Consider the following 72,089-nt stretch of genomic DNA (forward strand, 5'->3'; position numbering starts at 1 on the left):
ACTGTGGCTATAAAGTTCATGAGCCGATTCAATCAAACCGAATCATCTTTGTTTCAATTGTGTCTTGTGTAGTTACATAAGATCTCATAGAAATTGAACAACTCTCTAACTAGTTCATTTGAGTCAATTGAACTAGTTATGGTGAAGAAGAACAAGATTAATATGAAATGCTCATATGGTTAACCTTTTGGGTTACTATGTTGAACCAACATACACGTACACGTTTGGGCATGGTTTTCACAAACCCAGTAAACGTTTACCCAAGTGTTTGTGACAAGCTAAGTTTTCGATCTAACGGTTGAGAAATATTAGCTTGAATCTAAATCAAGTTTTCATCTAACGGTGAATATGGATTGCGTTGTAACTAAGGCAAAACCCTGATTTGAAGACTATATAAAGGAGACATCTAGTATTGTGCAAAACTAATTCCCACACGTTTGTGTGATACTAGTGCGCTCGCTAGAGTCGATTCTCCTTTAACCTTTGGTTTTCTTCTCTAAAACCAGGTTAACTACTTAAAGACTTCATTGGGATTGTGAAGCCAGACCGATACTACTTTCATCGTAGTTGTGTGATCTGATCTTGCATCTTCTATCGTACGAGTACAATCTTTGATTGTCTTGAGATCGTGAGAGTTCTCGGATAGGCAAGATAAAGAAGTCACAAACATCTTCGTCTCACTGTTTGTGATTCCTCGACAAACCGCCTGTGTAGTCAGGAAGGATTGTAGAGAGGTGATTGATTAATCTAGGTTGTTCTTCGGGAATATAAGACCAGATTATCAATTGGTTCCTGTTCACCTTGATTTCATATCTTAAGACGGAACAAAACCTAGGGTTTATCTGTGGGAGACAAATTTATCCTTTGATAGACTTTTCTGTGTGAGACAGATTTGCTTATTATCAAGTCTGCGATTTTGGGTTGCAACAAGTCTTGGTTGTGGATGAGATCAGCTAAGGGAATCAAGTGCGCAGTATCCTGCTGGGATCAGAGGCGTAGGAGTACAACTGTACCTTGGATCGTGGGAGACTGATTTGGGTTCAACTATAGTCCAGTTCGAAGTTAGCTTGGAGTAGGCTAGTATCTGTAGTGGCTTAATACATTGTGTATTCAATCTGGACTAGGTCCCAGGGGTTTTCTGCATTTGCGGTTTCCTCATCAAAAAAACTTCTGGTGTCTGTGTTATTTCTTTTCCGCATTATATTTTATATAATTGAAATAATACAGGTTATGCGTTCGTGATCATCAATTGGAAATCCAAACTTTGGTTGTTGATTGATATTGGTTGATCCTTGGACATTGGTCTTTGGTACCATCCAAGTTATTCCTTGTATTTGATAAAGACTCGCTATTGATTTTAGCTTGAGTAAAAATCAAATCAAGAGAGAGATATTATATCCTTGAGATACTTTTATCTAGATTGAGTCTGACTGCCTAGTTGATTCTCTAGCAAATTATTTCGGAGTTAGTCCATACAGATTTCTAAGCGAAATATTGGGTGGTGTTGTTAGACCCCCGCTTTTTCACGGCTTAATACAGTGCGGTGTTCAAATATGGACTAGGCCCCGGGGTTTTTCTTTATTTGCGGTCTCGTTAACAAATGCAATTCAATTATTGTTACCTTTTTATCAGTATGCGCGCCTAACCTAAGTAACATCTGTTTTTTATGTTTCCTAGGTGGATATAATTCAAAAGTCATTTCAGAATTGTGGAAAGGCCTATACGACACATATTGATTTCCTAAATAAAAGGTAATAATAATTGAATGGGTTGATCCTGAAAAAATTATTAGGTTATTAAGAAAGCCAATAAAATTGTTACCATTTAGAGCCACACTAAATCCATTCGATTCTTCCCAATCCCCTGTAGAACCAATAAAATTGATATAATTAGAAGAGTTGGTATTTGTGATATTTCTTTTCCGCATTATATTTTGTTATATAATTGAAATATAACATGTTGTGCGTTTAATCGATCAATTGGTAATCCCAACCTTTGGTTGTTGATTGAAATTGATTGATCCTTGAACATTGGTCTTTGGTACCGTTCAAGTTGTTTCACATAATAATCAGGCTCGCGGATTTCCATCTGTTTGATTTGCTGATTACATTGTGAAACAGAGATATAACTCTTAGATATATTTCTCGATTGAGCTCGCTTTATTAGTTGGTGCTCTCAGAATTATATTGGAGTTTGTCCATACAGATTGCTAAGCGAAATATTGGGTGTGGTTGTTAGAACCCCGCTTTTTCAATTAATCACAAATTATCACCAGACGCGGGAAAGAAGGTTCCCTTATATAACCCCAAACTTTCTTGTATCACCGGTAACAGGTTCACTTAGTTACTAGATTATATTCTACTGAAACACCTTGAGTTTCGCTAACAAGATGTAATTCAATTAAATGCATTAAGGTTTATGAATTTAGGTTCGATCCTAGCAGTTAAACTCGGTTCACTTATTAATGTTACTTTTCACATAATTGCTCCACAGAATCCCTCTGCAAGATCTCGTTTTTTCTACTTGTGTAGAGCGTCAAAAAACTATTACTTATCGTCTAACTTATATTAGCTTCATATTCAGTTACCAATTAATTTACTCTTTGTCTGCATGTGGAGGACCTAGTCTAACATTAGCTTTTTGTTCATGGTTTGATCTTTGGCTTTCATGTTGAGGTTTTGATATGGCTATGGATAACTTTGATTGTGTTTCCTGGTGATGCAGTTTCATTTTGAAATTTTTTAAGGCAACATGCCTTTCATATAAACAAACAAACTATTGCACATAGATATTTCATTGCACATTTTGTACAGGACTGCTATTGTTACCAGTGAACCACGATACAATCCATTATTATACGCTCATGCTTCTCTTCACATTGCAGTTCAATCTAAACCAAACTGACTACTGACGGGCAGTTGACAAGCATATGCAGTTTAGTTTTCGAGTCTCCTCACTAGACTGACACAGGTTGAACAAGAGAAATATGAATGATATTCTAATGCTTATAGTGTGACTAACATATAAAAGTTCATGATACCATTTCTAGGTGATCATCTGCACCCTGGGAATAAACTCAAGTTCCAGATGTGATCCCTTTTCTCAGATGAGGTTGTGTGGGCCTTTCCCCACCTTCCGTGAGGCGGTTGTAGACAAATTTTATAGTCAGATTTATATTCCATTTTTGACAACTCTAGGAGGCATGACTTGTTTTATAAAATTTATATTCCATTTTTCAGTGTAATTTTTTATCAACTACGTTATGCAGGGTGTTCAGGATGATTGGGACAATTTTCTGTCTTTATATGATATAAATCGGTCTAGGGGAGACCAATTGTGATTCCAAATCTGAATTGAATAGCATTATCACTCCTTGTTTTTCAAATCCGCACCTCCTTCACTCCCTTAATACCTTCAAACAAATATTTCCATAACTAAGAGTAGTTGTCATATGGTTTGGAAATACAAAGAAAATGTACTCTATTGAATATCTAGTTAACGACAATCTTAACATCTGTGAATGCACATCTATACGGGTCCTTCACAGTAAGACCACCTTAACGTCATTAAATATACATAAATTGCCGAACCTACATAGACATCAATGGTTACCGAAAGTTTTACTTCCACCTTGCTACATATATTGTGGTTGGATCTACTAAGGAATGCTACCCTGGATAAGAAAAAACTAGGAAAAAAATACAAATGTTCACTCAATAGATGCCTTTGTACAATTTTACACCGGAATTCATCCTCCAACTATAGAATTTTCTACTCTTACTCTCAAAATAAGATACATACGTCTCAAGAGTGAATGGTGATAATGTTAGAGCATTGCTCGGTCGAACTCGCAAGCGTTGCTATCTCAAGCTTGTTTCTCAAGTTTAGTTGATCAAAACTATATACTTGATTTATAGTATACTTATAGCTAAGTGTCGGATTAGGATAAAATGTGTAGTTGAGATTTAGACTTCACGGCGTTCACCAATTGAAGACGAAGATCTACTAAGAAGCTTGGAGGAACTTCATCAACAAAAAGTATGTGGAGACTAAAACTTATCTATCACTCAGAAGTCTATTCTATTCTATCTACTAATGAGACTAAGTCGTATAGCTATATAGATTGTTATATTATACACATTTGATATTTTGATCCGAGTGAAAAAGCGGGGGTACAACAACCACACCCAACAATTCGATTAGCAATCTGTATGGACAAACACCAATATACTTTCTAGAGAATCAACTAGACAGTCAGACTCAATCAAGATAAAAAGTATATCAAAGAGTTTATATCTCAATCTCTCGATTTGATCTTTACTCAAGCAAATAGAAATCTGCGAGTCTTTATCAAAGAGAGATAAATTGGATGGTACCAAAGACCAATATCCAAGTGTCAATCAATTTAAATCAACAACCAAAAGGTCGGATATTCTAATTGATTGAACAACGCATAACCTGTGATATTTCAATTATATAAACAAATATAATGCAGAATAGAAATAACACAGACACCAAAATTTTGTTAACAAGGAAACCGCAAATGCAAAAAAACCTCGGGACCTAGTCCATATTGAACACACACTGTATTAAGCCGCTACAGACACTAGCCTACTCCAAATTAACTTCGGTCTGGACTGTAGTTGAACCCCAATCAATCTCACACTGATCCAAGGTACAGTTATGCTCCTACGCCTCTGATCCCAGCAGGATGCTACGTACTTGATTCCCTTACCTGATCTCACCCACAACTAAGAGTTGCTACGACCCAAAGTCGAAGACTTTAATAAAAAAAATTGTATCACACAAGAAAAGTTTACGGTAATAGATAAATCCGTCTCCCACGAATATACCTACGAGTTTTGTTCCGTCTTTTGACAAATCAAGGTGAACAGGAACCAATCAATAAACCAGACTTATATTCCCGAAGAACAGCCTAGTATTGTTGATCACCTCACAATAATCTTAATTGACGCACCGAAAAAAGATATTTTGGAATCACAAACGATGAGATGAAGTGTTTGTGACTAATTTTATATCTTGCCTATCGGAGATATAAAATCTCAAGCCAATTATTTTAATTGTACTCGTAACGATAGAATCAGAAAGATCAGATCACACAACTACACGAAAAGTAGTATCGGTCTTGCTTCACAATCCCAATGAAGTCTTTAAGTCGTTAACCTGGTTTTAGAAGAAGAAACCAAAGGTTAAAGGAGAATCGACTCTAGATATGCAGCTAGTATAACACGTAAGGTGTGCGGATTAGGTTTCCCAGTTGCTAGAGTTCTCCCTTATATAGTTTTCAAATCAGGGTTTGCAATCAATGTTAGCTTGGTAACAAATCATTCAATATTCACCGTTAGATGAAAACCTGATTAGATTCAAGCTAATATTTCTCAACCGTTGGATCGAAAACTAAGATTGTTACACACAAATTAAATGTCCAATTTTGGGTTTACGAGTCATTCTCAAACATTAGCATTTGTTGGTTCAACAATAGTTAACCAAATGGTTATCCATATGATTACTTTCATATCAACCATATTCTTCTTCACCATAACTAGTTCAAATGACTCAAATGAACTAGTTAGAGAGTTGTTCAATTGCTTAGATCTTATGTAACTACACAAGACACAATCAAAGTAAAAACGGTTTGATTCACTCGAATCGGTTCATGAACTTTATAGCCACGGTTTGCAAAAGCATTCCCTAGTTTAAATAAACATGAGTTCAAGAACAACCAGTTTTAGATATAACTTGCTCAAGTTCGCGGACTGGGTTCGCGGACTTAAGCTCATGGAAGGAGTTCACAAACTACAGCAGAAATTCTCGGGTCGAGAACTTTCGCCAGTTCGCGGACTTAGTTCGCGGACTTGGCTCAAGCCACTTCCATTTCTCTTGATCAACAAAATTCGCAAACGTTGGCTCAAGGAATAAGGACTTATACATATATGTGTTTCCACAACAATGCTTATATCCTACCAATGGTTATGTAATCTAAACTCTCATTTCAATCATTGAAACATTCTCGGAGGACGGATATAGCGGTTATTCACAGACCATTTTTCGTCAGAGCAATTTTCAAAGTGATTGAAACATAACATGAATTTCGTCACTAGGTAAAGATGAATTCGGCTAAAGCGAAAGCTTACCAACACATATTTCGAGAAATAGATAGGCGAGATAAACTCGGCTCGAATAACAAATGTGTATAATGAAAGTCTATATATCAAAACGACTTTTGTCTCAAGAGTAGGAGATAGAATAGATAGACTTTTGAGTGACAGATAAGTTCAAGTCTCCACATACCTTTTAGTCGATGAAGATCCACCAGTTCCTTGAGTAGTCATTCGTCTTGTATGATGATTGCCATGGAGTTCTGGAGCTCAACTACACTTTCTATCCTAGTCCGATACCTTTAGCAATGTAGGCTAGAAATCAAAACTTATAGTTTTGATCACCAACATTTACAAACATGCTTGAGATAGCAACGCATGCGAGTTCGACCGAGCAATGCTCTAACACCGAGTTTATCTCGCTTATCTATTTCTCGAAATATGTGTTGGAAGCTTTTGCTTTAACTATGTTCTTCATATTCTTGACGAGTTTAGTTGGAGAACAATTAATTTGTTGGAAACTAAATGTTAAGTCAAAATATGATCATGTGAAAATTTTCTTGAACATCTTGTATGATTTGTGTGAGACAGTCATTTGATGTTAGCTTGGGAAGTTTCGTATTGATCATTCAATCACTTGAAAATTACTTGAAGCTAATGGTTTGTGGGAGACAACCATTGTCGTCTTCCAAGGATGTTTCAATGATTGAAATGGGAGTTTAGAACAATTAACTATGTCTGGATGCAACACGTATGCATACCTAGTATGAGAACTTTTTTTTAATGATTCAGGTCCGGGAACCTTGTTTGCGTACCTAGTATGCAAAAGGTTCTACCTGAGTTGGGTCCGTGATAGCTGTTTGCGAACCTGGTTTGCAAACGGCTTAACATACTATGGTCCGGAGCTGCTTTTCGCGTACCCAGTTTGCGAACACAGTGGTTAAGTTCTAAAATCGTTAATGTATGATTCTCATACTCATGCACTAAAACAGTTTTGAATTAAGGAATGCAATCTTTGCAAACCGTGGTTAATGTTCATGAATTGATTCTTGTATAACTACTTTGTACGATTACGAATCAATCCGATTTTGTTTCAATTTGCTCATATATATTCCTATGAGATATTGAACAATTAAACAACTCTAATTTAAACACAATTAGATTCATTTAAGTATCTTTCATGATTGATTGATCATCGTATTTGATCTAGAAGTGTTAGATGAATATGGTTAGGACTAAAGTATTCATATGGCTAACTTCGGTTAACTGTTATTGAGCCAAATCAATATACACGTTTAGGTACGGTTACCCATATCTAAATGAAGGTATATTTCATTTGTGTGTAACAAGCTAAGACATCTAACGGTGGAGATTGATTTCTTTATTTTTAATCAGACTTAGCTTGAATCTTAATTCAGGAGTTCATCTAACGAAGAAGATTGAATGCTTTGTTACTAAGCTATCCTAGCTTTGATTGTAAGCAACCTTGATTTGAAAGGCTATATAAAGGAGAACTCTATAAATTGGAAAACCTAATCCCGACACTTTCTTGTGTCCTAGTTGCGTACTAGAGTCGATTCTCCTTTAACCTAGGTTTTTCCAAAACCATTATAGGTTAACGACTTGAAGACTTCATTTGGGATTCGTGAAGCCAGATCCAACTATTTTCTCTGTAGTTGCGTATTCTGATCTTATTTGTTCTATCGTATTGAGTTTTATCTTCTCTAAGATTTACTCGAGATTTACCTCCGATAGGTAAGATATAAAAAGTAATCACAACAGTTCTTCATCTTAGACTCTTGTGTGTAAGGACCCTCAAGCTCGTCAAGGCTATTAGACTAGTCAAGATACACCTTAGCCGATAATCACTCGATTAGTTAATATAAATTTTAATTAATAGAAATTAATCTAACAACGATCTAGATACGGACTAGTACCATCGGTTAGATCTCGAAAAGTTATGCGAAATGGACTACTCGAACGTGTGAATCAGTATCGGATGAAGAAGAAAACATCAAGACAATATGAAGGGTAAAATCATCATTTCCGGAAAAACGCTTTTGAATGCAACAAGGACACGTTGTGGCTTTCCCTTATCAGATTCTTGGGTTCCTTTAGCATTTGGGTCGACCTTATCAACTCAATTCGAGAGGATAAGTCGTTAACCTGGTTTTAGAAGAAGAAACCAAAGGTTAAAGGAGAATCGACTCTAACTATGCAACTAGTATCACACGTAAGGTGTGCGGATTAGGTTTCCAAGTTGCTAGAGTTCTCCCTTATATAGTTTTCAAATCAGGGTTTGCAATCAATGTTAGCTTGGTAACAAATCACTCAATATTAACCGTTAGATGAAAACCTGATTAGATTCAAGCTAATATTTCTCAACCGTTGGATCGAAAACTTAGATTGTCACACACAAATGAAATGTCCAATTTTGGGTTTACGAACCATTCTCAAACATTAACATTTGTTGGTTCAACAATAGTTAACCAAATGGTTAGCCATATGATTACTTTCATATCAACCATATTCTTCTTCACCATAACTAGTTCAAATGACTCAAATGAACTAGTTAGAGAGTTGTTCAATTGCTTAGATCTTATGTAACTACACAAGACACAATCAAAGCAAAAACGGTTTGATTCACTCGAATCGGTTCATGACTTTATATCCACGGTTTGCAAAAGCATTCCCTAGTTTAAATAAACATGAGCTCAAGAACAACCAGTTTTAGATATAACTTGCTCAAGTTCGCGGACTGGGTTCGCGGACTTAAGCTCATGGAAGGAGTTCACAAACTACAGTAGAAATTCTCGGGTTGAGAACTTTCGCCAGTTCGCGGACTTAGTTCGCGGACTTGGCTCACGCCACTTCCATTTCTCCTGATCAACAAAGTTCGCAAACGTTGGTTCAAGGAATAAGGACTTATACATATATGTGTTTCCACAACAATGCTTATATCCTACCAATGGTTATGTAATCTAAACTCTCATTTCAATCATTGAAACATTCTCAGAGGACGGATATAGCGGTTATTCACAGACCATTTTTCGTCAGAGAAATTTTCAAAGTGATTGAAACATAACATGACTTTCGTCACTAGGTAAAGATGAATTCGGCTAAAGCGAAAGCTTACCAACACATATTTCGAGAAATAGATAGGCGAGATAAACTCGGCTCGAATAACAAATGTGTGTAATGAAAGTTTATATATCAAAACGACTTTTGTCTCAAGAGTAAGAGATAAAATAGATAGACTTTTGAGTGACAGATAAATTCAAGTCTCCACATACCTTTTAGTCGATGAAGATCCACCAGTTCCTTGAGTAGTCCTTCGTCTTGTATGATGATTGCCATGGAGTTCTTGAGCTCAACTATACTTTCTATCCTAGTCCGAGACCTTTAGCTATGTAGGATAGAAATCAAGACTTATAGTTTTGATCCCTAACATTGACAAACATGCTTGAGATAGCAACGCATGCGAGTTCGACCGAGCAATTCTCTAACAATCTCCCCCTTTGTCAATTTTAGTGGCAAAATTATTAATACATATGGAATACAAAAAATAAATAAATTAACTTTTGTAGCTCCTATTCCACATGCCTAATCTTCAACATTACTTGAAATATTCGTCACTTCCAAGTACTCCAATGATCCCAAAGGTTGTAAGTTTAGCATCACCGTTATTGAAAATTCGTAGCTATAACAACAAGAAAACAATAGTTCTCAATCATTGTTATACAATGTCATAGTATAATTACACAGCGTCAAAGTCTAATTGTGTCACAACTTCAACAACAATACTATGGTGATATGTATCACTCCCCCTTAGTTAATACTCCATCTCACATGGAAACCACTCCCCCTTACATAATGATCCGAAAACCATATATATTTGTAGTATGAACTACATATTAATTCTCCCCCTTTTTGTAAATAAAATTGGCAAAAGTACAAGAACAGGATCCTAATAAAATTTCCGAAAGAGACATTTCTTGACCAAAAGAAAGAAAAAATATCAACTTGTTCTTTAGATGCAATCATAAAACCGAAGCTAAATGCATTCATCAAGGAGTTTATAAACATACAAGATAACCCATATAATATTCCACAACCACACTCCCCACAAAGATATGTCAATTAAGCGCAGGTTCAAAAGAACTCTCCCCCATTAGATGTCATTCCCGAAAGAACAACAAGAGCGACCTTAATTTCGAAAGAAAAGGAGGATTTCTTTGGACATAACACACAAAGAACTCTGACAGAAAAATTCAATCCTATGGAAACAAATATAGAGTTGAAGTAAATAATTACTGGAGTTTCAAACTCAATTTCCCAAAAGATTGAGATAAGCACAGGGGAAAGTCATAGAAACAATTAATAAACCAAAACAACACCAATAGACTGCCGTAAATGTTGAAAAGTAGCAGTGTCTAATGGTTTGGTGAGGATATCAGCCAATTGTTGTTCGGAAGGCACAAATTTCATACTTATGATACCATTTTCACAGAGATCTCGAATAAAATGGTACCTAATGTAAATGTGCTTTGTTCTTGAGTGCTCAACGGGATTCTCAGTGATTCGAATCGCACTAGAGTTATCACAAAAGATCTTCATTATTCCAGTATCAATTTCATAATCATCTAGCATTTGTTTCATCCATAGGAGTTGAGTGCAACATGAGCCAGCATCCATATATTCTGCTTCGCATGTATACAGGGATTGTGAATTCTGTTTCTTGCTATGCCAAGCCACAAGATTCAGTCCTACATAGTAGAAACCCCCTCATGTACTTTTTCTGTCTTATACACATCTTGCCCAATCAACATCTGAATAAGCAGAAAGATCAGTGTTAGTATCAAAAGTGTAAGATAGACCATACCCGACAGTGTGATTGACATATCGTATGATCCTCTTTGCAGCTGCAAGATGAGATTCCTTTGGATTAGCCTGAAATCTAGCACAACAACCAACACTAAAAGAAATATCAGGTCTAGTGGTTGTAAGATATAAAAGGCTACTAATAATAGATCGATACAATTTTTGATCTACTTTTACTCTTTTCTCATCTCTGTGTAGTTTACCAGTAGTGGGCATAGGTGTCAGTTTCAGACTTGACTTATCTAGACCGAATCTTGTAACAAGATCCCTTGCTTATTTTTCTTGAGATAAGTAGATTCCATCCTTATGTTGTTGAATCTGTAATCCTAAAAAGAACTTTAATTCACCAGCATTGCTCATTTCAAACTCTTTAGCAAGTGAAACTTGAAAAATCCTTTGCAATCTTTTCTGAAGTTGAACCATAGATGATATCATCTACATAGACTTGAGCAAAAAACAACATCTTTCCCACTCCATCTGGTAAACAAGGTTTTACCAGCTCCACCTCTTGAAAAACCTTTTCTAATAAGAGAAGTATTAAGTTTTTCAAACTAGGCTCTTGGTGCTTGTTTCAACCCAGATAATTCCTTTTTGAGCTTAAGAACATGATCTGCGAAATCAAAGTTTTCAAATCCTTTAGGTTGAGAAACATAGACTTCTTCCTTTAGAATTCCATTTAGGAACGCGGATTTTATATCCATTTGGAAAAGCTTAACCTTAAGAAAACAAGCATGAGCTAATAAAAGTCTAATGGACTCAAGGTGTGCCACAGGAGCAAAGGTTTCGTCAAAGTCGATACCTTCAATCTGTGAATATCCTTGAGCGACAAGTCTGGCTTTATTTCTGATAATTGTGCCAAATTCATCAGACTTGTTCTTGAATATCCATTTTGTTCCAGCAATATTAACATTGGAGGGACAAGGTACGAGTTCCCATACGTCTTGTCTTATAAATTGATTTAACTCTTCATGCATTGCATTCACCCAAAAGGGATCGTTCAGAGCTTCATCAATATTCCTCGGTTCTACTTGTGACAGATAACAACCAAAATTGCACATGTTTTGAAGTTGCCCTCTAGTCTTAGATGTAGAATCTCTTCCCCGAATAATGCTGTTGGGATCATGATTCCTTTGAACCCAAAGGTATCGTGGAGGGACACCTTCTTGTTCATCAGGAGTATCCTGATCAGTGCTCTTCTCCTCGTCACTAGAAATATCAGGATCAACAACACTTGGGATAACTTCAACTGATTCTGATATTTTTTTGACTTTCTCAATTGTCCCGGTTGGAGGCAATTCAACAGGAGGATTATCATGATGAAAATCACTAATATCATCGATGATGACATTAGCAGATTCCATCATGACCTGAGTTCTGAGATTAAACACTCGAAAACCACGACTATCAGAAGCATAGCCAAGAAAGATACCTTCATCACTTTTGGTATCGAATTTCCCTCTCTGTTCTCGATCTTTTAGAATTTTGTATTTACTTCCTAACACTCTAAGATAGTGCGGGTTGGGTTTTCTTCCATACCACAACTCGTAAGGAGTGTTTAGGGTTTTAGACCGTAAGTAAACACGGTTGATCGAATAACACAGCTTCTCCCCAAAACCTCAGAGGTAAGTTTTTGTTGTGGAGCATTACCCTGGCCATTTCCTGAATGTTCCTATTCTTTCTTTCTGCAACTCCATTATCTTGAGGAGTAATGGGTGGTGAATATTTTTGAATGATCCCCAGTTCGTCACAAAATTCAAACACCTTGGTGTCCTTGAATTCAATTCCACGTTTGCTCCTAATTTTCTTTAGTTTGCGACCTTGTTTGTTCTGGATTGTTTTAACAATAATCTTGAATTCATCAAGGGTTTCATTTTTATGAGACAGAAATGCAACCCAAGTGAATCTGGTGTAATCATCTACCATAACTAAAGCATACTTCTTACCAGCAACCGTGAGTTGTTGAATTGGTCCGAATAGATCCATATGAATTAAATCAAGTGGAGCTTTAGTGAGAATATCTCGAGATGATTTATGGTGAACTTTAGTTTGTTTACCCTTTTGACAGGCACCACATACACCTTCAATCTTTTCATTGATTTTGGGAACGCCTCTAACAAGTTCTTTGTTAATGATCTTAGTTAGAAGACGATAGTTGATGTGACCAAAACACTCATCGTAAAGATGTGTCGATTCCACCTTAGTCAAATTGCAACAATTGCTAAACTGAGTATCAAGAAGATAACAGTTGTTTTTACCACGAGTTCCTTGAAAAATTACTTTCCCATTTTGTCTACAATGTCACATCCATTTGCATCGAAGACAACTCGATGTCCTTTGTCGCAAATTTGACTAATAGAAAGAAGATTTACAGTCATACCTTTAACGTATACTACATCATGGATTTCAGGTACGCCGGGCAGTTTGATTGTCCCTTTCTTGCTAATGTAGCAACAACTCCCATCTCCGAAAGTTACTGGTCCTCCTTCATAGTCGTCAGAAGAAACAAACCATGTGAGATCACCTGTCATATGTCTGCTACATCCACTGTCAAGAAACCATTGAAAGGGTGATGTCGATTTTAAAGAAAAAGCTCTCATACTATTAGTACTTTCCTGTTTAGGGTTTCCTGATAATTTTGTACGTCCTTTTAGAGAAGCACTAAGTTGTTTAGTTTTCGTGTGAAGATTACTTGCAACATTCAGTCTCTTTTGGAAGGACATACAAGTATGTTGAAAGTGATTAGAGGAATCAAAAAACAAACATGGGCCAACATTTTTTGAATTGTCAGAAAAGTTCTGAGTCATATCAGTTTTGACAACATGTGAACGTTGTTTATTACTTGACTTATGATTGTTCTTCAGAGAGAAGCAACTGAAGTTATTCAAATCCATTAAAGGGATTTTAACAGATTTCAAATCCTTAAGCATTGCAATTTCTGCTATGAGATCAGAATTGATCCGGATTTGTTCATCCAACTTTTTCTGGAGAATAACCGGTTTATTGGAACTTTTTCTATGATTGGTTTTTAATCCTGGTGAAGCGTTTCTAGAGATTTTTCTATCCATAGATTCAGATCGCTACAAACACAGACTTGTGAGGTCTTGAACGTGTTTTCCTGCTGTGATACTAATTGAAAAAGCAGGGTACAACAACCACACCCAACAATTCGATTAGCAATCTGTATGGACAAACACCAATATACTTTCTAGAGAATCAACTAGACAGTCAGACTCAATCTAGATAAAAAGTATATCAAAGAGTTTATATCTCAATCTCTCGATTTGATCTTTACTCAAGCAAATAGAAATCTGCGAGTCTTTATCAAAGAGAGATAACTTGGATGGTACCAAAGACCAATATCCAAGTGTCAATCAATTTAAATAAACAACCAAAAGGTCGGATATTCTAATTGATTGAACAACGCACAACCTGTATTATTTCAATTATATAAACAAATATAATGCGGAGTAGAAATAACACAGACACCAAAATTTTGTTAACGAGGAAACCGCAAATGCAGAAAAACCCCGGGACCTAGTCCATATTGAACACACATTGTATTAAGCCGCTACAAACACTAGCCTACTCCAAATTAACTTCGGTCTGGACTGGAGTTGAACCCCAATCAATCTCACACTGATCTAAGGTACAGTTATGCTCATACGCCTCTGATCCCAACAGGATACTGCGCACTTGATTGCCTTAGCTGATCTCACCCATAACTAAGAGTTTCTACGAACCAAAGTCGAAGACTTTAATAAAAAAATCTGTATCACACAGAAAAGTCTACGATAATAGATAAATTTGTCTCCCACAAATATACCTATGAGTTTTGTTCCGTCTTTTGATAAATCGAGGTGAACATGAACAAATCAATAAACCAGACTTATATTCCCGAAGAAAAGCCTAGTATTATTGATCACCTCACAATAATCTTAATAGACGCAGCGAAAAAAGATATTGTGGAATCACAAATGATGAGACGAAGTGTTTGTGATTACTTTTCTATCTTTCCTATCAAAGATATAAAATCTCAAGCCAATTATTTCAATTGTACCCGTAACGATAGAATTAGCAAGATCAGATCACACAATTACAAGAAAAGTAGTATCGGTCTGGCTTCACAATCCCAATGAAGTCTTCAAGTCGTTAACCTGGTCTTAGAAGAAGAAACCAAAGGTTAAAGGAGAATCGACTCTAGCTATGCAACTAGTATCACACATAAGGTGTGGGGATTAGGTTTCCCAGTTGCTAGAGTTCTCCCTTATATAATTTTCAAATCAGATTTGCAAGCAATGTTAGCTTGGTAACAAAGTGATGAACACGCAAGTGCAACGCATTTTTACCCATAATTACATGAGCTATGACTCATTTTATCACTAATAATATTGTTTTAAGTCTTTTCAAGGAAATAAGCTCTTATGGAAAAGTTGCTCGAAAAGTGGTTTTTGGACCCCGGAGGACACTTGTTATTCGAACTCACAATTTTGGATAAGGGGTAACCTATTACTATGGGGCACTCCACTGGCTAAGGGGCTACCTGATTTGTTATATACATCCCACCGCTATGGGCACCCTTCAAATTGTTACGGGGCACCCTTCTTCATCACCAAGAGCACAAGGTTTTGGCGGGAAAAATGAATTTGTTTCTGCGAATATTTTTGGGATTGATTTGAGGAGATATTGTGGGGATTTACTCTCGGATATGGATAGATACTATCCTGTTTCGAGTAAACAGGGGTGGTAATTGCATTTGAATCGAGAAAGGAAGGAAATTATCACCGGTTAGAAGAAATTGAGGATGAAGATATTTCATAGATTCTGTTGAGTTATTGTATAAGATTTTGTTGCAGATTTTTGGTAAGATTTTGTGTGATTTATTCGTGCAAATAGATTTGGATGAAGTTATAGCGGCATGACAGGATTGGTAAGGTGCATAATTCCGAAGAAGGAAAGATATATACACGATTTTTATAAAAGAGGGAAGAAATATCTTCGGGTTTATGGTTGGGTTTCTGGTGAGTTTAATACAGAAGTTAAGTGCAGTTAAGATAGGATATTCTCCTAGGATCCATATATTTATCATATCAACAGAGTTTGGGAAGTTTTCAAGACAGCTAACGCATGAGGAGAAAGAAATAATCTTCGTGTAATGGCAGTGAGAATAATGGATTAAAGAGAAAATATTCTGCATTAAACTGAGGATATTTGGATGCTGTGGAGTATAAAAAGGTAGTTGGTAAACAGAGAAAGGATATGGAGAGTTAGGGGAAGAAACTGAGCGTATAATAGAAAGGTGCATAGAGTTTTTTTGTTTTATAATATTTTCACCTGTTGTAAGCACTTTTGATCAATGAAAAATTATTCTTAGTGTGTTTTCACCATGTGGAGCTAAACCCCAACACTGGGTCGACGGAGGAAGACGAATTTCATATATGGGTAAAATTATTTAATTCTTTATAAGGCTTTTGCATTAATTTTAATTGAAATATGATTTGAAAAAATTAGTTATCATTTTATTAGATGGGTCATGCTTGCTTAGATGTTTGATTTCCCATGCTTACGATTTATAACTAATGTTTGGAGAATCTACCTTGGAAAAAATAAGAGTCAATATTGTTTTATTTATTGAGCGATAATTGTTTGAGAACGAATAATTGAACCTCTTGATATGAGTTTGGCCGAATCCTAGACCCAGTAACTCTCTATTTTATTCCTTTAAAATTAATCTTAACAAGTCTTAGAGTTAGAATCTCTATTTATTACAATTACAACGACAATCAAAAAAGATCTTAATCACAAAGCATTCAATATTCACCGTTAGATGAAAACCTGATTAGATTCAAGCTAATATTTCTCAACCGTTGGATCGAAAACTTATCTTGTCACACACAAATGAAATGTCCAATTTTGGGTTTACGAACCGTTCCCAAACATTAACATTTGTTGGTTCAACAATAGTTAACCAAATGGTTAGCCATATAATTACTTTCATATCAACCATATTCTTCTTCACCATAACTAGTTCAAATGACTCAAATGAACTAGTTAGATTGTTGTTCAATTGCTTAGATCTTATGTAACTACACAAGACACAATCGAAGAAAAAACGGTTTGATTCACTCGAATCGGTTCATGAACTTTATAGCCACGGTTAGCAAAAACATTTCTTAGTTTAAATAAACATGAGTTCAAGAACAACCGGTTTTAGATATAACCTGCTCAATTTCGCGGACTGGGTTCACGGACACAAGCTCATGGAAGGAGTTCACAAACTCCAGAAGAAATTCTTGGGTCGAGAACTTCCGCCAGTTCGCGGACTTGGCTCACGCCACTTCCATTTCTATTGATCAACAAAGTTCGAAAACTTTGGTTCAAGGAATAAAGACTTATACATATATGTATTTCCACAACAATGCTTATATCCTACTAATGTTTATGTAATCTAAACTCTCATTTCAATCATTGAAACATTCTCAGAGGACGGATATAGCGGTTATTCACAGACCATTTTTCGTCAGAGCAATTTTTAAAGTGATTGAAACATAACATGACTTTCGTCACTAGGTAAAGATGAATTCGGCTAAAGCGAAAGCTTACCAACACATATTTCGATAAATAGATAGGCGAGATAAACTCGGTTAACTGTCATTGAGCCAACTCAATATGCACGTTTAGGTACGGTTACCCATATATAAATGAAGGTATATTTCATTTGTGTGTAACAAGCTAAGACCATCTAACAGTGGAGATTGATTGCTTTATTTTTAATCAGACTTAGCTTGAATCTTAATTCAGGAGTTCATCTAACGAAGAAGATTGAATGCTTTGTTACTAAGCTATCCTAGCTTTGATTGTAAGCAACCTTGATTTGAAAGGCTATATAAAGGAGAACTCTAGCAACTGGAAAACCTAACCCCGACACTTTCTTGTGTCCTAGTTGCGTACTAGATTCGATTCTCCTTTCACCTAGATTTTTCCAAAACCATTATAGGTTAACGACTTGAAGACTTCATTTGGGATTCGTGAAGCCAGATCCAACTATTTTCTCTATAGTTGCGTATTCTGATCTTATTTGTTCTATCGTATTGAGTTTTATCTTCTCTAAGATTTACTCGAGATTTACCTCCGATAGGTAAGATATAAAAAGTAATCACAACATTTCTTCGTCTCAAACTCTTGTGTGTAAGGACCCTCAAGCTCGTCAAGGCTATTAGACTAGTCAAGAGACGCCTTAGCCGATAATCACTCGATTAGTTAATATAAATTTTAATTAATAGAAATTAATCTAACGACGATCTAGATACGGACTAGTACCATCGGTTAGATCTCGAAAAATTATGCGAAATGGACTACTCGAACGTGTGAATCAGATATCGGATCAAGAAGAAAACATCAAGATAATATGAAGGGTAAAATCGTCATTTCTGGAAAAACGCTTTTGAATGCAACAAGGACACGTTGTGGCTTTCCCTTATCAGATTCTTGGGTTCCTTTGGGTCGACCTTATCAACTCAATTCGAGAGGATAACCTTTCATTTGTTTTTCTTCTTTCTTTTTCTTCTTTTTCTCCTTCGTTCTTCACCTGCTGGTGAATTGAGTAACTAAATCAGAGAGTTCGTGACCAAAGAAAGTACGGTAAGATCAAGTATTGGTTGATGGTAGTGGTGTTAGTTTGATGCAGTTGATTCTGATTCGAGGAGAAGGGTGATTCAGTTGGCAGAACTAGGGTTTTCTAGAAATTAAATTAAGATTCGAATTGAGTGGTGGTGTAGGAAGAATTAGATGGAATCAGTGGATGGGTTTATTATATTGAAGTTGTTTAAGGAAGAAATTGAAGAGATGATTGAGGATTTGAGTAAACAGTGAACTGGGGTTTTTGTGAAATCAATTGGTGTTCGTTTTGGTGACGGTTATGAAGAAATTGAAGGATGGGTTTTGATCAGGTATGAAATAGAAATGTTTCTGTGAAGTTTAATCTTGATTTGAAAGGAAATTAGGTTTTGTGTTCTTCACAAATTGAAATTAGGGTTTCATGAATTTGAACTTGGAAGAGATGAATTTGAAGGTTTAGAAGATCGATTAGAGGTGAATTTAACTCGAACTAAGAATTAAGGTTGAAGTATAACTTGAATTTGTAAGTCATGGTTTAGAATTTGAAGTTGAGGTTCTTGTTATGAATCCAGGGTCTCATGTTCTGTTTCAAATGAAGAGTTAAGATTCATGGATTGAATATTAGCTTAAGGAGTTGGAATTTGTGAAGAGGAATTAAAAGAGGAAGATCCCTGATTCAGATTAAGGTAGAGAAGAATTTGATCCTAAACTGATTGGGGGAGAAACCATTTCAAGGTAATCGTTCTTCTTAGTTCAGTTAGTAATACTTGTATATTTTCAATTCGAGTTAATGGATTATGAGATGTTGATGAAGGTGTTGAATTTAAATTTGTTGATATACAGGGAGTTGTATTGATTTGTGGTTAACTGAACAAGAAATTGTGTTGGTGAACTGTATAAGTATTGCAGGAGGAATGAATCCTATTGTATGGCTGAAGGTTAAGATTGGATTGTAGATTGTTGAGTTTGAATTACAATTGCAGGAACGAGTGGAATTTATGAAGTTTGAGGTGGAGTATAGAATAATGGTAATGGTGGTGGTGGTTTTGTAAGTTACAGAGAAAATGGAAGTGGTAGAAATGATGTTGGTGTTGTACTAGTGATAAAAGAATTGGAGTTGGAACTGTAATTTGAAGTGTCGATGTACACTGAAATCTAGTGAACTGAGTAACTGGTTTTACTGAAGCAAGAAGCATTGAGTGTATGTGATAGATATGGTGGAAGGCAGAATTGTAATGGGGGTAATTCAGGCATGAGATGTGTAGTAGGGAATATCTTATAGCTCCAGTGGAGGCTTGCTACTGCAATTGCAGGTAGGCTTAAATTGCAGTTGTATTTGTATATTGATCTTGAAGTTTGTTTTGAATGAATGAAATGTATAATGATTGTAAAAACTTAGGTTCTTGAGTTTTAAGCCTGTTAGCCATCTTAGTCAGATTATCTGACCGATTATGTTCTTAGCTGACTTGACCTAGTACTTATGACTCTGTCAATCTGACTGAGTTAACTCACTGAGTTTCCCTATCTTGACCTGAGTTGGATCATTGAACGATTCCTGGTTGACTTATTTGACCATTGACCCTGGACTCTGACTTGTCGTGGACCGTTAGTTGACACTTTGACCGTTAGTTGACAAATTAGGTCAAGCCTTAGATTAATGGATCAATTTGGTGGACTTGGACTTAGGGTTAGTTATCCTACTTTTATGTTTTGGACTTCTTATGATCTGATTAGCCTTTGGCTTCTTCTACAAGTTCTAGATATTCATAAGACTTAGCTAACGAACTACAGAACCAATCTAATTGAATTAGTAAACTTTAGATATACGAAAGTAAGAGAATAAAAGGTGTAGAACCATAAATGACTTATAACCATTAGATAATTCACTTAGCTTATAACTAGAAAATTATATGGGATTATGTTATGAGCGTTGTGTGAGCCTTTTGGCTAGATTCTTAAACTTCTTGTGTGATTAACAGTTAGTCTATATTAACAACGATCGATTCAAAGGATGAACCAGTGGATCGTGGATCTCTAGGTAGGCGTGGCTTGTCATCAAAATAGGTGGGAATACTTTTAACTCTTTTGAAACCATTGTTTGTTTCTTTTACAAAAGTTTATGTTTAACAAATTCATGCATTGTCTGTTCGTGCTTTTCATGCATTGTTTAATTTTTGTTATGATTGTTCTGTTGATTCTTTGAATCTTTCCATCAATTGAAAAGGGTTTGTAATGTTTGTCGTCATTATGAATTGTTATGGGAAATGAGAATTTCCACGTGTGGTACATAGGATACTTTCCTTCATTTATATCTACATGAATTCAGCTTTTACGCTTATTAGGTGTGGAACAACCCGGCATCAATATAGCTATGTAGGTGTGGAAAAACCCGACATCACTAATATATATTGTTTGAAGAAGGAGTTTGTCCATATACGTTGTTTGTGCATTTCGAGTGACTTAGTCACTTTGATGTTTGGGAAAACATGAATTGTTTTCCAAATCTTGCTCATGATTTCTTTAAAGTTAAATGTTATTCCTGGGGCACCCCTTTTAGGGATGATGTGCTCACCCATTCACACTTTCAGTTTCAGAGACAGATCAGAGTTGCGCAGCGAAAGCTTCGAGGAGTTGACTCCGTTAATTAGTTAACTTCTGTTATGCGTATTATGCTATTTATTCTATTTGCAAACAAAATGACTATTGTATATGTATCATTTAAGAGAAGTTCTTGTATATATATTTCTGAGAGGGATTAGTTTTGGATTAAGTTTTGTAGCAGATTTTTATTTGAATGCTTAAGTATATGATTTAGATTTTTAGCGCCTCTTTGTTTAGCTAATCTCTTGGATTAGTCAGCTGCTAGCTTTGGGGGCGCTACATTGTGATTCCGCAATAACTTTTTTTGTTAATCAGTTGGGTTATTGTGAGGTGATTGACATTTTTGGGATGCTCTTTGGAAGTATAAGAACGGATTATCAATTGGTTCATGTTCACCTTGATTTATCAAAAGACGGAACAAAAACTGAATAAAGAATAAACATATCTGTGGGAGACATTTGTTTATAAGTCTTCGACTTTGGGTTGTAGCAACTCTTAGTTGTGGGTGAGATCAGCTAAGGGAATCAAGTGCGCAGAATCCGGCGTGGTTCTAGAGGCGTAAGGAACGCGACTGTACCTTAATCGATGTGAGACTTGGTTAGGGATCAACTACATTCCAGTCTGAAGTTAACTTGTAGTAGGCTAGTGTCTATAGCGACTTAATATAGTGTGGTGTTCAAAGATGGACTAGGTCCCAGGGTTTTTCTGCATTTGCGGTTTTCTCGTTAACAAAATTTATGGTGTCTGTCTTACAGGGGGTTAGTCTTCGAGTGATTTCGGGGGAGTTGAGTGTATTTTAAATCTCAGGGATTTTGAGAGAGTTTGAGAGAGTGTAGGGAGTTTGAGAGAGTTTTGTGTTTTTGAGTTCAGGGAGTTTGGGGGAGTGTAGGGAGTTTGAGAGAGTTTATTAGAGGGAGTTTGGGGGAGTTTGAGAGAGTTCACTCCTAACTCATTCTCTTTTAAGAAACAATAAACCCTTATTTGCAAATAACATTGATCTTTAATCAAAAGAAAAAATAAATGAAAATGATCATATCTCTGTATCAATAGTATGTTATTTTGTGCAACGAGATAATTTTTTTTCCATTCAATTTAACGGTCTCCATAAAATTATAACTCCCTTTGTTCACGAACATTTTCCCACATATCATCCGCTATACTCTTTCTCCATGCATTAGCTTCTTGACGTTGTTGTTCTTGAGTTTGTTGTGTCAAAATTTCATCGTCATTTACAAGCATTGATGGATGGCTATCTTCCTCTTCCTCTTCCTCGACCGGAAACTCATCTGAACGGCATTCTTTTCGTAAGAAGTTGTGTAGGACTGCACAAGCTGTCATTATCTCCGCTTGCACCTGATACGGAAATGGAGGTTGAGACTTAAAGATCAAGAAACGAGACTTCACAACACCGAACAATCTTTAAACAAATCCTGGTATTGACCAAATCTAGTCTTCATCCATCTATGTTTCCCTTTATAGTTCTCAAAAGATTTGTCACAACCAAATGCTTGGTTAAGTTTTGGAAGTATCTCCTCTTCCACTATTCTCTTAGTAAAACATCCACTAGTGTCTTTCTTCTTCTCAAGTGTAGCTTCTACCAACAATTCCAATAATTTCTCAGTCTCTCGAGTTGTCCATTGTTTGTAATTCGTAGTCACTTCCGTTTCCGGTTCCGTATTCTTATTCTTCCTAACATTCTTTTTCTTCTTGTTGTTTTCAGCAGGTTGGCTGGATTTTTCCATTCTATGGTGTGACATGTTAGCTACATTAGTACTTAGACTAATACTAGAACTTAACAAAGCAAGGATAGTAATAACACCAAATAGTCTAATGTAAACATGATAAAAAAATGTGATACTAGATTACACAGTACTAACACGCAGAGCTACTTAGCCAAATTGTTAATCAAAGAAAATCCCTTAGCAACTCCTTCCAACAAAAGCACCGTATGAATTGGCTAAAACACGCCAATACAGAATGAAGTACGCCACTGTATTAAACTTTGGCATATAGAATAGAAGAGAAGTATGTGTCTAAATAAGAGGACTTAACAAGTGATAGTTATTCTCAATGAAACCCATGCAAAGTAGCAATCCAATTAATGCATGATGACATAACAAATTATGAAGATAGCTGTAAAGGAATTCTGTTTCACCGAAACACAGTTTCAGATTGTCCAATCTTTGCAGTACTAATACTTACCTGATCCTCTTGAAATTTTTACGGTACACTTACAACTCAATATGCCACAACACACTCAAAAATCATAGCATTCCAACGGTTAATTAAAAAGATACATTACTCAGAACCCGACTACTTTCAATACGTGCATACAAAATTCAGTTCCGGATTTCTCACACTTTGGTGTACCTAAAGTGATCAGAACTTCATGAAATTTCTACAGTAGGAAACCTTCGTATATACAAACATCATACTAAAATTTCATCTTTGTCCGATAAGCGGAGAATGAGATAAATAGGAATCAGTCCCCTATTCGGGATTTAAACTCAGCAGACCATAGTCATATATTGTGCAAGCTTTTCAATAGCAAATGTGACCTGATCCGCGTGAAAATTTTACTGTACAGAACAAGGTAAACTACGACATACTCATATTTCATCATATTCCAACGGTTGAATTTAAAGATATCATTATAACAAAAGCACCGTATGAATTGGCTAAAACACGCCAATACGGAATGAAGTACGCCACTGTATTGAACTTTGGCATATAGAATAGAAGAGAAGTATGTGTCTAAATAAGATGACTTAACAAGTGATAGTGATTCTCAATGACACCCATGCAAAGTAGCAAGCCAATTAATGCATGATGACATAACAAATTATGAAGATAGCTGTAAAGGAATTCTGTTTCACCGAAACACAGTTTCAGATTGTCCAACCTTTGCAATACTAATACTTACCTGATCCTCTTTAAATTTTTATGGTACACTTACAACTCAATATTCCACAACACACTCAAAAATCATAGCATTCCAACGGTTCATTAAAAAAATACATTACTCAGAACCCGACTACTTTCAATACGTGCATACAGAATTCAGTTCCGGATTTCTCACACTTTGGTGTACCTAAAGTGATCAGAACTTCATGAAATTTCTACAGTAGGTAACCTTCATATATACAAACATCATACTAAAATTTCAGCTTTGTATGATAAGCGGAGAATGAGATAAATAGGAATCAGTCCCCTATTCGGGATTTAAACTCAGCAGACCATAGTCATATATTGTGCAAGCTTTGCAGTAGAAAATGTGACCTAATCCGCGTGAAAATTTTACTGTACTTCTATAACAAGGTAAACTACGACATACTAAAATTTCATCATATTCCAACGGTTGAATTTAAAGATATCATTATAATCAAATCATGCAATTTCTTACCAAGATCTTTTGAACCACAAATTAGGGTTTTGACAGAGAGAGAGTACCCACAAAAAAAAAACTATACACACAATCAAAATAAACAATCATGGAGATCAAAGATATGAAAAAAATCAAAATAGTACACAAATCAAACTATTATAAACAATCATGGAGATCAAAGAAGAAAAAAAACATACCTGGAAAAAAACGTTTCCTCTTCTTTCTCCTATGGTTTTCTACACACCAAACTCCTTCCCAAATCTTTACTCTTTTGATAGATTTGTTGTGAGACCAAAATACACTAAAAACTCTTTCGAACTCCCCAAAGCAACCAACTCCCTAGTATTGTAGGGTTTTATGACTAACAGGGAGTTCAAGAGCTTTTTTTAAACTCCCCAGCGACTAACAGGTGTTTTCTAGAGAGTTTAGGAGACTCCTCTAAACTCCCTCACGACTAACGGAGATTTGGAGAGACTCCCTCAAAATCCCTCAGGACTAACAGGAGAAAACCTAAATACATTAAAATCTCTCGAACTCTCCCACGACTAACCCCTTATTATTTCTTTTTCGCATTATATTTGTTTATATAATTAAAATATCACAGGTTATGCGTAGTTCAGTCAGTTGATAAATCCGACCTTGATTGTTGGATATAACTTGATTGACACTTGGGCAATGGTCTTTGGTACCGTCCAAGTTATTTCTCATATTAATCAGGCTCGCTGATTTGTATCTATTCGATTTGTTGATTGCATTGAGAAATAAAGATAAAGCTCTTTGATATATTTCTTGATAAAGCTCGCTTTTAAGTTGGTTCTCTCGAAATTATATTGGAGTTTAGTCCATACATATTGCCGAACGAATTATTGTGTGTGGTTGTTATACCCTGCCTTTTCAATTGGTATTTGAGCAGGAAAACACGCTAATAAGTCTGTGCTTGTGGCAATCTGACTCTATGGACATAAGTGCTATCTTTATAAACGTACCACCAGTCTTCGATGGCTCGAATTACTTATGGTGGAAAATTTCAAAGCGTGCCTTTCTACAAGCGCGTGATTTCAATCATGGGTTCATGTTGTAAATGGGTATAGTCCTCCGTTAGTTACAGTAGACGGTGTAACCGTTGCAAAGGATATTGGTGAATATGATACTATCGAGATTCTTACCGCAAAGAAAAATACTGATGGATAAAACGCTATCATCCATGCCATTACCCCAGATCTTCGGCACCATGTGACTATGTACACTAAGTCTAAAGATGCTTGGGATATCTTAAAAACTGTATTTGAAGGGAATACCTCTGAGAAAGAAGCTAGGCTTCAAAACCTAAATTCTGACTGGGAAAACCTTCGTATGGCTGATGAAGATTCATTTGATGAGTTTAATCACAAAGTGTCTAAAATTGTTAATGCATCTTTTGCGTCGGGTAAGACTATTCCTGAAAAGGACATTGTGATGAAAATTCTCATATCGCTGCCAGCTAGATACGATTCTAAGAAACATGCCATCGTTGAAGGAAATAACCTTGAAACACTTTCTATAAATACTATTGTTGGGAAGTTAAAGATCTTTGATCATGAGCATATATCCAAACCTGGAAAGGATATTGTATTCAAAGCACAAAAGAATACTAAATTACTTGATAAAAGTAAAAGTGTTGGCAACTCTGTGGATGATTCTATTGAGACTGATTCATCAGATGAAGATCTTGATAACTCAGTCTCTCTGATCACAAGAAAGTTTAGAGATCTTCTTTTGAAGAGAAGTAAACAGTTCACTAGAGATAAACCCAGATCATCAGTTAAACCTCATGATCGTGTTCCTCCTAAAAACAAGGATATTGTCGACACTGATGATGAGGATATGCCATAATGCTTCAAGTGTAAAGGTTTTGGTCATTTTGCTAATGAGTGTCCAAATCGTAGAAAATACACTGGAAACAAAGGTCTTGCTGCAACTCTTGATGAAATGTCTTATCATTATGATTCAAATGAAGATGAAAAATCAAGTGTAGCTCTCCTTAGCGAAAATATTAATTTTGATAACTGTAGTAATACGTACATCAATCTTGATATTCTTCATGGAGAAACTTCTTCGACCACATTGGAGGATGGAATGGATTTTACTCTTACTACTGAAAATTCTATCTCACACGTTTCAGGTACTTCACTTTGTTTAGCAGCATGTTCATCTATGGTGCCTGAACCGTCCTCCACATTAACGTGTTCTTATTGTACTATTAAGGGTCAAGAACTCTCTAGTTGTTTCAAGTACAAACACAAACTAAGATATTTTAACAAATTGCAACAGAGAGCAAATCGATTAGTAAACAAGCTTAAACTTGTTCTAAAGTAGAAACCTTCCGAGGTATGTAAATTTAACTCATTTCCTAAGAGGTTGATTTCTAAAGAAAAAGTTAGGCCTAGATCTAAACGATCTATAAAAGGGGGTGTTGAAATTTCCGTGCAGAAACCTTGTGGTGAACAAATTATTGTTCACCCTAACACAATCTAATTGTGTTGAAGGTGCATCTTGTCTCATGTTCCCAAATTTCAAAAAGAGACAAGAGTTGTGCACTGTCGGGTTCTAAGGTCAGAAACTATTCTAGGTAGTCTTCCCTTGAATTTTGAATACTGAATAACATTTTGTTCTTTTCATATCCTCAAATGGTATTGAAAAGAGTTTTTTTTTGTTTGTTAATAAAACGGGGTTCAAATCGACATTTCTACCCTTCTTAGGGCTGTGTATGGTGATCGCACATGAACCCTACTTACTCTGTATAAATGTTGCGTAACCCTATATTCCTTTTTCCTTCTCTAAAACTCTTTTCATCAAAAGACTGCTTGTGGAGCTATTGTCTTGTGTATTTCTGTCACAATCCCATACCTTTATGGAGACTCCAAGCATCATATCTTCAGATGGAAAAAATGTTAATATGATTGCTAAGCCATCAATCATGAAGGAAAAAGATAAATCTCATTCCTCTACAACTTTAAAGAGAAAAAGGAAGAATATGAAGAAACCAAGGGTAACACCTCAAATCTTCAGAAGTTTTCTGGTGTTCTTGAAGAGTTGAAAGAAACAAGGATGTAGATGCTGCAAATAAAGGCTATTGTTCTAAGATCTCTTGAAATTCAGAAGGCCCTGGTTCGGCATCAATCAAGAAGGTTTTTTGGAATTGACTCCTTTCTTTATGAACCTTATGTTCCAATGTCTGTTGATGACAAGGAGTTCGGGGACGATAAAGAATTTTTCAAGAATCTCAATGTCTAGAAAACTTCTTATGTTTTAAGAAGGATAACTAGGATTTGAAATAACAATTATTGTGATTACACATAGCTATTTCAACGATTTTCATCTTGCAATGTTTTTAAATTTATTTATTTAAATTCTAAGTTATTTGGAAGATGATGTTTGCAGTATTAGTCTTTATTCGTTTTATATATTACAAAAAAATAAAATTGTATGGTATATGTTGTGTTTACGTCCGTGAACTATAGTTATCTCATATATGCTCAAAAGTTAAGTCTATTTCGTCTTTATGAAAATATTGATAAAAGATAGAATGAAAGTTTGAAAATTCCGCAGTATTGATCTTTCCCTGATCCACTTCTATGTGAAAGTACCGTACGACTCTGTAAGTTTTCTTATGTTGAGTGATTTCTGGTTAAGTTAATCATAAAGGTTTTCTTGTGATTAGCTTAATCGATGTTAGTTTGGACATTAATAAATCACATCCAAAGAAATCCTTCTTTTCTTGTAAAAGTAAGGTCGCTCATGTTGTTCTTTCGGGAATGACATCAAATGGGGGAGAGTTCTTAATTTAACTTGTGCTTAATTTCCATATCTTTGTGGGGAGTGTGGCTGTGGAATATTATAGGAGTTATCTTGTATCTTTATAAACTCCTTGATGAATACACTAAGTTTCGACTATGTGAAATCGTCGAATAAAGTTGATATGTTCTCTTTTCATCATGAATTATCTCTTTGGGAATTTCATTATGATCTCGTAGTTTTCGCACCTTTGCCAATTTATATTGACGAAAAGGGGAGAATGATTTGGTAGTTCACACTACATACATATGGTTTAGGATCATTATGTAAGGGGGAGTGGTTTTCATTGTGAGATGGAAGTATTGACTAAGAGGGAGTGATACATATCACCATAGTATTATTTCAAAGTTGTGATGCAATTAGACTTTGATGATGTATAATAATACTATGACACTGTTTAACAATGATTGAGAAAATATGTTTTCTTATTGTTATGGTTACGCATCTTCAACAACAATGATGCTGAGTTGAACACGTTCAAAATCGCTGGAGTACTTGGAGTAGCGAAGAATTCAAGGAATGTTGAAGAGCCAAGGAAATCAAGCATGATGGACGAGAAGCTACAAAGGTTATTTATTTTGTAATCCATATGTATTGATAGTTTTGTCACTAAAATTGATAAAGGGGGAGATTGTTAGAGCATTGCTCGGTCGAACTGGCAAGGATTGTTAGAGATTGTCACTAAAACACTTTAATAGACTTGATTTATATTTTTTGGATGATTAAAACCCTAAAACAAACTACGTATTTATAGAGACGTAAGATAAGAATCCCAAGTAAACAAAACTCCTAAGTTGACTGGAATTCTATTTGGTGTGGGTGTCCCAACATCATCAGTTTCTTCCAAATACGGATGATATATTTACTCATTTTGATGAATTACCATCAAATGCAATGAGTTATAAAAAACCTACAAAAAAATCTCTGCGACATAAAGGAAACCATAGACAACCTTCTCGTTATGCATTATCAAATCAAAACATATTAATACCCCTTAATCGTTCTTTAATTCCAAATAGCAATTTTGAGGATAAATCAATACATTCATGAAAAAATTAACAAACATCAAACCATTTTCAATCTCAAATTCAATTACCCAAATACAAAAATACCCTAAAACCTTCGTCTAAAGTCATTCAAATTCGAAATAACAATTTCAAGGATGAATCAGTACATGCATGGATGGAAAGATTAACAAACATCAACTCATTTTCAATCTCAAACTCAATTATCCAAACTCACAAAATACCCAAAAACATTCATCTAAGAATTATAAAACCCCAAATGAAATTACACCACTTGGTATCTTAATAGAACCTCCAAAAAAATTAAAATCAAGAAATGAATGAATAATGCACCTAGAACACTATCTTTTTTTGGAAAATTGAATAGTTGCTTCAATTGGCATCTAGCCATTTTAAGTATAGATAGGTGTCTAGGTGTGGCCACTACCTAAAATATTAGGTCATGGCGCGTGGATAAGTCAGAACACACTCGAAAGGATTGATTCCTTTTTTCTTCTCTCTCCTTTTTGTGATGGCGCATAGTTAGCCCCAGTCAGCCAACCATTCTAGTTCTTATTCTTTTTATTTTTTTTCTTCGATAAAGAGGCTAACCTCCGAACTTACATTAATAAAGTCGATAAAGAAAATCGGAAACCTTACACGAAATTTTCAAGATTACAGAAAAGTCTTACAAATTGTAATATCTCCACCAATTCTTGCCAATGAAATCTATCCTACCAGGTCTAAAAACAGTATCAGAAAACCTTCTCTCGCACAGGAGAGGATCAAAAAACTGGGGTCGACCTGATTTTGAAAACAAAACCAGTGTGCGAATGGTCTAAAATTCTAAATGTCCACCGTCTGGTCAATGGTCAAAGGCCAAATCTTGACCAGAAACGGCCGGATGATGGAAATCCAATCCGGCACTGTGCTGAAACAACCATGAAGATTGCCTTCTTTGACACCCAAAGGCCGTAATGCTTGCTCTTATGCCTGAACCAGATCACAAAAATGTTGAAAGCCAAAGTGACTAATTTCCTCATTCAATTTCACTAAATCAACCAAGTGGCCAACTTCACTATTTTTAGCAGCTAATTTCCACAAATTACATTTTATAGTACCTAAATTTTATCCAGCACAGCAAAAGCCTTGCTGGTAAACAGTGGTATACATTTGTACACCATGTTTTCCACATATATATCTTGCTACTTGCAAACTATAACCTAGCTATTTCATTGCCACACCCCTTTCAAAGCCTAGATAATTCATATCAAACTTGTTGTTTCTCAGTTGGTTGCTTTGTAATGGCCTTGGCCATCTCAATTGCATCATTCTCATCATCATCACTTGACTTAGTTGCATCCTTGTATTTATACCATCTGGCGACAACCAAGAAGTACCCGAAGTTCAGTACTCCTAATCCAGCAATCATATAATAAAAGTAGTCCAGTTTCCCATCGTTCAAATCTTCAGCCAACCAATTCCCTGAAGACGCATCATTCGTAGTTCGATGAACTACCGAAACCATAAAACCACTAAGATAATTAGCCATAGAAATGGTCAGAAAAAACATTGAACCGGCAATACTTCTCATGTTCTCAGGAAACTGTTTGTAGTAGAATTCAACTTGTCCAATCGAGTTAAAAGCTTCAGCTAAACCAGCAAGAGTAAGTTGAAGAATTAACCAAAGAGCTGACATTGAAGAAATGCCTCCACCACTTGGTGAAGTTCCAAGACTAGGTTTTGAATACGCAAAGCTTCTCCGTCGTTCTTCAACCAAACCAGAAACCAACATGGTTAATATCGAGAGTACTATTCCGATACCCATTCTCTGAAGTAACGTGATTCCGCCTTCTACTTTAGTTCTTTTTCTAATTGCAGGGACTAAAAGCCTGTCGTAAATTGGTATCCAAAGTGTAAGACTTAAGAATTGGAAAACTATGTAAGATGCTGCTGGTACTTCAAATTTGGTGCTACCAAAGTGTCGATCGGATTGGAGAGCTTGGAAAACTGCATATGTATGCATTTGAACAAGGGCTACATGAAACATAATTCCCGACGCCCATATCGGAAGTATTCTCATTACGCATTTCACTTCTTCTATTTGTTGCATTCTACTAAGTCTCCAGGGATTTTCAGCTGAACCATCTGGATTTATCTTGTCGTCATCTGTCAGAATTGCTGCCTTGTCGAGAAACCTATAAGAATTTAGTCATTTATCAGCAAAATTGTGAAACATCATCATAAGTCGTGAGATATATAAGACACCAAAGAAAATTTACCTGAATTGGCCTGTCAGAGGAAGTCTGGAATTGATGGTATTGGCAGGAATGTAATTGAAGAGTGCGAATTCTGGATTTTCCGGTAGAGTCAAGTGCCGTTTCTTTGTCGCAGCAACAATGACTTGTGCTATTCTTGTTAATGGGCTTCCTTCAGGTTTCACAATAACATAAATTCTTGTACCAATGAAGAAGAAGACACAAGACAAGAACATGAGAAATGTGGGAATAGCTAGTCCAAGAGCCCAATTGATATCCGATTGTACATACACAATGAAGGTCAAGGAAACCATCATTGCGAAAGTGAAGGTGAAGTAATACCAATTGAAAAAACTATTAATTCCTCTCTTTCCTGACTCAGTTTTGGGATTAAACTGATCGGCTCCGAATGCTAAGTTACACGGTCGGATCCCTCCTGCGCCAATTATCAAGAACCCGAAACCAGTTAGCAGGAACGTGAGTTGCCAAGGTGTTGGACTATCACATAGCATTCTGTCTTTGCTTTCGCAGTGGTGTGGATGCAATTTGGAGATTGCTGCTGTGAACATTATCACAAGCATTCCCTGAAATGAAAAAAAATCACATGTAATTAGTAAAAAGTAAACCTGTTGTACTCTTACACTTCATTTACACTTGCTTGTTGGGTTTGCAGTAATCACTTGAGGATAAACCTTGCATCACCTCATGCAAACTCCCACATGCAATTTCGTTGCAAACAGAATAACAAAGAAGTGGGTAGAGACAGTAGGGTGGTTTCCTAATAATGTTAATGGTTAGGTATCCTCCTTTGAGGGGCTCCCTAAATCCATGAGGCTTCACATGGTTATGACTTATGAATGAATGATTCATGAATATGATGTCCTACTTACTTCTTAATGATCATCCTTGCGAAAAATCAGCTTGTTCTGGAATTTCTAATTAGCCGTCACAAATATATTAATTGCATTATTCTGGTTAGTTTTGCCATAATTACTAATCTGAAGATAGCTGAAAGAAATGTGAAAGTGAAACCCCTCCACTGTCGAATCGGACTTTCAAGCATTCTTGTCCATAAGAAGTTTCAGATGACTCCATATTTTAACTTTTTTTTTTTTTTTTGAAGGGATCAACATTTCATTTATATCTTTTAAAGAAATTATCAGCCTCCCATTTAAGTTGATGATAAAAAAAGAATTTGATGGATATGAGACTAAGAGCGTTACCATGAAGGAAGAAATGGAAGCGAAGCCTAAGGTTTTGTAACGGCCAAAATAGGCATCAGAGAGAAAAGCTCCGACCAGCGGTGTCAAATTAGTAGTACCAGTAAAGACATTCATAAGCGTTGCAGCTGAGACATTCTTCATGTTGAAGACTGTTGTTAGATAAACAGTTAAGTTTGAAGATGTTCCAATTGTTCCCAACTTCTCAAACGTCTCATTCCCTGCAGACGCATCAGCATTTTCAAACAAGATTAACCAAAACATACCTTATTACATCTTAATTTCCTAAATTCAAGATGATAATCTAACTTTTTTTTTTGATAAGAATAGAGAAATTCAGATGATAATCTAACTTACCGATGATGTAAGGCATAGCTTTGATACCCCTGTAGTTCACCTTCTCCGGCTCATCTTTTACTACCTCCATTTCTTCAAGTTTTGAGTTCTTCTCGTTATGACCCTTCTCCATTATTTCTATGGAGTTCCTCCTCCCACACAAGCTCTCTCTATCTTTCTAGCTATCTTGTTATCCCAGTCTGCACTGCATATTTATTTATATTTGGGCACTGGTGAGTAGTGATATGTCTAGTGAAAACTGATTAACTGAGAGAAAGAGACGGGGATAATGGGATATCAGAAAATTACTACCATCAACAATAATTGATTTGTGGGTTAGCTAGTCAGTTATGACCCTAGTTAGCAATTCGGGATTCGGTAAACGTACGTAACGGCAAACGTACGAGTATTATACGGTTTTGTAAAATTCAGATTCGGTCCAAAATTCGGTCGACGGGACGTGATTCGTCAGTAATTCGGAACGGCATACGTACGTGTATAATTCGATTTATAAATGTGAGTTCGGCTCTGAAAATTCGGTATCTATATATAACAAATAATTTGTATTTATAAGGTCATAGACCAATTTTTATGCATATGTGTGAGTTATTTAAAGAAAAAATAAACTTAATATGATGATATTAATAATATATACAACATTAGTTATCCAAGAGGACGTCGTATGGTGGTTTAGATGCTTGGTTAGTGAGTTTGAGATCTCTCTCACCTTCACCTTCAAATCTCTTCACTCGTTTTTGTTTTATAAAAATTACAACACGTCTAATATTCGGTCGTGTATGCTCGGGAGGCAGTAAAGCCCAAAAAGTGGAGTCTTTGAAAAGTAAAAGCTAAAGAATTTATGGCGAATTAAGCGGACGTATCATACGGGATACGTAAAATTCGTGAACGATTCGCGAATAATCCGGAAATGCCACATAATACGCGACTTGGGTTCGGAATTGCAAACGTACGCGAATAAGATGGTAAAATTCGTGACACCGAAAAATTTGCGAACGGTTCGCGAATCATTCGCGAACTTACTAACTACGGTTATGACTGCTTCTGTTGTTGGCTTTCAATGCATCCACTTGATTGGTACATTTTGTTTTTACCACGGGCATGAGGAGGTATCCCGGTGGTCTTTTAGAGCCCACTAGTTTCAATACTATACCGTCACGTCACTAATTAAGTTTGTGGGAGTCCGACTCAAAATTAATTGTCAACTATTACGATAATTATAGATTAAATAAGCTGTGTACTTTAATTGTGATTTTCTGAATGCTCTTTAAGGAACGCATTGAAGATTCATTACGCTGACGACAAAATAAGTTTATCAAACTGCCAATAAATTATATTTTATCTTGAAAAATACTCTTTCCATTTCTGAAAAATTGTTATCTTTACTTTTTCTTTTATTTTAGCCTAAAAATGTGTCAAATTAAAGAAAAATGAAAGCAACATTTTTCCAGAAAGAATATTATAGACCAAATGTATCAAATTAGCAACAAATTGAATTGATCATCTCACGTTTGCTCAAGCCTCAAGGACAACAAACAAGTTAATCGAAGTGGAGATGGGATCTAAGTGATATATAGTGGGGTTGGTAGGCTAGAATGGCAGAAGGGACACTCAGTTTGGTTGGATCTGCCAGTCCGAGGAGTCATGCCAGCTTGGTCCTGTACTCTCTGTATCAAACAACAATTTGGTGTGTACTTTCGATCCAATCGTCAGGGCAGACTTATTGGAAAGAAGCCTTTTTAGAGAGCCCAAAGAATAATATCAAATTCTTATTGTATTATTTTAGAACGGTTTTTTTGGGATCATGGTTATTTTGGGGACCATGGTTTTATTTTGAGTAAAAACATTAGAAGTAAATCTAGGTCACCTCTTATCTAGATATTTATATTAATACCTAAATTAACCTCTTGATTAATTTTTTAGTAATGGTTAGTTAGTGTTAGTTAGTGTTAATAATAGTTAGTGTAGTGATTACTAAAATGATTAAGTTAAAGATAATTAATGAGATTAAAAAATCAGATGATCTTTTTTTAAAAGAAGCGGAATTATTGAGAGAGTAAAGTTGGAGAAGATGAAGAAGGAAAACATGAAAAACAAAGGATTTTACCAACCACAACCGGAGGAAGAGTATTTGGGTACACAGGTATGTTTCAAACTTAGATAATGTTGGTTGAATTGTTCCAAATTTTCAAAAAACTATAAATTTTTGGGTAGATTTGGGCTTGTTCGGTTACCTTATGTGAAGAACAGGTTACCGAACTCATCTGAAAGTGTAGTTCGGTTACCTTTTCCATATACGCGGGTTACCGAACTCGTTCTTTAATGTAGGTTTTTAGTTGTTCGGTTACCTTTTCCATACACACATGTTACCGAACTTTGTTTATAGGACTTACAGAGTAATGTTCGGTTGGTTCGCAAACTTTAACCCAACAACATATCTAACCGAACTCCACATGTATGCAATTAGTGAAGAGTTCGGTTTGTCAAGAATTTTTGCGAACAAACCGAACATAGTGGAACAAGTTCAGTTAAATTGAAACTCAACATAGTAGGCAAAATAACACAGTTCGGTTACATTGGAAAAAAAATTCTTTTTGGAATATGAGTAGAGTTCGGTTACTAGATAGTATTAGAAATTTTTGCGAACCAACCGAACAAGGTAGGTAAAGTTCGGTTATATCATAACTCAACATAGTAGGAAAAATAACACAGTTCGGTTACATTTTTTATTTTATTTTTTGTATTATGGGTAGAGTTCAGTTACTAACTAGTTTTAGAATTTTTTGCGAACCAACCGAACTCCGAGTTCGGTTATGAAAAATGAAATTCGTGATAACCGAAGTGTTCTTCGTGTTCTTGGTTTCAGAATGTTCGGTTACAAAACTAGTTTTTTTTTAAAACTATTCCTAACCGAACATGCCACTTTAACATCCATTTAAACCATATTTTGATGATTACTACTCAATTTTCCTATCCAAAAACGAATTAAAAAGATTGATGGGTTTTTCAATCGAACGAGGAACGTCAACGAAAGAGAGAAGAAGAAGAGAATAAACTTTTTTTTCAAAACTAAAAATTTTCGATTGCTCTTTTAATTTTGATTTTGATTTTGATTTTGATTTTGATTTTGGTTAATAAATTCATTTAGATTAGATGTATATTATTAGATTAATATAGTTATTAAGTTAGTTTTAATTAAAATTAAAGTAAAGGATAAATGGGTATTTACCTAACTTTGGAACACATCTTATAAGTATAGGGAGGTTAACCTAATAAGATCATGGTCCCAAAAAAATCATGGTCCCTAAAAAATCGTTTTTATTTTAGCACATTTGATTTCTCTCGAAAATGCATGTACCCTACTCCACAAAACTAACCAAACTGTTAAGTGTGAACTGAAATTGTATTTCAGTTAAAAAGCTCATTTCACTTTTCAGCATGGGAATTACTTTTGAGTTTTTGAATTCAGTCAAAAATGCTAGATTTTTTGATGGCTTTAGATAAAATCCCTGCCGGAGAGAAAGCTAAAACCCACCTTGACCAATTACCTATCCCAATAATAACATCATTTCCAACCACCATTACGGGTTGCTTTACCCAAAAAAACATCATTTCCAACCACCATTACGGGTTGCTTTACCCAAAAAAATTCCTACGTGAGAGAAAGCTGGAACCCACTTTAGCCTTTTCCCTCCATCCCATTTTAGATGCTTAAATTGGATTTCGTATACATATTTAGGAAGGTTAAAAATATATGCCCTCAATTAGTCGATCCTAATAAATTTGATACACCTAGTTTTTAGTTTCATATGAAGAGAAAGGATAAAGGGACCAGTAGAGAATTTGTTTCCGAGTACATATAATTGTAGAGTTTGTTAGTAATTAAATCTACACCGCTTTTAAAGTTAGTGGTTGAGTTTAAGGTAAGGACATATATTAGAAAATTTTAGGAACAATATGAAAATCAGAAAATTTTGGGAAAAAATATGAAAATTAAATTCACACTAAAAGGAAATCCATTCAAGCAATTAAAATTGGAAGGAGGGTTCAACAATGCATTGGTTTCTGAAATCTCGAACATTAATTCAAGCACAACAAAGGAAGGAGTACTAAAGAAGGATAAACTAATATGGTCTCTAATTAGAAGTGCCTTCCATATGTGTCTTCTTCAGTAGAAGTGTAAAAATGCATAAAAGTCCTGCAACCGAGATTTGAGCATCCGTTGATTCTCTGTAGACAATGTTTGTATTCGTGATTTCCATCTCCATAATGCTTGCAGTGTAATAACTATTTCTTCAATTTGGATTTAAGTTTGAAGTTTTTGCAGAGTGTTGCAAACTTTTCTTCTTCTTCTTTAATCTTCATGGAATCATGTAGCATATGTGGTTCCTCTGGACAATTGAGATCTTGACATTGCAAATACCTCAGCTTTTCCGGTTGTGATTCAATCACCATTCTGATGCGTGAACAACCTTCCTGCCGACACTTTGAATACATCCAAGGGCATTGCATAAGACTGTGGTTATCCATGAAACATAATGGACAAACCTCTTTTGCTTCGACACATAATATTTGCTTCGCTTTGTCTTTAGAAAACATGGTGAATGTTGTTGGCTTAAGAAAGAAATATGTTGGTTTCGTTGAGAATCAAACGTAGTGCTGTATTTATAACAAAACAAATAGGCATTGGTAATTCAAACGGGCGGTTGTAATAAAGCCGCGCGATTTTACTGCAAATGCCGAAGGCTAAATTTCCAACTGCTCGATTTTCTTTCTTGCCATATAAATTGCATTCATGCCATCTCCAAATTCACATCTTCTTCTTCTTTCTTTCTTTCTTTCTAAAATTCTTAATCTCTCTCACTCTGCAGAAATGTCTGCTAGAACTCGTGGTCCCAAGTTTACCGAAGAAGATGATATAACCATATGCAAAGCATATTTTCTTCGTAGGGTAATCGTTGGCATGGGCTATCAAGGCGGCTCTTTTTGGGAGAATGTTTTTACAATGTTCGTTTCACTGACGGGGAACCCGGGAAACCGAGATGCTCGTCGATTGTATGCTCGTTTTCAATCTATTAGGCTTGCCATCCAGCTAGTTCTTGCTCTGGTAAATTGATCGAGAAAAGTTCATCGATGTAACTGAAGATGAAGTGATCCAAACAGCTCTTGATAATTAGGAGGAAGCTCACTGTAAACCTTTTCTTTACGAAGTGTGTTTCATAATTCTTAAAGATGGTCCATCTCAAGCAAATCTGTACTGCATTCTAATGCCTCTCCCGGTCTTTACAATGGAAGAAGATGTTACGCTTGTTCGATGTTGGTTACATCGTATGATGAGACCAATGAACAGTGCATGTTTCCGAGAAAAGAGCATTGGGACATTTTTGTGGCGTCGCGGAACGAAACCATAAGAAACAGTAAGAGCCTAAAACTAATAATTTCATTCATCACTAAGGAAGTCAAACATTATACATAAGTTTTGTGGATGGTTCACCATAGCAATTCTGGATTATCCAACGAAGAACTGGCGAGTATCTTACCTTTGTCCTCACTGATCGACTGCATTATAAATATCTTAACTTGTTGTTTATCTGTTTTACAGAATATCATCGCTCATACCAAGTTTATTGAAGAAACCGGAAGAGAGTTTAAGCATTTTCAATGCCATGAACTCTACAAAAATAATATCGCTGGATTTGATGTAGTTTGATATTATTATCGTGGTTTATTAAAATGTAGTTTGATGTTATATGCAAGTTTAAAATGTAATAAATATCGCTTAATTTGAAGTGGAAATCTATTTTAAAATCTAGATATTTTCATTCATTGATATTACTGCCAATTTTTTACAAGATATAAACTTAGATAATAATAAAAAGTACTAAACAACTTCAATAAAAATCAAGTACAAGCTTTGGCCTCCTATTTATCTTCATTTGGCGTATCCTCCATTCAACGCGCTCTTTGAAGTTTCGCCTTTGTTTTTGAATTTTTTTATGTTAACTTTCGAAACTGGAGCTCTTCTCTGCTTTTTAGCGGAAAATTTTCTTGGAGCAACTTCAAAAACTTGCACTCCCCTCTTACAATTTTCTTGGAACATTTTCAAGAGAAGTGAATTTTGGTGTGAGTGAATTGTTTGAAGAGGATGATAATTTATAGAGGTAAATTTGAAGAAAAAAATGAACGTTTTTAAAATTGAAAAACTGCCCGTTGGCGGTTGTGCGACACACGCTGGCGGTTTTGCGTCACACGCCAACGTGTAAAGGAAGATCGCCTGTTTTTCCTTAAAACACCAGCGTTTTCTGTTGACACGCGCGTTTGATGTTCAGCCGCCCACTTCTTTTCTCATAATGGAGAAACGTGTTTGGCCATCCACCTAGCTCAATAAAAAGTTTGATTTAAACACTGCCGTAGGAATTGTCTTAATTCCTATAATTGTTGACACTGTCAAAGCGTATAATGCAACTAGTTTACATAACATTGTTGTTTAAAGTTCAGAAGAAACTAATCCAACGGATTCAGTCACCGTGGGGACATCTCATCTAGAGTTGATCTCGAATGAACCTGAATCAAAAGATTAGTATATCTACCTCATTTCCAAAAAAAAAAAAAAAATATGGGGGAGGGGTATTGGCCTATCCCGACAAGAACAATAATATGGCTTTTCCAACCACCATTAACTGGATCTGTCCACGGAATTTTGCTCGGAATCCTGCTCTGTCAATCTAGAATCACTGATAACAAATATTCTACTGTATTACAATAAGTGGACGTCTGAAAACGTACAATCAACGTGCTACCTAAAAACATGTCGTGACATATAGATTTTCAGCGTTCATACTGCTTGACAGATATCAGTTCAAACAACTCAATCACTTCTTTTCTTCCTGTTTGTCTCCGTCTCAAATTTGGATGTTTTTTTATCATCCACATTGTCTAATCTAGGGGTGCACATATCCTATCCATATCCGCCAGCCCTACCCTACCCGCCAGTTTTTTAACCGTATCCTATCCTATCCACTATTTGACGGGTAGGGTGACGGGTAAAGATTTTCTTAACCGCTAGTAAACGGGTAGGGTGGCGGGTATAGGCCATATCCTACCCACCCTACCTAGGAGTGCACATACCCTACCCATATCCGCCAACTCTATCCTACCCGCCAGTTTTTTAATCGTATTCTACCCTATCCATTATTTGGCGGGTAGGATGGCGGGTAAAGATTTTCTTAACCGCCAGTAAACGGGTAGGGTGACGGGTATAGACCATATCCTACACACCCTAATCTAATTCCAGATTAAAAAAGTTAAGTGTAATTTAAGAGTGTGTATATTAATTTTGTACTTCACCTAGATATTTGTCATAGTATTTCAACATGTGACTCCAACAGAATTAATTTTCGTATAAACGTACAGCGTACGTGCTACCAAGAAAAACATGTCGTGACGTATAGATTTCAGCGCGTTCACACTGCTCGACAGATATCATATATCAAACAAACTCATTCTCATCTTTTCTTCCTGCTCGTCTTCCTCTCAAATATGTTATTTTTTTCCCAAATGGTCCCATGCATGTCTTGTCGTCGACACTGATCACTCCCGACGAAGTTGCATGTCCACAAGTGATTTTGTACTTGTCTATTATGCCCGAGTCAAAGTATTTTACACGTTAGTGGGAGATTTTTTTTCCAAATATTTGACCAAGTGATCCAAATATTTGGCGCATATCAATCAAATTGGTAGAAGCAGCTTTTTCCATAGTTTCCGTGGCCATTATGCTTAATTTATGTTTAGGTTTTTAAGTCTTATTTGGTAATTAAACGATACACAAGTTGTGCCTCGGCCAAGTTGCTAATTAATTAAGGTCGGACTTGCCATTCAACGTGGTTAGGTTCAAATTTAGGCTTACAATTAATTAATGTCATATAGGTTTAGCATCAGGTCTAAGCCCTTCCGCAGAAGCTAACACATTTTCTACGTAAAATGCAATAACCTAAGTGCGGCCATCGCCATCGACATGCTATTTGCGTATCTGAAGATTCTGAATTGACGCGCAAGCTCATGTAGCGCATCATTTCCTTTTTGTATACGGGAAATGAGTCATTTGTCCAAAAAATTTTAAATCATGGTTCTAATGGACGAACAAAAATTATTATGGGTGAAATTGACACCAAAAAAATAACAAGAATGAAACTGGATTCATCCTAACTTAAAGCCTTAAACTTAAAAAATATTGAGGATGAAACTGGATGCATCCTGATGTAAATTAAAAATAAGAAAAACTATTTGAAAATGGATAGGATGAAACTGTTTACATCCTGGTTATTTTTATATTTTCGTCCATTTAAGCAGTATCAAATTTTACATGTCTTTTTCACCCAGAAATTATCATTATTGGGTTAATTGATCAATTTTGTGTTTTGTATAAAACTAGTAAGAAGAACGGAAAATGGGTCACTTGTCCAAATATATTTAAATCACGGTTCAAATGGACGATTAAAAAATAATTTGGATGAAATGGCCAAAAAGAAAATAGTAAGAATGAAACTGGTTTCATCCTAGCTTAAATTTAAAAAATAGTAAGGATGAAACTGGATACATCCTGAGTAAATTAAAAATAATAAAAAATATTTAAAAATGGGCACGATGAAACTGGTTACATCTAGACTATTTTTACATTTTTGTCCATTTAAACAGTATCAAAATCTATCCGTCCATTTTACCCAAAAATTATTGATTTTGGTCTTTTTAACCAATTTTGTGTAAGAAGAAATAGACATCGATAAACAGCAAAACTAGTAGTAGCAATTAACCTTATTTATTGCCAAGGGAAAAGATACAACTACTTTGGCAACCGGATCAAAAGATATGGTAATGGGGTATGAGTATGACCTATTGACACAAAAACGTAAGTTTAGCAAATACGTACTCCATTGTTGGCAGCTTTATATATTATTGTACTAACCGTTCTGCATAGGTTGTTCGTGAGTTTGGTAAAGGATGGAACTAAAATGAAGTTAACAAAAGGAAGTGGTAACAAAAGCTAACATCAATATCATCGAAGCAATAGTACCTCTCCTCCTCTCATGTAGTAGCTGCTTGAAAGAATGGTCATACTAACAAAGTAAAGTTGAATGGGATTTTTGATCTAGTAAGAAGCGTTCATTCTTATTCTTTTTTTTTTTCTTTTCGTATGTGGATAAGTTGTTTGGTTCTAATATGTGCCGATTACAATATGGAACATGGGTTGTTCTGGCATGTGGAGAATTGAGTTAGTAATGTCACTGTGGGCAGCATAATCATCCTAGATTCCTAGAAGGCTAGAACCTCTCTGGACAGTGGTCTATGAAAAAGTTAGGTTGTGGTGTCCAATAATTTTTAGAAACATTTATGTAGGGTACCTATAGATAAAATATCTGCCATCCATATGCCTTCTTCTTAGAAGCCTAAGGTTGGAAAGTAAGATGGAACCGCAAAGCACTGGAGCACTCCAACCTCAATATTACCCCATCATAATTTAGTTATAAGACCTAATAGCAGGGCGGAGCTAGGATCGCACAAAAGGACAAGTAAAAAAAAGGAAAAAAAGTTACCACGAATGGACAACCAAAGGGTAAAAGGTCCATTCTTTTTTGAAGAAGGTCTATAAAATGACTTTAGGAACCCGGCCGGCTGGGTTGAGTGCCCAACCTTTAGTGCTATCATACACGTAGTTTATCAACTGCTGGACTCATCTCATGTTGGATATTTTCAACATTCTGCATATCTTTTTTGCCACTATTTGTTTGGGGGTGGGGGTAGCCCCTTTTGGCTGTGATCGGTTTTAGGCTGAAAAAGCTAATTCAAATTTCTTTGAAACTTTGATCAGACACGTCTCTGCCAACAGCTACCATTGATACATGTTGAAGGCGTCGTTTGGTGATGAACAAACACCTCCAAAAAACAGGAAATTCCTATAAATAACAATGATTGTCTCTCATGAAAACATATCAAAACCAATATGTTTTCTTCTTCTCTAGTAGCATCATCAGAACCTTATATAGTGTGTTCTTGGTTGGGTCAAGAAAGTACAATCCTTGAATTCGATTACGGTGTTAGGACTTCATTGAGTCCTGAAGGAACAATTCGAGAGACCTGTTGTACTCGCCAAGTTAATTGTGAAAGGTCGATTTATCGTCTAAAAGAATCGAAAGCGCCTTGAAGTCAGCGGTACACCATTCTTCTATTTTATTTTCATCCTTTAGTTTTAACCCAATTTTCTAACATCTCACACACTAGAGTTTTTTTTTAATACGAAAATGAATTCATCGATGACAAGATTTAAGCAACAGAGTTTTTATCCGACTGGATATTTAGTTCAATATAAATTGGAAGTTGAGACATCTAACAAACTAATTTGAGTTTACTGAGTACTTAGCTAACAAATAAGCCACATCATTGGTGTCTCCGGGTGCATAGGTGCAAATCCAATGATGTAATAATGATGGTGCAAATTCAATGATGTGGCTATTTGTAGTCCTAATCATTTATGTTTCTATTAATGACTGAAATAACATTTTGACAGTCCCCTTTAATGTGTAACTTTATGACTCTCATATTCTTTGCCCACTTAATTCCTTCATATACTGTAAGTGCTTCTGCTTTCTCAGCATCTACAGTTCTACATGGTTTGCATCCAACTCCATGTTGCTCGCCTGCAATATTTCGAAAGAATAGTTCTAGCCATGTTTTCGTAGTTACTGAATCAAAAAATGCGTTAAAGTTTAGTTGCAGGAATTCTAAGTAGGTGGTTTCCATACTTCCTTGTTTGTTACAATGCAAGCATTTGTGGTTTTGTTATATCTTGTTGGATAGTACATCCAATCATTATAGAAAGCTTAAATTCTGTTAGAAAAATGAAAAACATTAACCTGTTGATGATCAAATATCATAGCACACTTGTTTTTCCGTATATGCCATAGGGCAATCCAAACTTTCTGATATTTTTTGAGATCAATCACATTCATTCTTCGAGTGTTGTGACTAAAATTATTAAATAACCATTCATCAGAATTAGAGCTGGCAAACAAGCCCAAAATCCGCGGGTTCACCCGGCCCGGCCCGTAAAAACCCTAACCCGGCTCGGCTGGTTTCTAAACAAGCCGGGTTAGGGTTGGTAAATTGCAGGCCCGTGCACAAACGGGTTAACCCGGCCCGTCCCGCCAAAACCGCGGGTTCAGCCCGTCAACCCGCCCTGGGTAACTTGTGAAGACACGTGGCGTCGCCCCTCCCATGAGTCCTATACGTGTCTGTCTCCCCAACTTCTATACTCTATACATGTTCTAACTTCTCTACGCGTGGTATAAGAAAAAGAAAAACCTAGATAATTCCCTTTCGTTCGTTTCTCTAATTCTCTGAGAAGTGAACTCTGAAGAACTGTGAATCTCTAATTCTCAGAGTCTGAAGAACTCTGTCACTTCTCAATGTTCTCATCTTCTTCTTCTTAGCAACCTAAATCAATCGTGATTCGTGAGTCCGTGACTCTTGAGATTAAACATAAATCAATCGGATTCAGTTCATGTTAGCCTACAAGCGGAATTTGTTCTTTTGATTTGTGGATAACAAAAGAATCTCAATCATCAAAACTCAAAAGGTATTATTACTTTAATTTGCAGTCTATTTTCTTTTTGGATTGTTAATATAAAAACTTTTCTGATTTTGTGGTCTTATTAATCTAACTATTTGCAGTCAGTCTACCTTTGTGGTCTTATTAATCTGATTTTGAGTTTTTGACTATATTTATATCAGTATATGATTCTAGTTCTCAGTGATTTCGATTTTTGAATGTGTGAGGGTTTGTGTTAGTATAGATTCTATAGAATCATAGATGGATCTTATTGAAATATTGAATACTGATTAAGTACTGTTGTTGAACTTTTTTTTAATGATTTTCTATGAATTGTGTGTGTTGGATTTGATTGATCATTATTTTTTCCCTAATTCTAGAAGGATACTTATTTGAATAGGTTCAATTATACACTACAGAAGAGCATTGTTTGATTGAAATGGAAGTAAAACCCATATGGGAATTTTGATAATTGGGTCCAGGGGGTTTCTAGGATCCCGCAGGGAAATTGGGTTTTGGCTTTATGTGTCTATGTTTGATTAGCTTAAGGAGAAGCTGACAAAGTTTCAGGGAGAATTCACCTGATTGAGAATCTAAGGATATGGGTAGTGACTACTAGTTAGGTTATGCTTAATGACTTGTATTTTGTACAAATTATCTGTACTTGGCTAAATCATCTCACTTCTTAGTTCACTTTTGAGATAGGTTTCTTTATTCATCTATCGGAGTACTCTTGTTGTTTGATTGTTTAGAACTCTGTTCGGTGATACTTTTGTTGGTTGATTGTTAAGAGTCTAGTCTTACCAATACTCCAGCAAGAGCTAGTAGGGGAACCCAGTTCAATAACATCTAATGGGTCTGTTTCACAAATTACATACTCTAATTTATTGGCAGTGTACTTAAGATTATATATATGTGTAGTTGTAAGTTGTGTACCCAAATAAATCACATGGACAAGGTCAATGGTTCGCAAAGGGGATGTTTTTTTTCTTGTTTCTCCTAGTTGGCTCCACAATTTTTTGCATATAGTGGACAAGGTCAATGGTTGACTGACTGGTGAAAATTAAGAAAGTGTTTTGTCAATTAGCATGAATGTCTGCAAACTGCAATGAACATTTATCTGTCGGTGGTTCATGTAGGATAACATCCATGGATGACGGTGGAGCCAATAAATTCAGCTGACAAAGGAAAACACTAGAAGGAAGAGGATTGGCCTTTTGTGATAGGATATGTAAGCAGCTAAGCATGGCATCCAGACTGTAGTAGCATCACGATCATGCGGTGAATGCGATTTACAGTTCTGATAACCTTAACTAGATTGAATTCTATTTGCAGAGAGTTTTAAATTTTTCTGTAGCTTTAAATGTTTGAGCAATTCAAGGTGGATTTAAACAAAAAAAATATAGGATGGATGTCTAACTGGGAGTAGTACATGATCTTTTCTTTGCCAAACCCAATGTTCATTTTCAGACTTCTTATATGTCTCATAAAAACATTGAAAGCACCTTTACCTTGCATTTCATTTCTCATCGCATTATATTTGGGAAGGGACCATTAACAATAAATAAGATTCTTTTTTTTTTGGCAGTGTACTTGAGAACAAATTCAGTGGGATAAGAGAAGGATTCCGAAATATTTATTGGCAGTGTACCTTAAGATAGAAAGAGAGTCCAGCAAGTGAGCATCCAAGGAAGGTTTCTGTCGCAGACACCTGAAAAGCAAGTAAGCAAACCAGACTACATTTTTCACCAAGGTGTCTCTTTATACTTGTAGGCTAACATGAACTCATTGAACTGTCAGTCCACTTACAATCATAAGAGGCCTTCTTCCTGATTTATCCATTAAGATTGCACCCAATATTGTTGTTGGTACCTGTTAATCAGTTTGTTATTTAGACTTTAGCTTAGTTTTCTCAAATTCTGAGTATTGTGCTTCTGATACGCTGTTTACGTCTTGTACATGGAATGGCACTGTGTATGTTTCCCTTCCAATAATCGTCGATCAGCCATCTTTTGAGTTTATACTTTATATGGACATTGTTGAAACTTGAAGATGAAATTAGATTTGGCCTGGTTGTGTATTTAGAATGAGCTGATGTTAAGACAGCACTGCAGGTCAGTTGTTGTTGACACTTGACATGTTGTTGTGAATTTGGAAGATGAAAGTTTTTCAAATGTTACATTTTTGATTTCAAATGTTCTGACTTGCTTTCTATAATTGAGATATGATAGGGTGAGGGTTTGTGAAAGTAAATGCTTGTTCTTATGCTCACCATTAGGCATAAATATAATGCATCTAACTTATTGTAGTATGCTTCTTTTATTTCCTACAAGTAAGTAAAGTAATGTACTGATTTTTGAGTCTGACCTATTCTTTGTGGCTCCATTATTCTAGGATGTCAAGTGTACAAGAACAGTATAACGATGTTATGAGTAGTGAGGATGACGATGTTGAAATGGTAGATTCTGAGAATGTCTCTGCAACTGTTGGTTGTGCACCTACAGCTATTTCAATTGGAAAGAAAGGAAACAATTCAAAGAAATCTCGACTTAGATCTGATGTTTGGGACTTTTTTGACCGCGTTAAAGAGAAAGATGGAACAGAGAAGGGAGTGTGTAAGGCTTGTAAATTTGGATATAAATATGAAAGCAGCAAAGGCGGAACCTCATCTATGAGAAGGCATGTGTGTCCTCAGCGTCAGTCTAAGGACATAGGGCAGATGATGTTATCTGCAAAGAACGGCCAGCTGTCTACCCGCGTACGCAAATTTGATCAAATGAAGTTCCGGGATCTTCTTTCAACATTACTCATTGCAAGAAACGTCCCATTTTCGTTGGTGGAATGGAAAGAATTTAGGGATATATGTGCTTATCTAAATGAGGATGCTAAACCAATATCAAGGAATACTGGGAAAGCTGATGTTATCAAAAGACATAAAACACGAAAAGAAGGTATTCGAAACATGTTGAAACTTGCTCCAGGTATGTTGCAGTCCAGAATTTCAAATTTCGGTGACATGTTTTGTTTCTTACTTTTGTATGTATGAGTGATTGATTATCATAATATTTGCTGATGTATTTGACTTATCCTTGCAGGTAGGATGTGTCTAACATCTGACATGTGGACTTCTGTTACGACTACAGGGTATATAAGCTTAACTGTGCACTATCTTGATCAAAATTGGGAGTTAAAGAAGTATCTTCTGAATTTTTGTGAACTTCCACCACCTCATACAGGTTAAGCACTTAATTCATGACATCTTTATTTTATCATGTGATATTTATATATTGCTTATTTGCTTTAGTCTTGAGATTTTCCACCACCTCATACAAGTGAATTACTTAATTGGGAGTTTTAACTTTTACCCATTCCACTCTTTGATAGGTGAAAATCTTTCTGCCATGCTATTTGCGATGATAGAAGATTGGGGAATTGAAGATAAAGTATCCAACATCACCTTGGATAACGCTGCAAATAACGGAGCTTGTGCTAGAATTATGCAAAGCAGACTTGTTGCGAAGAAGATCTTGTTTAACAAGGGAAAATACTTTCATGTGCGTTGTTGTGCTCACATCTTAGCTCTTATCGTAAAAGATGGACTTGTGAAGATTGATCCAGCTGTGCTTAAGATAAGAAAGTCTGTGAAGTCCCTTAAAAAGTCTCAAGTAAGAAAACAAAAATTCTTGGACATTGTTGATGCTTTAGGAATGTCTCTGGAACAAGAAGGGGTATTCGTCAAGACGTGAGCACAAGGTGGGTTTCTACTATTTTTTGTTATACTTATACAGTTAGAGATTGTATTAATGTTTATAGTATACTCACTTGGTGTTGTTTTATACAGGTGGAATTCAACTTATCTCATGTTGGACAGCTGTCTTGTTTATAGAGTTGTTTTTGCTCATTTAAAGGAGGTGGATCCAGACTATGAAGACTGTCCAATGATGAAGAATGGGAGAAAATTGAAGTTGTCACAAAGTTTCTCAAGACATTTTATGATCTCACGACTTTTTTTCTGGTAGTAAGTATCCTACTTCCAATCTTTATTTTGAAGGAGTTTGTCGAGTTCAGGTGTTACTCAAAAAAGAAAGTACAAATGATATTGATTACATTAGGGAGATGGTAAAAGAGATGCAAGAAAAATTTAACAGTTATTGGACGAACTTGAGTCCTATATTGGCTATTGCACTTGTGTTAGATCCTAGATATAAACTTCATTATCTGAACTTTGCTTACTCCAAGTTGTATCCTGATGTAAGAGTACTAGAAAGAAAAGTTAATGATGTGCGTGATGAAATGAAAAAACTTTATAATGAGTATTGCATCTTTTCAAGAGCTTCTGGAATTGGAACTCAGAATTTGGGTACTCAAACCGATGGGAATTCTGCCCATCAAGGAAGTGAGTGGTACGAGGTAATTTTGAAGCTTATTTATTACGTACATGTGGTCTTGTATTATTTTGTGTTTTATCTGTGTGTGTTTGTGAAGTTATTGTACTTTATGTTCTTATAGAAGATAACTAGTACTTTGCTCTCATTTCTAACTTCTTTCTTGTTTTATGCAGGAATACGCTGCAGCACAGGAAAATGGTGGTGGTGATCTGCAATCTGACTTGTCAGAGTTAGATCTATATCTTAGTGAGAAACATCCTTGTCAACGGAATCCATCATTCGACATCCTAATGTATTGGAAAGGCCAGGAGCAACGATTTCCAGTTCTTTCAAGAATGGCTGGGGACATCTTGTCAATTCCTATTTCAACCGTCGCTTCAGAATCTGCATTTAGTATTGGCGGAAGGGTAATTGATCGATTTCGGAGTTCCTTATTACCTGAAAATGCTGAGGCGGTGATAACAACTCGTGATTGGGACCTTGGAGTTGGTAAGTGCCTGTATTGCATTTAGTTGAATATCTAAATTTCATATTTAACTTCGATGGTTTTATCCATGTAGGAAAAGAAGATTTGGATGAGGAAAATGGGCTTATTGGAGAAGATGTATTAGGATTTGAACTTGGTGTATTGGAGGATGAGGCATTGGAGGATGGCGAAGTAAGTTCTTATGCGTCTAATTAGTATGCGTAGTTGCATACTTCTTCAATATAAAGCGGGGTAAATATGCAAATTCTGACTTGTTTCTTTTTTTTGTTTGATTTATTTTTGCTTGGAATTACAGATTCATAATAATGATTAGTTGGAGCAACTCAAAGATAGACATGGAAAATGAGAATGTTTTTTGGACAAATTGTTTTTTGGACAGACAGTTATCACAGTGTCTCCAAATTTTGTATAGAAAAGAGATTGGAGATGTTTTTTTGGACAGTTATCAGTTTTTGGTTTAACCACAATATTATTTTGTGCAGGATCTATGGTATGGTAAAATGGTATTACTAGTTACTACGGTATCGATTCTCAAAGGGTATTTTTCTTTGTTGAACTGTGTAATTGTAACTGTGACTGACTGACTGTGTAACTGGTATAATGGTATTAGTATTACTATTAAACAGTTGTTACTTGTTAAGATTTTCAATTTTATCATTTTGTTTCACTAGATTTTTAAATTTTGATAGTGTCACTAGTGAATCTGTTGTTGATTGAAAATTTGAAATGAATCTAAATATGAAATGAGTTATGTGAATGTTATGTTAGGTTGCAGCAGTCTTGCCCAGAAAACAGTGAATACTCTGTCGGACAATTCAGATCTGACATATGGGCGGGCTAACCCGTGAGCCCGCAAGTTCAGCCCGTTACGGGTACGGGTTGAAGAAATGCTAACCCGCGAAGAATTTCCACCCGCGGGTTTCGACCCGTATTAACCCGAACCCGTAGAACCCGTAACGGGCCAGCCCCGGCCCGCCCGGTTGCCAGCTCTAGTAGCATCTTTGTGAGTAGATAGACGAGTGTTAAAATAAACAAGCATTGACGAGACAAATGCTATTTTTTTAATATTTTTTTGACCGTCTAAGCAGGATTACCAAACAGCATTTTAAGAAAAAGGTATAGCTAATTTGATGTACGTAACGATAGTCATTTACGGCACAAATCCCATTATCTTGCAAAGAATGAATAAGTGTCCGATAATCTTTTGAACACAATATAAAAGGACAATAAGTTTTTACTCTTCCCGTCCCTATTACTAAGGCGGAACATTAAATTTTCTTAGTCCTACTACATATGCGGAATTTTAATCCCAAGATGTCTTTTGAAAGACATATCTTTATATATGGTGAATGGGAAATTGTAATGAAAATAAGACAAGGGGAAAAACAGGAAAACATAAAAACTTATAAAAAACCAAACAATATCTTAATCAAAGAGATTTTAACATTCTTCGCCTTTATAATAGGGATGAAGGGAGTAGTATTTAACTTATCTCGTGAAAGAAAAAAGTCGTCCTGGGCTCCAGAAATTTTAGGGCAATTGCGCCTCAAGTTTTTTACTTTGATTGACGGATAAGCTAAGAAACAACAAGCATCATTAATGAAGTAGTTGATTTTGTTATCTAAAATACATAGAAAATATCATAATTCCATCAAGATTGATGTCACGACTTTGCGTAAGCATGGTATAATGTGTGAATATTCCCATCTACATGACTCCCAGATGATTTCCACAGAGATATTGTTTGAAAGAATAGAGATTTACATGTTTTTTGTTTTCCTCCGACTCAATTAACTCATGTGAATTTAACTTATTACATACGACTTAAAGATTATTTTAAAGTTTTTGAATTTTGAATCCAGGAATCCTAACAAGTCAGGTACAAAATATTACCTGAGTCAAATACTTCTGAATCAGATCTCGAGTGAGACATTAGAAAAATAAAAAGATAAAGTACTTGACAATTGTCTCGGATCGAATTAGAATCCGTGTTATATTCTAATCTCGAGTCAGATGCAAACAAATAAGGTGTTAGCTTTATTAGAAGACTGGATTTCTAAAAGATGAAGTTGGAAGAAGTGTTAGAGCATTGCTCGGTCGAACTCGCATGCGTTGCTATCTCAAGCATGTTTGTCAATGTTAGTGATCAAAACTATAAGTCTTGATTTCTAGTCTACTATAGCTAAGGTCTCGGACTAGGATAGAAAGTGTAGTTGAGCTCAAGAACTCCATGACAATCATCATACAAGACGAAGGACTACTCAAGGAACTGGTGGATCTTCATCGACTAAAAGGTATGTGGAGTCTTGAACTTATCTATCACTCAAAAGTTTATTTATCTCCTATCTTGAGACAAAAGTCGTTTTGCTATATAGACTTAGATTATACACATTTGCTATTTCGTGCCGAATTTATCTCGCCTATCTATTTCTCGAAATATGTGTTGGTAAGCTTTCGCTTTAGCCAAGTTCATCTTTACCTAGTGACGAAAGTCATGACAAGTTTCAATCACTTTGAAAATTGCTTACTTTGACGAAAAATAGTTTGTGAATAAGAACTATAGAATATCAACATCCTCTAAGAATGTTTCAATGATTGAAATGAGAGTTTAGATTATACAACCACTGGAGGATATAAGCACTGTTATGGAAACACATATACGTATAAGTCCTTATTCCTTGAACCAAAGTTAGCGAACTTTGTTGATCAAGAGAACCAGAATGGTGGCGTGAGCCAAGTCCGCGAAATGGCGGAAGTTCTCGACCCGAGAAATTCTGCTGGAGTTTGTGAACTCCGTCCGGGAACTTAAGTCCGCGAACTTGAGTAGGTTATATCTAAAAACGAAGTTTGTGAACTTATTCTTATATAAACTAAAGAATGCAAATTGCAAACCTTAGCTATATAGTTCATGAAACGATTCGAGTGAATCAAATTGTTTTTGCTTCGATTGTGTCTTGTGTAGTTACATAATATTTCCTTGCAATTGACAACTCTCTAACTAGTTCATTTGAGTTACTTGAACTAGTTATGGTGAAGAAGAATATGGTTGATATGAAAGTGATCATATAGCAAACCATTTGGTTGACTATTGTTGAACCAACAAATGTACAAGTTTGGGTACGGTTATACAAACCTAGAAACGTGCATTTCATTTGTGTGTAACAAGCTAGTTTTCGATCTAACGGTTGAAAGATATTAGCTTGAATCTAATCAGGTTTTCATCTAACAGTGAATATTGAATTCTTTGTTACCAAGCTAACATTGATTGCAAAACCTTATTTGAAAGACTATATAAGGGAGGACTCTAGCAACTGGGAAACCTAATCCCCACACCTTCTGTGTGATACTAGTTGTGCTAAGCTAGAGTCGATTCTCCTTTAACCTTTGGTTTCTTCTTCTAAACCAGGTTAACGACTTAAAGACTTCATTGGGATTGTGAAGCCAGACCGATACTACTTTCTTGTAGTTGTGTGATCTGATCTTGCTGTTTCTATCGTACGAGTACAATTGTAATAATTGGATTGAGATTGATATCTCCGATAGGCAAGATATAAAATAAATCACAAACACTTCGTCTCATCGTTTGTGATTCCGCAATATCTTTTTTCACTGCGTCGATTAAGATTATTGTGAGGTGATTGATAATACTAGGCTGTTCTTCGGGAATATAAGTCCGGTTTATCAATTGGTTCCTGTTCACCTTGATTTATCAAAAGACGGAACAAAACTCGTAGGTATATTCGTGGGAGACGGATTTATCTATTACCGTAGACTTTTCTGTGTGATACAGATTTATTTATTAAAGTCTTCGACTTTGGGTCGTAGCAACTCTTAGTTGTGGGTGAGATCAGCTAAGGGAATTAAGTACGTAGCATCCTGCTGGGATCAGAGACGTAGGAGCATAAATGTACCTTGGATCAATGTGAGATTGATTGGGGTTCAAATACAGTCCATACCGAAGTTAATTTTGAGTAGGCTAGTGTCTGTAGCGGCTTAATACAGCGTGTGTTCAAACTGGACTAGGTCCCGGGGTTTTTCTGCATTTGCGGTTTCCTCGTTAACAAAATTCTGGTGTCTGTGTTATTTCGTTTCCGTATTATATATTCCTATATAATTGAAATATCACAGGTTGTGCGTTGTTCAATCAATTAAAATATCAGACCTTTTGGTTGTTGATTTAAATTGATTGACACTTGGATATTGGTCTTTGGTACCATCCAAGTTATCTCTCTTGTATTTGATAAAGACTCGCAGATTTCTATTTGCTTGAGTATATATCAAATCGAGAGATTGAAATATAAACTCTTTGATATACTTTTTTATCTAGATTGAGTCTGACTGTCTAGTTGATTCTCTAAAAAGTATATTGGAGTTTGTCCATACAGATTGCTAAGCGAAATATTGGGTGTGGTTGTTGTACCCCCACTTTTTCAAGAAGCTAAACAGAATTCAATATAACAATGTAATATGAAGAAGGAGTATGAGTTGATTCATATGGGAAAATGTTTTTCTTCCATCAAATTGAAGAAAGAGGAGGACAAGAAAAATATTTGGGGAACGCCCTTATTGATTATCAAAATAATTAAACTATGTTAATGTAAGCCTTGAAATATAGGAGAAGAAAGTGTTGTTCTCGATAAAGCTTAGAAGGCCTATCAAAGTTGATGGTATTGCCATTAACCAAGAATTTGGTTTGTATATTAGTGTGTTGCGGAGACTGATTTTGGTGAATCAATTTTGTCTAAAAGATAGCTGAAGATGAAGTATGGTAGATTTTCACAAGTGGCGAAAATTCCTAGGCCTCCAATTTTTTTCTCTTAGGGAAGGTTATAGTTTTCCAGCCAAGGATTACGGGTATCTAATGTTAGAGCACTGCTCGGTTGAACCCACTAACGTGGGTTTACAAGATAAATTCCTAAAGACTTTACTTGGGGATCCTAAAGCACAGGCAAGCTATCTTCTTTGATAGTTATAGAACATGTTTCTAGGTATTTTTCATAAACCCTATATTTGATAGATCAAGATATCTCTAGATTATTTCTAGGTAATCTTGTGAGGAAGAATCAATTAGGTTACAAAACGGAAAACCCTAACTGTTGGGAGCATCTTCTAAAAAGAATTAATGTTCTGCTAGAAGATTTTCAAGAGAATAATGTAAATAGAATTTGCGTTCTGCTAGAAGGTTTACAAGAGAAATTCCTAAATAGAATCGTTATTCTTCTAGGAGTTCTACAGGTGCACGAATACAAATGAAGCGGGTATTACATCTAGCCTGAAATATTGTTGTAGGTAATTGGTGTAATAGTTCATATCAGTATGTGTTCAATCTGGACTAGGTCCTGAGGTTTTTCTACAAGATTGTAGTTTTTCTCTTTAACAAAAATCTATGGTGTCTGTGTTATTTCTTTCCCACATTATATTATTTTATCTTTATAGTTGAAATATCACTGGTGGTACGTATCGAAAACCTAACCAAACTGTAAAGAAACTACAAAAATCGTTTTTGTTGAATTTGCATCTTGAAGTATAAATTAAAAGACTTGTGTTTGTTGGAATTCGATTCGTGAATAGTTCCAGTAAAGGGGTATATTCCTCCGACAGTTCGTGAAGGAGAAAATACTATTGCTAAGGACATAGTTACATATAGCGAAACTGAAATTAGTGCTGCAAAGCATTATTATGATGGTTTGAATGCTATTATACATGCCATAATCCAAGATGTCTAACATCACGTGACTACATGTGAAACTTCGAAAGGAAACTTGAGATATCTTGCAGACCACATTCGAAGGGAATACTGCAGAGAAAGAAACAAAAATTCAAAACCTAGCATCTGACCGCGGGAACCTTCGTATGTCTGATGATGCAACCTTTGATGAATTTAACCAAAAAATCTCTCAAATATTTAACTCCTCATATTCGTTAGGAAGAACCATTCCAAAGAAAGGTATTGCGTGCAAAAAATTTAGGTCTCTACTATCAAGATATGAGTCTAAAAAATATGTCATCACAGAAGAAATGATGTAACGGAGCGGAAAATTACGCCTGGAACGCCTTGGCGTGAAGGTCGTAACTCGCCCGGTGCGCCATGATGATGCTACGATCCGGGCCTTTAAAGCTAGGCAAATGCACGTCCATTTGCCCTTGCAAGCATGCTCGTGGATCATGATGCAGCTAACTTAGCTTCCACACCGTTCCAACTTACCCTAGTTCCGCGAAGGGTTTATTAAGAAAATAAAAACTTTCCTAAAACGGCAAAAACGGCCTTTTTGAGGCCCTGAACGATGGAATTTGGCTAAATTATGGTGACCATGTAGATCTATAGATCGACATGTCTTGATCTTTGGGACGTTTCCCATCAAAATGGACTCCTCTTGATCTAAATTACGACACTCGAGTTTTTAGCCTATGTCGAACGCCTTGATAGGAAGTATGAGCATCCATTAGCTGGCATGCAACTTGCCTCATCAAGTACGGCCACCATCATCTCTTGCATCGAGCTACCGAGCTTAGATGATATGAGGGGTCAAAGTGCCGCAATCATCTCTAAATTAAATGATATGAGCGACAACGTGATGGACCGGAAATGTTGCAACTCATTGCGGCTGCCTACGTACCCTTCCCTACTCTAAAGGGATCAAGCACAGACTGTAGTTCATCCCTAAGGGACAAGAAACTTATTCCAACTCGTTTTCAAGACCGTGGCCTTACAATAATGGTAATGTCCTAGTCCGTATAGGTCGTTCCGTCAAAATACATCCAAGTGATGCATGTTTGGTCCATAATATGGCATAATGATCCCTAAGCATAAAATGCCCTCTTCGCGAGGCTATGCAACTATAAATGAGCCTTAGGCATCATTTACATTCTTCTGGCTAAACTATGAAGCTAACTTGATACATGGCCCGCATATGTACCTTCAACCAACTATCCCTCCCTATATATGTTAACTTGACATTTTTACAACTTAAATTGGGGGAGAAAAAAATCATTCATCAACTCCCCAGGCCGTGATGGCTGCACCTTACCACCCTGGCCAACAGCGACGTTCGGCCGTATTGGCTAAACACTTCTTGATCCAGGTCCTGTGAAGGGACGTGATGGTTGTACTTCCGACTTTGGCCCACATGCCACTCCAATGTCCAGCCGTGATGGCTGTACATCTCTAAGGCTATCTTACTTGGTGCATGGTCCGTATATGCACCTTCAACCAAGTACCCCTCCCTATATATGTCTTAATGGAATTTCTACAAGTATGGAAAGGGGAGCATATTGACATGCTTGCTTCACTATTCATGTCCGTTGCCATGAATTTCTGAATGACCGACCAATATGGCTGCTCACTGTCGTTGCCAAATCCGATGTCCATCCATGTTGTCTGTCTGTTGCCAACCCGATGTCCAGCCATGTTGTTTGTCTGTTGCCAACCCAATGTCCATCCATGTTGGTTGTCCATTTCTAAGGGAAGCCTGCTCTGACATGTTGCACCATTGTGGTTCGATATTGGCCATAGGGCAATGACCTGTGTATTGCGCCATTTTGGCGCTACTTTGTTCTAGGCCATCCTCCCAACTGGCCTAATGCATCATTTGATGCAATATTTTCTCTAGGCCAATGTTCCTCTTAACGCGCAATGAAGCTTCATCTCAGGCCATGGCGCATCTTTTAGCATGCGCCATGCTAAAAATACGGGGTGTTATAAATGATCTTTCAACACTAAAACATAGTGATCTAGATGGTAAATTAAAGATCTTTGATAATGATCACCAGTCTGAAAAAGAGATAAAACTACACTGAGGGTAAACAACACTAGTCCCTCTGAGGGTAAAACTATTATGCCAGAGACTAAGTATGATACTCCACAACAACATATAAAAATCTTGAGAAACAGGAAAAAGAGATTTTCTAAAGATACAACATCTCATGATCATAAGTCTTGGAACTGATGATGTTGTTCAATGCTTCAATTATCGTGGGATTGGGTGTTTATCCTCTGTATGCCCTAACAGGGACCATAGACAACCAACACTACAACTCTCCAAACTCTTGATGATATGTTTGACGATTATTATTATCCAAAGTATACAAGCGAGTTTGCATTATCTTCTAGAAGATGTTTTCCGGAAACAGATTCTGACTCTCACAAAAAAGTGTTTCGTGAAGATCTAGTTGCTAATAAAATTATTAAGTAACGTCATCAGAAACTTTTTGAAACTGAAACCTCTTTATTCGAAATAAATTTCAATATGACAGACTTCGTAGTGAGAATAAAGACTTGAAATACTAATTTGATTCTATTAGCACAAGGGATTATCTCAATCAATTACGATGTATTAAAGAAGAAATCTATAAAGGACATAATCGATAGAAGGTGCTTCATGCAAAACTAGATAATACGGAGTATATTGAGATGAATTTGTTATTTGATTCAGAACGAGAAAGTCTAAAAGTTCAATTTGAATCATTTAAGAAAGATCTAGTTAATGCGCTTGAAAAGATCAAAATGTTGGAAGTATAAAATTTGAGCTTAAAAGAAAGCTTGCCTCTCAATAGTAACTCTGATAAATCAACCTCGATACTGAGAGCATGCAGAAGTCATCATGATACGCGGGGATTGGGCTATGGAGGAATAGACGCTCCTAATATTTTCTAAGAGGTGAATTTTTCAAGGCTAAAGATTCTTCTCAACTAAAGGATCCCACTGACGACAAGATTAAAGTATCTCCACCATATTACAATGACGGAAAGAAGAAATTCCATCAAGATCCAATGCAAGCACATACACATCCGTATAACAATAAGCATCACTTTTCTCATTATACTAAAAATTGCTTTTATTGTGGAAAACCAGGTCACTATGCAGATTCCGTGAAAGAAATAAAACCATATCTAATTTTGTTCGTAAGATGAAAAGATCTGATGTTTTCAACTAGAGAAAAACTGGTTTGCATAATATCAATTTTTCTAGTGTTTCCCAAAGGAAGTCTCGTAACAACACTGAGGGAAAAAAGAAACATGTTTCCCATAAAGTCACTCAGAAATGGGTAACAAATCATATCAATAAAGCAACAAGTGACAATAAGAATGAAGTCCATAAAAGAGAGCGACAAGGGACAACATCTTAATGAGGTACAAACTAGTTGTTGAAAGTTTCAAGGAAGTAGTAAAAATTCCTAGAGACCTAAGTGACTTTGTTTCAACTATTTGTGGTGAACTAAATGATGTTCACCTTAACACAACTTGACTGTGTTGAAGTAGATCTCACCAAGAAAGATCCTAGTATATATGAAACATGGTGAGGAAGACACAAGACCTAGGGCACACATAATATGTTGGGTAAGATGTTGAATATCTAAAGTCGTATGATTCATGATTGGATTCTTCTAAAAATGTATGTCGATAAAGTTGAGAAAGATTTATGTTGTATATATGCTTGATGTCGTGATCTATTAATACCAAAAACACTCTTGGCTTTGAGCTCTTATGTTCGCTAAGTGATTTGGTGGATATCCGAGTATCATTATGATTAATTGTTTAAATATATACATGAAGTTATATACCCAATGTTTCTGAAGACAATGATTATTATCTATATCTTGTTAATACAATGCTCCAAAGAGATGGGTCCATATTTAAGAGGTTACACAACCTTTAATTGAATGGTTTTATGACAATAAAATCCCATTATGGTTTTCATAATTTTCTTTTATGAACCTATAAATTAAAAGAGTCAATGTAGTTTTATTTGACTCAAGGTGTTACCACATCGCTAATAGTGAGTCCGAAATGTAATGACTCGATGTGGGGTATCAACACTTCTTATGGTCTTTATAGAGTTCTCCTTGCCTATCTGACTCCTAAGCAAGAGACGAGAATAAGATCCATGAGAATTTTTACATGACGAGTTAAAAAGAATATGCGCTAGATAATCTTTCGAATCATAATGTTGATATTTAAAATTAGATTACAATTTATGGGTAGAATTTCTACAATTTCTAAGCAAGAGACAATTTATGGGTAGAAAACTCAATACATGATAATAATACAGATTACAGATATCATTCACCATTGATTAAGAAAATGAATCAAAAATGAAGCATTTATGATAAACAAACCAATGCGTCTAATGATCCATATACCTCGAGCACGATTCATTTTTACCTAACCCGATTTGTGTTTAAGTTCTTAAATATGCAGGATAGAAGAAGCAAACAAAGTCGATGACTTTTGGTTTTTATTGCAAATTGCATAAACAATGATATTTATATCCATGGAGATTTGGAATGTTTCGAACATCAAAAGAGAGTGCTTCAGAACTACTGTAATTTGGACTTAGGGAAGGTTGGCGAACTACTTCGCAAATCATGGATATCTTATGTTCGAAATATAAGAAGGTTGGAGAATCATTTCGGAAAACGTAAAGTTCAGAATGGGACAGTTCACAAATTGTGGTAATCTGAATTTTCAAATAGAAGAGCGGTTCACGAATCATAGCGCCTTGAATTCATGAATTGGTTAACGGTTCACGAACCGTTTCACAAAACCTTCACAACCTTCTTGGTTCATATGTGAACTTATGGTGCATGGTCCCTAACGACTTATATATATATATATATGCAATTCTTCTTTTTCAAGGATATCTTTTCATACACATATGGTAGCTATTTTTGGCATAATTCCTTGTGGAAAAGGTTAATTCTTCCTTTAAGAGTAAATCAAATCTTGTTTTTACAGGTTTGTGTCTTATATTAGATGATTACAATAGTTGATCCTTATGATTACATATTGTGTATTGTTTGATTACCATGAGTTAATTCTAAATTTTCTTTTTTAGTAACACGATCTCTTGGAAAAACTTTTAATGATTGATTCTTAATTCATATATACTTGTGGGGTTGCTGAAATCCAGTATAAAAATCCTTCTTTTTAAGAGAAAGTTCGCTTTTGTTGTTCTTTTGGGAATAATATCAAATGAGGGATAATTTTTTTGAACTTGTTCTTAGTTTTCATATCTTTGTGGGGAGTGCGGCTATGGAATTCTAGGAGATGCTTGTACCTATATATCTCCTTGATGAAGACGCTAAGTTTACTTAGTGGAATCGTCTAAATAAAAGCTGGTATGTGTTCTCTAGTCTTGATAACTCTTTTTTTTAATTCATTATGATACCCGTTTTTCTCCTTTGCCAATTTTGTTGATAAAAAATGAGAGAATTATTAAATAATATCTTACTAGAACATATGGATTTTAGGAACATTATGTAAGGAGGAGTGAATTATAAACTACGGGTTTTACTTATTTTTTCAAAAAAGGTAACTAATATAAACATGAGAACATATCACCGTAATATTACTTCTAAGTTTTGGTACAATTAGACTTTGAGGTAGGTAAAAATAATACTCTTTGGTATAACAACTTGATTTGAGTGTTATCATAAGTTTTTAATGAAAATGTGAGGGTATAACAACCACACCCAACAATTCGTTTGGCAATCTGAGAGGACTTACTCCAATATACTTTCTAGAGAATCAACTAAACAGTCAGACTCAATCTAGAATAAAGTATATCAAAGAGTTTAATATATCCAACTCTTGGTTCAATCCGCAATCAGCAATTAGAAATCTGCGACCCCAATTGAATATAAGAGGAATTACTTGAACGGTACCAAAGACCAATGTTCAAGTGTCAATCAATGTAAATCAATAACTCAAGGTTGGATATTATAATGGATTGATCTTAAGGCACAAACTGTGATATTTCAATTATATAACAAAATATAATGCGGAACAGAAATAACACAGACACCAGAATTTTGTTAACGAGGAAACCGCAAATGCAGAAAAACCCTGGTCCCTAATCCAGATTGAACACCACACTGTATTAAGTCACTACAGACACTAACCTACTACCAATTAACTTCGAACTGGACTGTAGTTGAACCCTAATGAATCTCACACTGATTCAAGGTATAGTTGCGCTCCTTACGTCTCTGATCCTAGCAAGATACTACGCACTTTATTCCCTTAGCTGATCTCACCCACAAGTAAGAGTTGCTACGACCCAACTTCGAAGACTTGATAAACAAATATGTCTCACACAGAAAAGTATATAGGAATAGATAAATCTGTCTCCCACAGAAATACCTACGAGTTTTGTTTCGTCTTTTGATAAATCAAGGTGAACAGGAACCAATTGATAAACCAAACTTATATTCCCGAATAACATCCTAGTATTATCAATCACCTCACAATAAACTTAATCGACTAGCGAAACAAGTTATTGTGGAATCACAAATGATGAGATGAAGGTGTTTGTGATTACTTTTCTATCTTTCCTATCAGAGATATAAATCTCAAGCCAATTTTACAATTGCACTCAATCACGATAGAAACAGCAAGATTAGACACGCAACTACAAAGAGAATAGTTGTGTCTGGCTTCACAATCCCAATGAAGTCTTCAAGTCGTTAACCTACAGGGTCTCGAGAAGAAACCCAAGGTTAAAGGAGAATCGACTCTAGTTATGCAACTAGTAGCACACATGAGGTGTGGGGATTAGGTTTCTCAGTTGCTATAGTTCTCCCTTATAGTCTTCAAATCAGGATTTGCAATCCAAGTTACCTTGTGTTGATGGTGGTTTTTCGAATAGGGCTAAAATTGAAAAACCCTGTATTTAATGCGCTGACGCCCTGCAAGGGTATAAAGCCATTTAAGAAGTGATGAGTGCAAAAAACCTCTTCACTCATTGAGCAATTCAATATGTATGGAATTCATTCAGAATGGTGAAACAATCCCGAATATTCTATGAATTTTCCTAGTAGCATTATCCACTAATGCATGACCTGCCTAGTGTTTTCCTATGCCATGTTCCCCAGCGAACTCTCAATATTGGCATGACATGACGATTAAATGTTCGCTCGCAACGGAGTAGCATGAATCTCCCGAAGTGTCAGTATTGAGACCTGCATGAAAACACTCACATAGGCTACACCACCCTCTAACAAAGAGATCAACGCGTTCGCACACCTTTTAATTAAAAGTTAGCGCGATCGAACACGTTTAAATTCCTTAAGGAAAATATGGACTGTTCACACCAGTCTCAAAAAATAATCACGGCCACACAATTTGGCCGCACAAATTAACAAGCTTAGCCGAACCTAGATAGGAATGGGAAACCATCATGATGGCCATCCACGGGCCCACTAATGTTTCGACTAATCGTACTTTTCCCATTCACTTCCCAGCGCCGTCAAATGCCAACCCTAAATAGGGTGGTCACGCTGGTTGAAAGAAGCTCGATTGAGCTAGACTGTCCAAAACAGTCTTAAACACATCGCAACCGTCCAACTCTGCCAGCCTTGATGAACGGCTTAGATTACTTCACGAATGATTAGGGAAGTGCTAGCACGCACACGGGCGGCCCCACTTTCCCCTTGCTCGAACGACTTGCCCATGGTGGGGCCATTGAGCAGTGAAACGCTCGCCCAAACCATGGCAGGCGTGCTGCTTACAAACCCTAAATTGGGTCACGGAAATTCACTAGTGTCTTAAATCGATCATGACCATCCAACTTAGCCAGCCTATTTGGATGGCTAGATCGCATTTAGGACCGTCAGGAAGGTACATATGCGTTCACCGTCAGCCCAACATGGGCCCCACGAGATCGACCTCTCCAAAGGAGGATCACGGCGTGCCAAACTGCTTGGCCAAAGTCACGTATGAGTGACTAATTCAAAACCCTAATTAGGGTTTGCGACAATGCATATCTGTCGTAGTTCGATCATGACTGTCCATCTTCGCCAGCCTAAGCGGAGGGTGTAGATATAGACTCAAGAGGTCCCAAGGATGTCAACATGGTCACCGCGGGCCCACCTTTGCGTGTGACCGGCCGTCCTATGCAGACTAGGGACCGGCGTCTTGAAACGCGCGCCCAAAGGTGGCATGCCATACAACTTTTAAAATCTTTGTGGCAATGTATTTCTGTCACAAATCGATCACAACCACTCATCTTTGTCGGTCAAGTTGAGCGGCCTAGATTGAATCTTTGTGGGACCGAGAGGTGTAGGCATGCACGCCAGTGAGCCGTCTCCACGCATGCCCTATCGGCCCACTCAAAAATAGCGCAAATGCTTGGATTCGATCAAGCCAAAGAGGGATGTTAGTGCACCTCTAAAAACCCTAAATTCTTTCAACAACAGCAAACATGTGTCGTAAATCATCTCGTCCATCCAACTTTGCTAGCTTGGTCGGACGACTTGGATTAAAAATTAGGCAATCAATGAAGCGCCTCAATGATCACCGTCCGCCACTCTGTCACAGGGAGTGATCGACCAGATGGTGGGCCGCCTATGCGGCTTCCAGACGATCACTCGAAGATGGTTGGACGTGCTGCCATTTTAAGACGCTTAATCCGCAACTTATTCAATCAAGCTTTAAAACAACGATGCTTTATGCATATCGATTGTTTTGAGCTGCTTACTTTAAAACGATGCATTACATGCATCGAACATACATGATATTTCATGAATATCAATTCCATAAATAACTCAGTTATTTAACCTAATAGCACCGTATGCTATTTCCTACGGCGGGTCCCACGACCTGACCCACTCATTCGAGACATCAAACATGTCACAAACTGGGGGATACTTATTGGGGTATTGGTCTGGCGGTTTACAGTGTGCGGCGTGCAACGCGCCCATTCGAGAACGTGTCAGGAGGCATGGACGGTTAAAGATGATGAGGGAAGTGGGAAAAGGCGTTATAATGTGACAATCACCTACACGACCCCACTAATCCATCACTCAACTTCCTCCACTTCCTACGAGATGAGGATTGCGCTCAAATGACTTGTATAAATAGGTTCTTCGACCTATCTTCAAACAACACAGAAAAAACAAAGTGTTGTCATCAGTATCCAGAAAACACCCATAACTGATAGCTTACATTATGCAAGACAGTTCAACATTCTGATACAAGTCATAAACAACCAACACCTTCAAAATCTCAACACCTTCTTCGCTTCCCTCCCTAAGATCAACCCCATCTCCTTCACTTTGTGACCGAAGCATGTCTGGGACGGCCATTTCTTGGTTTAGGCCAGAATTGTACAGATTGATCTCTCGAATCTAAAGTACTCCCGTGCAGTGCATTTGTTTAGGGTTTAGATTCGTTTCTCATCCACACACACCCAAATTTACCAAAACCAGCAGAAACAGTTTTCACCCTCAAACAATTAGCGACCACAGTGGGAGATTGATCTCTCTGTTGCAAAATCAGTTTCTCAAGATTCATTCCCATTTTCTCAATTTCAAAAGGGTAGATCTTAGATTCAATTCAATCATTAAATTCAATTTAGGTTCAACAACCAATTTCAATTCCGGTGTTCCATTCACTAAGAAGCTTCACAAAAACGTTTTTTCAAGCAATGCTACTGGAAATACCTTGGATAGCTGAGCACCCGTAAATCTCCCAGATGAAAGGACCGAAAAGCCGCGTGGAGACACAAGACGCGACTACTACTTAGAAGAACGCAACGGCTTTTCTCGAGATCCGGATGGAGCAATCACCTTTTCTGCAACACCACAAGTTTTGTATGGAGCAATCCAGAAATGCCTCATAGGGTCCCCACCCAGAAAGACGAAGTGAAGATTCGCGTAGACGTTGTTTCAGCATGGAGATAGTCGAAAACAAATTCAATACCAGAGGAGTCCTGGAAAGACACCTGCAGAGGTCACAAAAGAAAAGGTCTATCTCTATTCCACCACTGCTACCAATTTAAGATCAGGAGTATCCGTTATCACTTCATCAACAAAACGTGTAGATCCAGAATATGGTGTAATTCCGAGAATTCGTACATCTACAATAACAAAGGAGGCTTGACACATCTTCAAATCATCATAAAGGGTTCACCTATTATGTCAACCTGGATTGGAGCGATCCCGGGACATCTTCAGGTCTACTGGAGCCGACACCTCAATAGAACAACCTCAAGAAGATTACGATGCCCGCGTCATCATGTCGAGAAAGAATCCGCATTTTGGGCGAATCACTTAAGAATGTTTCAGCGAAACAACGAACATCCAAATGATCAAGAGATGACGGACCCGAGGTACTGCCACTGCCGTAGATTCATTCATCGCTTTACCAGTAAATGAAACGACCTGAAGCATATTCTCCAAAGAAATATTAACTCAGGAGAGTTACCCCCTTCTCTGAAGATTAACGTGCGCAAATTCATCGAAGTGATCGAACCAACTACGGGTTTCTCGAGGAGCGCCATAACAACTTGGATTCGAAGCGATCACCCTTGGAGAATTCAAGTCTCGTTCAACCGAGATCTTGTGAACAAGTAAGTTTTGTTAAACAATTTCACATTTTAAAAGCCTACTGGGGACCTGACGCATGCGTCCCACATCGAGGAAGGAAGTCAATGCAGTTGTTCTTAGACACCACATTATCTCCCTTTTACATGTTTCCCTTTTTATGCAACATTTGCAATTTTTATGAGTTACTTAGAATGATCGAATTCAAAACCAGAATGTCGGCCTTCAGCCGATTCAAACATAATTCCTTTCATAAATTCATAAAATCATCTCAAAAATAAACCAATTCAAAAATTCAATCACCTACTAGTTCAAAAACCAGAAAATCAAACTATGAAAGGAATTCCTTACATCACTCAAGACACCTAAAAGGGAAATATAAAAGAGAAAATGCGCAAATATTCTAGGGAAGTCTTTCAGCAACAACTCGTTCTTTTTGGAAAGAGCGCCTTTCATTTTTCGGAGAACAGCCTGCTTCATCTTCAATTCCAAGGATAGCCTCGATCTCCTCCTCTTGCCGAGCAATGAAGTCCACGGAGGGAACTTCGTTTGTTTCATCTTACAACTTCTGGATTCTATAAAACCCTTCATAGAACCAGGAAGCATTGAATTCAAACTTCATAAACACATCTCAGTGGAACTCCCAGTTTGAAACCACCTCCTGAGAAACAGTGCACCAGTCACGCTGCTCATGACATGAATGGAGTATAAAGCTTCTTCGACACGTCGGACCAAAAGGAAATACAACCTTCAACCTTCTGTAAGCGGTTTCACTAAAGCAGCAAGAGAAAAACCACCGAGATACAACTTCATGCGCGTCCAAAATTGCCAACTTCAACTCCAGTATCGCATGCACGACTGCCACAATGATAAAACAATGTCCAAGATATTCCATATCTGGCTCGACGACAACAACATCTATGAAGGACACTTTCAGAATTTCGTCTCCCGTAGAAGAAGTAGTTGCGTCACCAAAGGAGGTTGCGCCTGGAACTTAAGAGGTACACACAGACTCTCCATGTCAAGAGCTTTATCATATTTGCAGAACCTATTAGTCATTCGCATGAGGGGACTTCCCTACTCCTTAAAGACACGATCCAAAGATGATAAAGGCAAAGGAACGACGCTGGAGACTGCTTAGCACTACCCATCTCAAAGATGCTGAATTTGGAGAGACGCAAGCCCGCTTTCATTATAATTCCAAACTGCCCAAAGACGTAGACGTATTCGAGGGAGCAGATGTATTGTTTAAAGACCAGCGATATGCCTGTATGTCTAGAAAACGCAACGTAGACGCAAAGACGGCCTCATGATCAGTAACTCGTACTATCCTCATCAACATTGGGTTCAACTCCAACTCTCTCCCAAATTATTTCTTCAGAGACCCAGCGTGACAACATCTATCAAGTTGAAAGCTCATATATGAAGATTGCAAAGTTCGTGCAAGTAGCTACCGTGTCTCTCCCTGCCAGTCTCTTCTGATCATAGCTGCTGTCAGGAATCGTTGTTGCTCGCCAGAGCTTCACCATAGCAACAACCACTACAGACAGAGGTAATACGAATTTCTGCATATTTTACTTTCCCATGGAGAAGTAATAGAGTCACCAGTACAGAGGCGAGATGGTGGTATCTTTATTATGGTAAACCCACCGACCATACAAGATAGAGCCATGTAACTCACGCTTGGGGACTGAGACTCAGCATGAAATTCCTTCACCGTCAGTCAAGGATTTCTTCAACACAAGAGAGATGGTCGATAAATAAGCATGTAATTTGCAAGGGAAAATAAAACTGAAGGAGAAGCCGCTGCAACGCTCTCTCCAGGAGAAGCCGCTTCTACGCTCTCTCCATAAGAAGGCGCTTCAACGCACGCTCTCTCCTGAAGCCGCTTCAACACTCTCTCGAGAAGAAGCCGCTTCAACGCACGATCCAGAAGCCGCTTCAACGCACGCTCTCTCCTGAAGCCGCTTCAACGCTCTCTCCAGAAGAAGCCGTTTCAACGTACACTCCAGAAGCCGCTTCAACGCACGCTCTCTCCTGAAGACGCTTCAACGCTCTCTCTAGAAGAAGACGCTTCAACGCATGCTCCAGAAGACGCACGCTCTCTCCTGAAGCCGCTTCAACGCTCTCTCCAGAAGAAGCCGCTTCAACGCACGCTCCAGAAGCCGCACGCTCTCTCCTGAAGCCGCTTCAACGCTCTCTCCAGAAGAAGCCGCTTCAAAGCACGCTCCAGAAGACGCATGCTCTCTCCTGAAGCCGCTTCAACGATCTCTCCAGAAGAAGCCGCTTCAACGCTCTCTCTCGAAGCCGCATCATCACTCTTTCTCGAAGCCACTTCAACGCTCTCTCAGAGGCCAAAGACGCTTCAACACCTTACCAACAAATGCAATGGAAGTATGTATTTCAATAGAAAATAAGCTCGGGATAATTAAACCTGGTGACTGCTTGGATGCCTTCATGTCCCTCAACCGGTTTATTTCTAATATCAGCATCATCACTGTTGAAGCTTTACGAGCCGCAGAAAATTCTCAACATGAAGACGTATATGTGCATCAAAGACTCCAAAGTACAAATCGGAGATTTTTTCACGTGTCCAGCCACGCCATCGAATATGAAGTGTAACTGGGGACTGCTCATCGCATCCCATTCCATACAACCATCCAAGATTCAGAATATGGTTCAAAGGGTGTCACTTAGAACGAAATCCTTGAAGACTTGATAGCAGCACGTCGGCAACAGAACGCCTCTCAGCTCGTTTACTTCACTCAAAGACTCCGAAACATTTTGCCGATACAAGCATTTCACCATCGCAATCAGAAGGGCAAGAATGAGCCTATGAGATAAAGGGTCAGAATGAACGCAATTCCATTCCAGTCAATGTTCAGGGGTTTAAAGAAGATTTTCATTGCGACTCAGCAGTCCGGACTCCAAGCAACTTAAGTCAAGTCCTCTCGCAATCGAGCGCAATGGAGTTTAGCAAATTTCGAAATCTACCTGGAGGCAATTGACGTATGATAGGATGACGATCACTGCAAGCCTTGATACTTCGTTAAGTGTATCTTGCTCAAAGACCTAGCCGGCCTCTATCCTAGACAAGAATGGGAAACCATCATGATGGACATCGTAAGGCCCACTAATGTTTTGACCAATCGGACTTTTCCCATTCACCTCCCAGCGTCGTCAAACGCCAACCCTAAATAGGGTGGTCGCGCTGGTTGAAAGAAGCTCGATTGAGCTAGACTGTCCAAAACAGTCTTAAACACATCGCAAATGTGCAACTCTGCCATCCTTGTTGAACGGCTTAGATTACTTCACGAATGATTAGGGAAGTGCTAGCACGCACACGGGCGGCCCCACTTTCCCCTTGCTCGAACGACTTGCCCATGGTGGGGCCATTGAGAAATGAAACGCTCGCCCAAACCACGGCAGGCGTGATGCTTCCAAACCTTAAATTGGGTCGCGAAAATTCACTAGTGTCTTAAATCGATCACGAACATCCAACTTAGCCAGCCTATTTGGATGGCTTATATCGCATTTAGGACCATCAGGAAGGTACACATGCGTTCACCGTCAGCCCAACATGGGCCCCACGTGATCGACCTCTCCAAAAGAGGATCAGGGCGTGCCAAACCGCTTGGCCAAAGTCACGTATGCGTGACTAATTCCAAACCCTAATTAGGGTTTGCGGCAATGCATATCTGTCGTAGTTCGATCATGACCGTCCATTATCGCCAGCCTAAGCGGAGGGTGTAGATATAGACTCAAGAGGTCCAAAGGATGTCAACGTGATCACAGTGGGCCCACCTTTGCGTGTGACCTGCCAACCTATGTAGACTAGGGCTCGGTATCTCGAAACGCGCGCCCAAAGGTGGCATACCATACAACTTTTAAAATCTTTGCGGTAATGTATTTCTGTCACAAATCAATCACAACCACTCATCTTTGTCGGTCAAGTTGAGCGTCCTAGATCGAATCTTTGTGGGACCGAGAGGTGTAGGCATGCACGCCAGTGAGCCGTCTCCACGCATGCCCGATCGACCCACTCAAAAACAGCGCCAGTGCTTGGATTCGATCAAGCCAAAGAGGGATGTTAGTGCACCTCTAAAAACCCTAAATTCTTTCAACGGCAGCAAACATGTGTCGTAAATCATCTCGTCCGTCCAACTTTACCATCTTGGTCGGACGACTTGGATTAAAAATTAGGCGATCAATGAAGCGCCTCAATGATCACGTCTGATATTCTGTCACAGGGAGTGATCGACCAGATGCAGCTTCCAGACGATCACTCGAAGATGGTTGGACGTGCTGCCATTTTAAGACGCTTAATCCGCGATTTATTCAATCAAGCTTAAAAACAGCGATGCTTTATGCATTTCGATTGTTTTGAGTTGCTTGCTTTAAAACGATGCATTACATGCATCGAACATACATGATATTTCATGAAAATCAATTCCATAAATAACTCAGTTATTTAACCTAATAACACCATATGCTATTTCCTGCGGCGGGTCTCACGACCTGACCCACTCATTCGAGACATCAAACATATCACAAACTGGGTGATACTTACTGGGGTATTGGTCTGGCGGTTTACAGCATGCGGCGTGCAACGCGCCCATTACGAGAACGTGTCAGGAGGCATGGACGGTTAACGATGATAAGGGGAGTGGTCAAAGGCATGATCATGTGACAATCACCTACACGACCCCACTACTCCATCACCAACTTCCTCCACTTCCTACGAGATGAGGATTGCGCTCAAGTGACTTGTATAAATAGGTTCTTCGACCTATCTTCAAACCACACAGAAAAAACAAAGTGTTGTCATCAGTATTTAGAAAACACCCATAACTGATAGCTTACATTATGCAAGCCAGTTCAACATTCTGATACAAGTCATAAACAACCAACACCTTCATAATCTCAACACCTTCTTCGCTTCCCTCCCTAAGATCAACCCCATCTCCTTCACTTTGTGACCGAACCAAGTCTGGAAAGGCCATTTCTTGGTTTAGGCCAGAATTGTACAGATTGATCTCTCGAATCTAAAGTACTCCCATGCATTGCATTTGTTTAGGGTTTAGATTCGTTTCTCATCCAAACACACCCAAATTTACCAAGACCAGCAGAAACAGTTTTCACCCTCAAACACCTTGGTATCAAAGCATTCAATATTCACCTTTAGATGAAAAACCTTATTCAACCAAGCTAATATCTTTCAACCGTTAGATCGAACTTAGTTTGTTACACACAAATGAAATGTACCCTCATTTAGGTTTATGTAACCGTACCTAAACATGTACACCATGTTGGTTCACAAATAGTTAACCGAGGTTAGACATATGATTACTCTGATATCAACCTTATTCATCTTAACCATAACTAGTTCAAATGACTCAAATGAAACTAGTTAAAGAGTTGTTCAATTGTTATATTCTTATGTATTATACAAGAACACAATTGAACCAAAATCGGTTTGATTCACTTGAATCAATGATGGACATTATAGCCATGGTTTGCAAAGATTTCATTCCTTAAGATTTAAATATTCAAGTTCATGAACAGACCGATTTGATAAAATAACCAGCTTAAGTATGCGTACGGGTATGTGTACTTAAGCAACCAGATTTTGAGTTTGTTAAGTTTCCGAACTCAGCAGAAATTCTCGGTTCAAAAACTTCCGCCAGTATGCGTACGAGTACGCATACTTAAGGTGACTAGTTTAGGAGTTTGTAATTCCCAAAGCCAGTAGATATTTTCGGTTCGAAAACTTTAGCCAGCATGCATATGTGTACGCATACTTATCTTGTCTCCTTCACCAATTTCGTATACACACATATGCATACACTTGGCTCCCGGTTTATGGATTTATACACTAATGTGCGAACACACTATATATTCTTATATCCAAAGATGGTTACATTATCAACTCTACATTTCAATCATTGAAACATTCTTCTATAATGACAATAGCCATTTTCACACACTATCAGCATCAAGGAAAATTTCAAGATATTGAA

At 37.0% G+C, this 72,089-nt stretch overlaps 2 protein-coding genes and 1 long non-coding RNA gene across 4 annotated transcripts; 2 read left to right on the forward strand and 1 right to left on the reverse strand.

The window, feature by feature from the left end:
* Positions 1-18,509: 18,509 nt before the first annotated feature.
* On the forward strand, positions 18,510-21,513 carry LOC113331535. Of its 2 annotated transcripts, XR_003351006.1 has the most exons (3): positions 18,510-19,927; positions 20,594-20,678; positions 21,203-21,513. It is a non-coding gene; the product is annotated as an uncharacterized LOC113331535 (long non-coding RNA). The 2 variants fall into 2 exon arrangements; XR_003351007.1 differs by lacking the exon at positions 20,594-20,678.
* An 8,937-nt stretch (positions 21,514-30,450) lies between these two features.
* On the reverse strand, positions 30,451-33,455 carry LOC113331417 (protein NRT1/ PTR FAMILY 2.10-like). The gene is made up of 4 exons (XM_026578121.1): positions 33,274-33,455; positions 32,920-33,137; positions 31,721-32,280; positions 30,451-31,636 (listed from the first exon to the last, which is right to left on the reverse strand). The coding sequence occupies exons 1-4, from the start codon at positions 33,383-33,385 to the stop codon at positions 30,709-30,711; spliced, it is 1,818 nt and encodes a 605-aa protein (XP_026433906.1). The 5' UTR covers positions 33,386-33,455; the 3' UTR covers positions 30,451-30,708.
* Positions 33,456-47,267: 13,812 nt separating this feature from the next.
* LOC113331299 (zinc finger BED domain-containing protein DAYSLEEPER-like) lies at positions 47,268-49,392 on the forward strand. The gene is made up of 6 exons (XM_026578021.1): positions 47,268-47,736; positions 47,968-48,108; positions 48,452-48,614; positions 48,714-48,847; positions 48,924-49,268; positions 49,358-49,392. Exons 1-6 carry the CDS (start codon positions 47,268-47,270, stop codon positions 49,390-49,392), a joined length of 1,287 nt encoding a protein of 428 aa, XP_026433806.1.
* The last annotated feature ends 22,697 nt before the right edge of the window (positions 49,393-72,089 follow it).

The sequence above is a fragment of the Papaver somniferum genome, unplaced genomic scaffold (genome assembly GCF_003573695.1).
Source record: "Papaver somniferum cultivar HN1 unplaced genomic scaffold, ASM357369v1 unplaced-scaffold_125, whole genome shotgun sequence".
Taxonomy (NCBI): domain Eukaryota; kingdom Viridiplantae; phylum Streptophyta; class Magnoliopsida; order Ranunculales; family Papaveraceae; genus Papaver; species Papaver somniferum.

What these genes read in the sequence shown, in the direction of transcription:
- LOC113331417 (XM_026578121.1), bottom strand. Translation starts at nt 33,385, where the DNA reads ATGGAGAAGGGTCATAACGAGAAGAACTCAAAACTTGAAGAAATGGAG. An exon ending in AGCTATGCCTTACATCATCG is followed by an intron (nt 33,138 to 33,273) that starts GTAAGTTAGATT and finishes ATGCGTCTGCAG; the next exon opens with GGAATGAGACGTTTGAGAAG. An exon ending in CTTCCATTTCTTCCTTCATG is followed by an intron (nt 32,281 to 32,919) that starts GTAACGCTCTTA and finishes TTTTCATTTCAG; the next exon opens with GGAATGCTTGTGATAATGTT.
- LOC113331299 (XM_026578021.1), top strand. Translation starts at nt 47,268, where the DNA reads ATGTCAAGTGTACAAGAACAGTATAACGATGTTATGAGTAGTGAGGAT. An exon ending in ACTTCCACCACCTCATACAG is followed by an intron (nt 48,109 to 48,451) that starts GTTAAGCACTTA and finishes CTCACATCTTAG; the next exon opens with CTCTTATCGTAAAAGATGGA. An exon ending in AAAATTGAAGTTGTCACAAA is followed by an intron (nt 48,848 to 48,923) that starts GTTTCTCAAGAC and finishes TTTATTTTGAAG; the next exon opens with GAGTTTGTCGAGTTCAGGTG.